Genomic DNA, 72089 nt, shown 5'->3' on the forward strand with positions numbered 1-72089 from the left:
GTCTGTAAATGCCATACTCTCAAACTCCTGGAAGTTTCACACCCAAAATAGATTTTCAGTCTCCCTCTCTATTTGGAAGCCTGAAGCGTTGCAAGTTTCCTGCTACTTTAATTCTTTAACCTAAGGAATAACTACCAGATGAATAGTAAGGATGAAACTAAATTTATTTATCTTAAATATTCTAGATTAGCTTCTCAGAAGTTACTAAGTAAAATAAATTGTATTCTAGATGTTTCATAAATGTTGACTTCATGTTTCTGACCACATAAATTGTTGATGCCGAAATTCAGTGACCTCTGTTACTTACTGTGAGAATTGTCCTAACCCAGAATTTTCAGCTGCAAATGGTGTAATTCAGAATTTGCTTACTGCATTGAATTAAGGTTTTGCATTAGGGATAAACACTATGGGAGTGATTCTGGTAAACTGGGTTGGTGGTTTTGTGCAGAATGCTTAGAATACCACAGCTCTTACAATAATTGTATACTTTTCTGGCTTGTTTCCCAGATTTGCTTGAAAAGGGTCAGAGGACAGGATTAAATTAATGACATATGAATGCTAACACCCAATCAGAGGTGTCTTCAAAAGAATAATTAGGCTAGACAATAAGAGGGGATTCTGAGAAGGAAAAGCTTTAGGCAAATTATACACTGAAGGAAAAGAAGATGTGAAACAAGGCAACTCTAGGAGACTGGGGTTGATTAATAATATTTCAGGAAGTGAATTTTTATCCACTAATCTTTTTTTTTTTTTTTTTTTTTTTTTGCCGTACGCGGGCCTCTCACTGTTATGGCCTCTCCCATTGCGGAGCACAGGCTCCGGACACTCAGGCTCAGCGGCCATGGCTCACGGGCCCAGCCGCTCCGCGGCATGTGGGATCCTCCCGGACCGGGGCACGAACCCGTGACCCCTATATCGGCAGGCGGACTCTCAACCACTGCGCCACCAGGGAAGCCCTATCTATTTATCTTAAAAATAATATAAATATAGTGAGACAAATGAATGGAGAGGGATGGTCACTGATCTCAGACTAGGAGCAGGGGTGTGAACACTGGTACCCTTCCTGGGGCATATACCCCAAGATTGTAATTTAGGCCGCCCATTATCTTTATGAAGGAGAGAGGTTTTGCTTTCCAAAATAACAATAACAGCAGCAACAGCAGCAGCAAACACTTAAACTGTGCGTACCACGAATAATGCTAGTCATATATTAAGCTCTGTTTCATTTTCCTCATCTATAAATAGGGATTACATGATTATCAAATCCCCACAGCAAACCTAGGAGTCCAGTAAGTAACTTGCTCAAGGTCTTACAGATAGGTATTATCAGGAGGCCGACTGAACCCAGTAGCCTGGCGCGGAAGCTTAAGGTCTCATTCTTGTGTCTTAGGGAGGGGAAGGGACACATGCAAAACGCTAGCTCTCTCTGCACACTTCTTTTAGTGTAAACTCTCCAGTGCCTCCTTCCCCACAGCACCCTTAGCCTCTTAATTGGTCAAACGCAGCGCCTTTCCTTACTTTGCTCTTGTCATTCTCCCTTTTTTGACCAAAAGCCTCCAGTGGGGAGAAGATGAAAGGGAGCTTCTCCGTCCGTCTACAGCCCCGACACAGGCATCCTGTCTCTCTTCTTAGCGCAACGCTAATATTGAAAATCCTTTAACAGACGCATGGGTTAAGTCATTGTAGGAGTATTCAATGAGCGTTCAGAGTGGGAACGCTTATCAGCAATGCAAACATTTACTTACTTTCTAGGATACGTTTTTTAACTTAAAAGCCTTAAAAAAGTCTCAGACAATTCACTTCTAAATAGAAACCTTCACCCGCAGCTCTCACTCCTGAGCCTCACTGCGCGTTACTGGCCACAAGGCGGCAGTGGCAGCTACGGAGTCGGACCCGGGGGCGGGCGCGGCGGATCGGCCATCGCTTGCTCTCGCCTGGCGCGCGGCTCTCGGCCGTGGATTAGCGTATCTGGGGACGTGGGAGGCCGCGGGCCCCGCCCCCAACCGGCCGCGGCGGCCGCCCAGCGCGGCAGTCGGCGCTACAAGCGGAGCGGCGCGGAGGGAGCGGAGGGCGCGGCAGGCGCGACCGGCGGGCTGGGGCACAGGAGTGTGCGCCGCCTTCGGGGCTCCTCTCCGCGCGCCAGGGCGCGGGCACCACCGCGGCCCCCTCGGGCCGGCACCAGGCTCGGGGCGCCAGGAGTCGGGGGCAGCCCTCCGGGGCGCCGGGACCATGGCGCTGCGCGCCCGGGCGCTGTACGACTTCAGGTCGGAGAACCCGGGCGAGATCTCGCTGCGGGAGCACGAGGTGCTGAGCCTGTGCAGCGAGCAGGACATAGAGGGCTGGCTCGAGGGGATCAACAGCCGCGGGGACCGCGGCCTCTTCCCGGCCTCGTACGTGCAGGTGATCCGAGCCCCCGAGCCCGGCCCGGCGGGCGACGGCGGCCCGGGCGCCCCAGCCCGCTACGCCAACGTGCCACCCGGCGGTTTCGAGCCCCTGCCCGCCGTGCCGCCCGCCTCCTTCAAGCCGACGCCCGACGCCTTCCAGCCGCTGCTGCAACCGCAGCAGGCGCCACCGCCGAGCACCTTCCAGCCGCCGGGCGCTGGCTTCTCGTATGGCGGGGGTGCCCTGCAGCCGTCGCCGCAGCAGCTCTACGGCGGCGGCTACCAAGCCAGCCAGGGGAGCGACGATGACTGGGACGACGAGTGGGACGACAGCTCCACGGTGGCTGACGAGCCTGGCGTGCTGGGCAGCGGCGCGTACCCGGACCTCGACGGCTCGTCGTCGGGGGGCGTCGGCGCTGCGGGCCGCTACCGCCTGTCTACGCGCACCGATTTGTCGCTGGGCTCCCGCGGCGGCTCGGCGGCCCCGCAGCACCACCCGTCGGGGGCCAAGAGCTCGGCCACCGTGAGCCGCAACCTCAACCGCTTCTCCACCTTCGTCAAGTCGGGCGGGGAGGCTTTCGTGCTGGGCGAGGCGTCGGGCTTCGTGAAGGACGGGGACAAGCTGTGCGTGGTGCTGGGGCCCTACGGCCCCGAGTGGCAGGAGAACCCCTACCCCTTCCAGTGCACCATCGACGACCCCACCAAGCAGACCAAGTTTAAGGGCATGAAGAGCTACATCTCCTACAAGCTGGTGCCCACGCACACGCAGGTGCCAGTGCACCGGCGCTACAAGCACTTTGACTGGCTGTATGCGCGCCTGGCCGAGAAGTTCCCCGTCATCTCGGTGCCCCACCTGCCCGAGAAGCAGGCCACCGGCCGCTTCGAGGAGGACTTCATCTCCAAGCGCAGGAAGGGCCTGATCTGGTGGATGAACCACATGGCCAGCCACCCGGTGCTGGCGCAGTGCGACGTCTTCCAGCACTTCCTGACTTGCCCCAGCAGCACCGACGAGAAGGCCTGGAAACAGGGCAAGAGGAAGGCCGAGAAGGATGAGATGGTGGGCGCCAACTTCTTCCTGACCCTGAGCACACCCCCCGCCGCTGCCCTCGACCTGCAGGAGGTGGAGAGCAAGATCGACGGCTTCAAGTGCTTCACCAAGAAGATGGACGACAGCGCGCTGCAGCTCAACCACACGGCCAATGAATTCGCACGCAAGCAGGTGACGGGCTTCAAGAAGGAGTATCAGAAGGTGGGCCAGTCCTTCCGCGGCCTCAGCCAGGCCTTTGAGCTGGACCAGCAGGCCTTCTCGGCCGGCCTGAACCAGGCCATCGCCTTCACCGGAGATGCCTACGACGCCATCGGCGAGCTCTTCGCCGAGCAGCCCAGGCAGGATCTGGACCCCGTCATGGACCTGTTAGCGCTGTATCAGGGGCACCTGGCCAACTTCCCTGACATCATCCACGTTCAGAAAGGTAAAGCCTGGCCTTTAGAGCAGGTGGTGTGGAATGTGTTGTTCAGGCTGAAAGGGTGACTTTGACAGAACTACCATCGTCTGTTTCAGGTTAATATCCCACAGGTCGGGAATACAGCAGGGATGTGGACAGCCAAGCGGTGCCCTGAGCATAGGGCGGATTGTGGGCCGGTAGCTTCCTCCTTAAAATATTTGCGGACAGGGCGCCGGTACTCTTCAGAGGAGTTTCTGAGAGTACTTTTGATGACAGTGCTGTCATTTTAGAGTTTGAATAGTTGGGTAATGAGCTTCTGGGATCTGTAATCTTGTGTCTAGGGTAGAATTAGAAGGGGACCCAAACCGTGTTAGGCATCCATTTGGACACTGGCAGTGTCACTTAGTCGTGGGTTCCCGGAAGTGTGGAAATAAGGGGGGGAGAATGGATATCTGCAAATAAAGGTAAGTTCTGCTTTCACCCTGCACACCACTCAGTCACTGCGTTGGTAGACGTTAGGGTCAGTTCTCTGAGGTACTAGCTGGGGCAGCTTAGGAATTTCCTGCACAGGCTTCTTGCTTGCAACCTTTGTAAAATGAGGTAAAAGACTCACTCTAATTTCAGGAAGTTTTAAGAAAATTAATCTCTTTAGGTTCGGTCATTTTGAGTTTGGAGTCTATTAACAGACTGAAATTAAGTATATTATTTAGGAGAATGATGCAGGGAAGCTATGTAGAATGTATAGAATCTCTGAGGATTGTGTCTGAGAGCAGTGTTTCTGGTATCCCAGTGAGTTAGCTGCCTAGCTGCCTGTCAGAGCTTGTTTTGTTAGTAGTTGTTAGAGTCCCTAACTATTGTTAAAGCACTGAGGTTTGCAGATTGTTTTTTTACAGTCTGCAATAAATAAATTAGTAATTCCTGACTTAACGTTAGTCACTAACTTCTGATAGCATGCCTTGAGGGAGAATGGGGAGGGGGTGGAGTTAGGGAGGCAGCCTTGCCTGTGAATGTCTTCTGTTCAGTGTGGAGAGGGAAGAGGGAGTCACCTAACTACCTTCCTGAGGTGGTGGAAACCTTGGGCCACCAGGCCTGGCCTTCAGTAATGAGATGCTCTCTGCCCTGCCATGTGGGCCAGTCCCTTTATGAACAGCCCTGATCTTTGACCTATTCTTCCTGGTATTCAACTAAAACTCGCCTCTCTTGATTCTCTTTCTGTTCCCTGGAACCACACAACATAAGTCTATTTCTCACCAACATGTCAGCCCTTCAGACCTCTGGGGACAGCAGCTTCCTTCCCCTCTGCTGCAGTCCTTCCCCTTCCAAGTATGTGACAGTCTTCTAACTTACCAAAGGGGGGTCCTTCAGACACGTTGATCTTGGCGTTGCCCCTGATCAAATGCACCCCAAACATCTGCAGTACTAGTTTTAGTAGAGACCAGTAACTTTCTTGGCAATTTACATTTTGTAAGTGCAGTGTAAGGTTGAATTAGCTATTTGAGCAGCCATATCACTTTTGACCTGCACTGAACCTGCATCTACATTCCTTATGCTTTTTTTTGCATAAATTGCTGTGAATCCTTGACGTTTTGGATGGTGCTGGTGCAACTGGCTCTTTGAGCCTTTAATGCAGGACCTTACGTTTAAATTCCATTGTGTTACATCAGTGCTGGATGCCTTTTTAATTGTTTCTGTAAGTTTATGCAAATTGTTGGTAAATAGTTGAAAGGGTGGAGCCAGGACAGACTCCTGCAGCCACACACGGGAGACTGGCTACTACAGGGTTTCATCCGTCCATTCACTGGCTTTACTGTCATCAGACCACACACTGAGTCTTGTCAGGTGCTCTGCCGTTGAAATTATTTATTAGAAAAGGTGTGATGTTTGCTCTAAGGTCTATTTTGAGTTTATATGTAGCCTGTTAAACCGCGTACATAGTTTATTTTTTTAACCCTAGAACTAAAATTGTTTCCTGCTGGGATTTGAGAAACTTCCTTCATTAAAACCAGTACCATTTTTACGTTGTTTAAACAATTCAAGGGCACTAAACATAATCTTTAGAAACTTCAGAAAGAACACCAGTTGATGTTCAACGTAGTTTGTTTCTGGTGTAGCCTTGGCGTGTAACGTACAGGGAACCTGTGTCCCTAGATGACGTGTCTTTAGAATGTACTGCCATTTAAAGCTATAGTGTGCAGTACATAGGCTAAAAGCATTTGTTTACAGCCAGCGTTTATTAAGGATGCTAGTGCTGGCCATTTTTAGGAATGCAGACGAGCTTTAGCCAGGCTAAAGCTTTTTGAACATGTTCTGGATGTTCACGTGGTGGTAAAGAGCAGCTCAGACACCTCCCCCCACACGCCCTGTACACAGTTGCTGTTGGAATGAATCGTTCTTAGTCTGAGCACTTGGGGATTTTGTTTGCAAGTTGTTTTTTCCTCCAAGACCTCAAAATGTAATCGTATCAGAGGCCTTACTGTGACTTTTGAGAGGAGAGCCAAAAAAAAAAAAAGTGAAAATCTTTAAGCAGCGTATACAATCTTTTGTTGTAAGTATTTGGTCCAAAGTTTATATTTCAACTTGGGAGAAATTTAAAAATTCATAATAGTTATTTCAAGTCTTAAGTCTTCATTGTTTACAGTAAGAGAAAAACAGTTTCACCACTTTTACATTTTACGTGTTCTAATCATATATTAAGCACTTAAGAGACCCACATTCAGTTGAGTCAGAAAATGATTAGAAAGTGCTTTTCAATTACTAAAGCAGTTAAGAAGGGGAGTTAATTAGTTTTCTCCCCCCTTAATTCTGGGGGAAAGGACAGGAACAGTAGGCTCCTCTGAGCCTTTTTCCTATCCAGGAGACTGCTGCCATCAGCCAACTTTCCTAGCGTTCTGAACCTGGGCTGTTCCATGCTGGGTCTGCAAGCCACGTGGGACTATTTAAGTTAGTTAAAATAAAGTTCAGTTCCTTAGTCACACTAGCTATATTTCAAGTGTTTTATATAGCTAGCGGCTACCATATTGGACAACAGAGGGGAGCAATGTTTCCATCCCCGCTGCAGGTTCTAATTGGAGAGTGTCGAGCTGGACCCGTTGGCCATAGTTTAACTGTCAGTCCTGTCATAAGTTTCCCCGGCAAACTGATGATCTTTTCACATACTTTCCAGATAGTTTGCTTTTTTCTTGGTCATCGCCTTTCCATATAGGCTTAGGCGATAAAAAGTGGGAGGGGAAACAGGTCCTGCTAGATCCCTCTACAGAACTTCCCAGGCACTCAACCAGTGAGTAATATTTCTGCAGTGTGAGGACGTCCACCTGCTTCACAGCCTGCCTTCATGTCCCATTAAGAAAATGCAACTGGTCTCAGGATGGACATCTGAGGCTGGTGAGGAACCCGCTCCAGAAAGAGGGTGGAAAACTCAAATACTCTCAAATGTGGTGGACTGGGATTTTCTGACTCTAGTTAGTACCGAAACCATCACTTAAACTTAATAATGGTTTTAGTATAAGTACTTTCTGCAACAGTGAAGAGAGCCTTGTGTTTCCTTCAGCGAAAAGGGAATGGTTAGAATCCTGATTTTTTTCATTAACTGATGAAGTCTTAGATAAACAGACCTATTTCGGTGAATGGAGTTGAGTGTGGAAGAAGGCAGTTTGCTGTAGTTTGAAGTACAGTAGGTGGAATTCAGAACCTGTTTGAATTTTCTTCATGTTTTGCTTTGTCTTCACAGGAGTCCCTTAAGTTCTTTTGTTCATGGGCAGTTCATTGATCGTGGACTAACCAGTCTACACAGGTCTTATCAGTGAGCTTTGTAACCCTGTGGTCTTGATTGTCTTTTCTTGAAATGGCAACCTTTTATCCTTTCCCTCTTTATCGCCCCTGCCTGCAGTGTGCCTTTATACTGCCGACCTTGCTGAGTTTGGGGTGGTACATAGAATATATTTCACCATCAGTTTCCTAGCATATTCAGTTCTGTTTCCAAAGATACGATTAACCTCTAATATTTAATGAAGCTTAATCTGAATGGCAGCGAGTTGTGGTGGTTTAAAAGCTTTAGGCTTATCTCTTGGGGAATATTGCAAAAGGGAAAGGCTGTAACATTAGATGATGAGAAATGTTGGTTTCATCTTTGTTTATGAATCTGGACTAGATAGCCAGAGGGAGTCCTTTCAAGGGAAATTGTATGCCAGAGAAAAGGTGTAAAATCCTGTAAGAGTGATTGGTTGGTAAAATGTAGTCTCAGTGTGTGAAGCGAGGATGCAGAACTAGATAAATACACAAGGCAGCCCTGCTTCCTGTACTTGTAAATTCAACATGCAGGCAGGGTCTACTTCTCGGCCCTCTGTAAACGTTCCACATGGAGCCTTCTTTTGAACAGAAAACAGCCCCAGGACCTCAGGAATGGTACACCAGTAGTGGGCCTATCAGTCTTGTGGGGTAGAATTTCACCATTGTGCTTCCTTTCAGCACAGGGAGGGTCGGTCTTATGTCCCTCAGACATTAATTAAAGATAGCCGGAGTCTCGGCAGGGCACACGAGGTGAGGCTGGGCCACCGTGAGCCCTTCCCTCTCTGCTCCCCTTTCTCCTGTAGCTAAAAATAGCCCTGAGAGGGTGGTGCCAGGAATACAGAGAAAAGGTCTAAAACGCGGGCTGTTTACAAGCTCATCCTTATTTTGAAACCTCGGCTAGAAACCGAGGTCATTCATCTTTTTTGCTTTAGCCCCGTCTTAACTGCACCCGTTTCTCCTCTCCCCTCTTTCCATCCCCAGCTATTTTTTAAGGAAACTTCAGTTCCAGGCCTTAATCTTTGGCCCAACTGTATTTTCTTAGTGAAGATGAGGTTACCTTTAGGACTTTTGTTATAGATGACTGAATTCCTTGGTTAAAATGTCAGCATGGGGCTTCCGTGGTGGCGCAGTGGTTGAGAGTCCGCCTGCCGATGCAGAGGACACGGGTTCGTGCCCCGGTCCGGGAGGATCCCACATGCCGCAGAGCGGCTGGGCCCATGAGCCATGGCCGCTGAGCCTGTGCGTCCGGAGCCTGTGCTCCGCAACGGGAGAGGCCACAACAGTGAGGGGCCCACGTACCGCCAAAAAAAAAAAAAAAGTCAGCATGACTGGCCACCAACAGTCTTGGTCACGATCTAGGTGGGGATACTGCTCACGTCACCCTGTCATTGGTTTCTCTGACTTCTTTTTTGAGCCACGAAGCCCTCGTGAGAATCACACCAGGAAGCCCAGTCTGTTAGGCTGGTCACCACAGAGCCCAAAGGAGGCGGGGACCCACACTCCCACCCACAGTCTTCTGAGGACTCTTGGACTCAGCTGGACTTTCCTCTTTATTCAGAAGTATCCTCCTCACAGGCTCCTGTCTGGTCATCTTTGGATTTCCAAAGACTGTGTGGAACCCAAACAACCAATACAAACATGACACTTTTCTTAAACTACACTCCCTCTTTTCAGGCTGAATAAAAATCTGTTGTATTATCTCTCAAAGTGTTTTAAAACCGAAGTGTAATATCAAGTTAGATTTGATTTGCCATCAATTTATGATGATACACACACACACACACACACACACACACACACACAGCTCAGCACAATAATGCTTAGCTCTGTTTAGAGACACTGTGCCCGGAAGACCTGTACTGTCTGTCACCCTGCATTTACAGAGCACAGACTCGATTCGTGTCTGCAGGAGGGACAGACAGGACTCTGATCCTCATGAAGTTTGTTTGTTTGTTTGTTTTAAATTTTATTTCTTGGCTGCGCCAAGCAGCATGCTGGAGCTTAGTTCCCTGACCAGGGATCGAACCCGTGTCCCCTGCAGTGGAAGCACGGAGTCTTAACCACTGGAGCACCAGGAAGTCCCCTCATGGAGTTTTTTGACTAGTGGCAGAGAAGCTGTGTGCCAGGTTGCTGAGAGCCCCCAGGGCTACACAGAGGAGACGGGGCTGGCCCAGGTCTGACAGGGAGCTGAGTCGGCTCTAGAGCCCCACAGGCAGAGTCTCACCACTGTGGGCCAGCCTGGCATCTGGGCGACCAGTGTGTGATGTGAGGGGAGCTTTGGGTAAGCTGTTCTAACCTCTGTAAGCCTTGTTTTCGCATTGACAAAGTGGGAACACTTCCTCATAAGGTTATCATGAGGATCAAATGTTATGGTTCTTAGTAGCTGCTCACTTAAATGCTTTATTTTTGCGAAGTAAAATGGTACCTTTAAAATGGCAATTCCAGGGATCTTATCATCCCTCCTGGTGGCCTTTTACCACCAGAATTGCAGGCAAAAGGATGAAATGCCAAGGGGGCATTGGTATAACAGTTGAGCATTGTATTTTAACTCAGCTGTCCTGTATTGCACACCAGAAGAAATGGTAACAGAGGAATAAATGTCAGTGTTAGTGGGGTCACCAGTTTGCTGTCGCCAGTCCCTCTCCTCCTCCAAATTACTGTGGCCTTGCACAAAGCACTGGCATTTCTGAGCTTCAGTTCCCTCATCTGTAAATGTGAGGTTCATGATTTTCTAGGTATCGTTTTGTTGGTTGACTTTAATAGCATCGTTCCTGCATTGAAAATAAAATACTCCTAAGTGTATGATGAACATTTCGACGTTGTTTCAGGCTAGTTTCAGTCGCATTCTATTTGCTTACGTGACTGTGTAATCTAGGAGTGTGAAAATCCTTTATCAGTTGACGTGAAGAAGAGTCATGCACGTTTAGTTTGGATCAGCAAACATGCATGCAGGGCTTGCCCTGCCAGGTGCTGCGGATGTGAAAGTGATGACTACCTGGCCTCTTGCCTGCGGGCGAGAGCTCCCAGGTGTTCCGAAGCTGAGGCGAGCTGGGTGCTGGAGCAGCTTCCCTCCGACCCCAATGAGGTTGTAATTAATAGGGCCACCAAAGAGAGAAGGTGTGACGGGCTTTTTCCCTCCTACAAACTGTAGGTCGCTTTGAGTTCTAAGTACTGTCTCCTCTCCGGAAGTAGAACCAGTCTTGCATTGTTGGTGTTGGATTTGTAGCTTGGTTAAACTTCAGTGTGGACGAGTTTTAGTCCACGTCATTTCTGCTCCTTTTCTTAGAACTTTACACCTCTTACTGTGCTGTGACTTTTCTCTTCTGATAAAGAAATTTTATGTGTTATTGAGCGGGTAGGGAGACAGTGGTTACGGAGGGGAGCTTAACATCATTCGATTTATTCATGGGATCCTCTGAAAGATAAACCTGATTTTATTGAACAAATATTTAAGTGCCCATCGTAGGTCAGGCACTGTAAAGATGCTAGGGTTGCATCAGTAGTCAAAACAAAGGTCACTGCCCTTGTGGCGCTTACATTCTAGCAGGGTGGAGCCACAAGGGAAAACACACAGTCAGTAATTATAATGTACGTCAAAGGATGATATGTGTTAGGGGAAAAAATTAAAGTGGAACAGTTCAAGTGGGGATGGGGAGGCAGGAGGCAGAATGACAGGGGTGATAGTTGAGGCCTCCCTGAGAAGGTGAGTTTTCAGCCGAGGCCTGGAGGACATGAGGGTTAGCCAAGCAGATATGGGGCAGAGCTTCTCAGGCAGAACATACAGCTAGAGCCAAGGCGTTGGCATGGGTGTGTGCTGGCCAGGCAGGGGGAGGCCAGGTACTTGGAACTAAGAGGGTCTGAGTAGGAGATGAGGTCCCGGAAGGTTCGGCTTATAGCGCTTTAGAGGTCATTGTCAGGATTTGGAGTAAAAGCTCAAGTGAGAAGGGAGCCATTGCAGGTTTTGAGCGAAGGAATGATGTACCAGTAGACCTTGGAAGAGACCTAGTCCAGTTGGTGTGTTGAGAATAGAATGGGGAAGGGAGAGGGGGTCAAAGGTAGGAGCAGGGAGCCAATCATCTAACAATCCAGGTGAGAGATGATGAGACAGTGAGGAGGGGTCCCACTGTAGGTATGTTTTGGAGATAGAATCTGCAGGTTTTCCTAAGGGATCAGATGTGGCACCTGAGAGGAAGAGGAGTCATCAAGGGTGACTCTGGTTTTTGGCTTCACCAACACTAAGAATGGAGTTTCCGTCAGCTGAGATGAGGATGGCCGTGAGTGGCACAGAGGTGGGGATGGGCCGTCAGGACCTGAGTGTAATGCTTCGAGACTGACAGGCTCCTGCATTCTGTTCCACATCTCCCCCACCCAACACATGCACAGTCAAGCCTCAGGTCGAGTCCTCTTCCTTGGAGTATCCCGGCCCTTTTCCAAGTCACCATCACTGATGGAACGCTGACTGGTGTGCCAGAGACTATACATTGCTTGGTTAGTGTGTGGGGATCAGAGTTTTTACGTTCCTCTAGTATGAAGTTCCACCGTTTTGTGCATGCATAATAAGTACTTAATGAATGCTTGTTGAATTAATGAAGTAGTCACTCCCATAAGTATTTTTTGGTTTATTTTGAAATAGATTTCTTCTGTGATTCATAGAATGTTTTTGTTTTTCAATTTATATGATGATGGATAACAGGGTTTAAAAGTGTACAGGAAATAAAGATAGGATCTGGATATGGTTTATGGGTGAAGTCATTAACATGTGAGCGATTTAAAAGTCTTAGACTTAAGTCTCTACGAAATGACTTTCCAAAATTCATTGGGACAGCGGGGAGGAAGTTTGAAAATGCTTTATGTGCCAGAAAAATTAATATTATGTACCTCAGGTTTCACTGTATATTGATTCCTGGTGTTTAAACTTGTATATCATACACTTCTTTCCTTTTCGGTAAGCCTTCATGATAATACTTTTACGGGGGTCCCTTTTGCTTCATTCGAAGCATATGATCCAGAGTGAGTGCATTCACCTTGTTGAGTGACTTGGATACACAAAGCACTGATCATCGTGTTGAGCAGGAGGTACCTGCCCTCAGGGAAGATGCAGTTCCATGAGGGAGGGAGGATGTATGTGCAGGAAATTGAAATAGGAGGTAGATCTGACTTAGAGCCTGTATAATAAGAGTGCGTGGGAGTCCAGAAGATGGAGAGTTGCTGTCATTTGTGTTAGAGGTTTGGGTGGTAGCACTGGTTTTCCCTTTGAAAGATAATTGTATTTTGACTTTTGGAGGAACATTGATGGAAGGTGCATGGTTGATCTTGGGAATGCTTTCGGATAGCTTTGATAAGCATATGAAAGCTGATACACTGCAAGCCCAGGGCTCAGGTCAGTGAGGGAGGCTGACAGGGTGAGCTAGCTGTCACGGTACAGCGTGACTCATGCAGTCGTGGGCACGTGCCATGGTGTGAAGTAGGACAGAAGAGGCAGGCATGGTTAGCTATGCAGAGTGAACGGGAGAGTTCGGGGTGGCTTCTCCCAGTCTCAGTCTAAGAAGAGTTTTGAAAAGCAGTTGGAAGTTGGCCTGGTAGGCAGAGCAGGGAAGGGCATTCTGGGCAGAGGGAACCATATGTACAAAAATCAGGGATTAAATTCTGGGTGCCTCGCACAGTCAACCTTGGAGTGGTTGCAGCTAGCTGTACATGGGCCCCACCCTGGATCTGTTGAATCTGAATGTCAGGAATGTGTGGCCTAGACATTGATGTTCTTAAGAAAGGTCCTCACGTGATTTTGATGTGCTGCTGGAGGTGATGGGGGGAGCATCATGGAAGATCAGACAAGGGTATTGATGTGGTCGGGCCTGCACTTTAGATGCGCAGGTCCTGGAGACAGGTGTGAAGGGTGGCTCAGGGTGGGGCAAGATGGGGAGTTCTTGCAGTGAGTCAGGCAAGACATGGTGCAGTCCTAAACTGAGGCAGTGTCTGCGGGAGTGGGGAGGAGGAGGCAGAAGGGGCTGTTTGGCAACAGGAGTCGGGCAAGGGACAGGAAGGAGTGTAAAGTGACCTGCACACTAGGGCCTGTGGAGCCATCAGTGGAGATGCTTGGAGATGGAGCAGGGGTCTGCAGACTACAGCCTGCGGGTCCAACCCACCCAGCTGCCTGTTTGTTTATAGCACTTGAGCGAAGGATGCTTTTTACATTTTTTAAAGGTTCCATTTTTAATGGTTATATAGGCCTCGATTTTGCCTCGTCCTGCAAAGCATCAAATATTTACTATCTGACCCTTAAAGAAAACGTTTGCTGGCCCTTGACTTGGAGGCCCAGCAGGTTAGGGAGCTGGTGTATGTGTAGCTGTGGCCACCAGTTTTGGCTGTTTGCTATGTGAGCAGCAGCATTGCGGGCAGTCACATCCATTGTGTCTCATTCTGTTCAGGAGTGGGTATAGCAGCAGGGTGGTAGTGCGCCTGGACGCACAACTGCTTGTGGCTGAGTTCCCACCAGCACCTCCTCTCAGTCTCCGTTTCTTTGGGTGGACCACGGAATAACCGCTTTCTATGGCAAATGTCTTTAAGCATTAACTATTAGCAGTTGTATTCGTTTGCCAGGACTGCTGAAACAAGTTACCACAAACCGGGTGGCTTAAAAAAGGTAGAAATTTATTCTCTCACACACAGTTCTGGAGTCTAGAAGTCCAAAATGAAGGTGTCGGCAGGGCCACACTGCCTCCAAAGGCTCTAGGGGAGGCTCCTTCCAGCTTCTGGTGGTTGCCGGCACTCCTTGCTGTTCTTGGCTCCAGTCTGCCTCCATCTTCACCTGGCGGTTTCCCTGTGTGTCCCTTTGTCTCCTTTCCTTTTAAGGATGCTACCTAATCAAGTTGGATTTAGGGCCCATCCTAACGCAGGACAGCCTTACCTAAGCTAATTACATGTGCAAAGACCCTGTTTCCAAATAAGATCACAGTCACAGTGTCCAGGTGGATGTGAATGTTGTTGGTGTGTGGGGGGGCGTAGATACTATTGAACCCAGCACAGCTGTTAACTCCCCTGCTGGGTACCTGTGGGAGCTGAGGATCGGGGACATAAAGTGATTTCCAGGATCACACAGCTAATAAGGAGACAGCATTTGAGCTCACTTTTTGCCTTGACCTGGGTCAGTACTCTTCATGCTACAGTAAGTAGTACGTCTGCTAGAAAATTGAGTTTTATCCTGTAGGCAGTCAACAGCCACTAAAGGTTTGAAACTGAAGAGTGACATCGGAATTGTGATAAAAGTAGGGAACATACTTTGGAGGCTTTCTGTGTGCCAGGCATGATGTTTCACATTTTATATGCATTATATCCATTTAAACCTCATGGGAGATTTTGAGGTATATTCTCTCTTTATCCCCACTTGGCAGACAGGAAGTGAGCCACAGAAACCTAACTGTGAGCTCTTGGAGGCATCCCTCACTGAGTGCAGCCTGGTCCCCAAGAAGCTGCTCCTGTGGGCTGAGTACAGGCCGGCAGAGGCTTATTAGTAGACCAGGCTCGAGGCGGGCTTTGAAGTTTTCCGTTTGGGTGACAGAAAGTAGTGATGCCAGGAATAGAAATAGGCAGGTTAGGAAAAGGAGAAGGATTAGAGGGAAAGAGAAGGAATGGGGCTGAAGGGAGTCTTAGAAATCCTATTTTCTGTTTTTTTTTTTTTAATTATACTTAGTTATATTGACATCTGTGATTTTCACAAAAGCCCACCTATTGCCTGCAGCAAGACATCTTTAAAAACTAGTAAATGTCAACATGGGTAATCTATAAGTTTTCATGCTTTTTGAGTTGTATTTCATGTCTGTCTTAAAATGATATATTTCTAGCTGCTTTGTTTTGGCTTCAGCTGGTTATTTACAACTAGTTCAGGAAGTCCAGATGTGGCCAGAGTAAAGACTCGGAGCCAGTGGAAACCTGGTCCCTGCCAGTGTCAGGAAGCAGGAAAACCCCAGGGTCAAGAGTGTTCCTAAGTTTACAACAGCTGATTTAGAAATTGTCTCCAAATCTTAGTGATTATAAAGCCATGTGAAGTTCCAGTCATAAGGGCCACAGCAGACAGCACTAAGGAAAGCGATTAATGCTGGGCTGGCTGCTCACCACTAGTCCCACCATGGCTTAAATGGCAGTTGGTTAACACCAGGGTTTACAATTACAATTCTAAAGTTAAAAACTAGGCATTATTTGAGAAGAATACTGGAAAGAAAGGTTCTTTGGAAATATTACTCTAACTGTAGTACGAACTGCAGCCCTCTCAGAAGCAGTCGTGGCAATCAAGGATCCTGGCTTTGGGCGGGTAGCTCACATCTCCCTGGTTTCCATTCTAAAGGGCCGGTGCCCCCTCACTCTCTTCCTGCCCCATATAGAGGGGCCTATCTGTTTAGCAGCTTCTATTAGATTTATTTTAGCTTGGGCCTCCCTTTATCTTCCTGGGAAAAAAAGAAACTAAGGTTTACCTTTGGTTAAAGGTAGTTTCCAAAGTTCACTTTTCTCTTAGGTACAGGTATGTTTTGTTGTATGTCAAAGGTCATTTCAATTCAAAGTGCTGGCAGCTTGCGAACATATCTAATGCCGCTTTATTTGTACAGACCAATATTCATGCATGTATATCAGGAAACAAAAGAATTGGGAAATTAGGAGCTATGAACAATGGGCCTGAGTTGTCAACTGTATTCTCTGAATTTAAACCATTATATGGATTCTGTTTTATAACATCAGTTGTTTCTTCAAGTTTTACTGTATGTTCATGATTATCAAGGATATTCTTTCTACCTTATATTATTATGATTTTGTGGGTATAAAACCTTTAAGAAAAAAATGATACATGCTTTTCCTATTCTCAGATTTTAAAGTCTTTATCTGTATCTGCTTGGACATAGGCAAATCAACATTTTCACCATTGTATCCAGACGCTGCTGAAATAAAGACACTTTTACAGAATTCTCTTGAATCTATCACCCTAGTATCTGTATCACAGATTTAATATTCAGTATCAGCTGAAACATAAGAACGTTTATTATATGTAAAATTTCCTAGCGATGAACAGCCTATTTTACCAAATGAGCCACAGGAGATATAATCATGTGATTTCCCTCTTCATTTTTGGAACAAGGTGAGCTGTGTGAATGTACGTACATAGTGAGTAAAAGTAATCAAATGTTTTAAGATGTGGTACACTCAAGTGAACGCTTTCATTCATACTAAATGCCATTCTGCCCTTCCACTTCTGGTGATTGCTGAATGAAGCTATAAGGACTGCTTAATTAGGATATAATAAGGCTTTTACCTAGAACAAACAACTTCTTCTTGTACCTTCAGGACCAAACCAAGCTTAGAGGCTTGAGTTCTTCAAATGATTAAGTTTTTCATTATCAAGCAACCAGGTTTTTGTTGTTATTGCTTTTTGCAATTTATTATCCTTGTCCCGAGACCCTCTTCCCTCCTTTTAAAATGACTCAAAAGTTCTCTTTGTGAATTGAAAGTGAATTTTAAATTAATTATATCTTTGCATTTTGATAGTTCTTGGCTCTAAGGACACTTAATCCCTTCAAAAAATTGCTGTCACTGTCTTGAGTTCAGTAGCACTATTCGTGCCCTCCAGAGTTTATTAATGTGGTCCCAATCTGGAGCCCACTTAGTAGGATGTGATTCAGGAATAGAATTTTGAGGGCCTGGAGGCAGGTCAGGGGTTGCTTATCCCTGAGATGAGGCTTCTGGAGGGCTTGGCGTGGCGTGCTGTGTACCGGGGCTGGTCCATGGGGCTTTGAGATCTCAGGGAGGAGGCAGCCCCCGTCGGGCAGGTACCGGGAACTGCTCGGGCTGGGAAGTTGGGCAGCCCAGGTTCATGTGCAGCTGACACCTCATAAAGTTGCTTACCTTGTCTAAGTTTCCTGGCCACCTCTGAGAGAAGAAAACGAGACCCCGCGAGGTGCAGACCACAGCTTTTGCATAGAGCAGGTGCTCACGTGGGACTGTTTTGCCTGGATGGACGGCCGTCCTGTCTCTGTTACGTAATGTCAGCCTTTGTTTTTTGAGCCGTTTTACTCAAAAAAAAAAAAAAAAAATTCCAAAAGTAAATATTGGAGCAGAGAGGGGAAGGAGGAGTCAACAAGTGGGTGGGTGGAGACCAAAAAGGAGGAAGGGAAGGGGAGGGGAAAGAGTTAATGGGGAGTTAGCAGGGACCCAGAGGGGTGGGTACCAGTGATGAGAGGATAAGAGCAAAGTAGGCCACGTTGACCAAATTAGCATTCTCTTTCAACATTTTACGCATACGAGGGAATGAAGAAAAACAGGTCTAGTCCAGTCTCTGGCAACTTCTGCGCAGCTGTCCCCGTGCCCTTCAGCCTGTCTCCCGTTCTGTCCCTCACGCCAAAGTCTGGGTTTTCTGGGGCAGGGCCCTGGGAAGACAGAAAATCTAGTTAATGTTTCTGGCACATTCATGATTTCAAAATTAAATAAAATGCTTGCTTTTTTTTTTTTTTTTTTAAGGGAGAAAATGTAGCTTTTTGGATCCCTGTTGCTTAGTGACTGGGCCTTTTGTATAATTGGTCTGAGGAGGGACAAAGCATACTGAGAATAAGAGATTTGGTTGAAGAAAGGAAGGCAAAGTTCAGGTGCAGAAACTGGTGGGTTGGGAGCGTTTGGAGCAGCCAGCAAGCCCTGGGGGGCCCGAGGGAGGTGGAGGAGAGGCCTTAACCAGGGAAACTGAAAGGAAGCTGGACAACTTCTTCAGCTGAATTTAGGGCCTCCCTGGTTAAAATGCCTGAGGCACTGCAGTGGTTTTTTGCCCCCATCTAGTTTTGCTGGGTCAGAAGTTGCCAGGAGAGTGCTTTCTCTCTGCAAATCAGAAGCAAAGATACAGCAGAGTTTAATGTAGTGTGACTGTATTTGCTAATGTGCTTTAGTTCAGCTGGTAGTGGGTTCTTAAAATGTGCTAATTGACTAGATGACACCAGATCTTCACTGCTCTCATTTTAGAAAAACCAAAATGGCAATAAAATGCTTCCTAAACAGTTTTACTGATGTACATAATTTAATGGCATGCTGTGTAAATAACGTGATGCTTTTGAAAATGGTGCTGGAACTTCCCTGGTGGTGCAGTGGTTAAGAATCCGCCTGCCAATGCAGGGGACGCGGGTTCGAGCCCTGGTCCGGGAAGATCCCACATGCTGTGGAGCAACTCAGCCCGTGCACCACAACTACTGAGCCTGCACTGTAGAGCCCGCGAGCCACAACTACTGAAGCCTGCGCGCCTAAAGTTCTTGCTCCACAACAAGAGAGGCCACTGCAATGAGAAGCCCGCGCGCCACAAAGAGTAGCGCCCGCTCGCTGCAACTAGAGAAAGCCTGTGCGCGGCAACGAAGACCCAACGCAGCCAATCAATCAATCAATAAATAAATCTAAAAAAAGAAAGAAAGAAAAAATGGTGCTGACTTCCTGGATTGTAATTAATCTATAAAATAAGTTTGTTTGAGTTTGAGCCCTTTAAGGTTATAATATTAATGAACTTTGTCATATGATTGATTTCTTTATGTTTTTATGTTCACCACAAACGTACAATATTCCTCTGAAATTGAGTGCATGCAGATTATGAAGCAGGATGCTCGTTCCAGCCTGAGCATGCTTTAAAACTGTGCTCACAATGTAAGATACCAAGCAGATGGTAGGAGAGAGCTGGGAGTGAATTTAGGACATGAGTTCTGCTGGGTTTGGTGATGGTGACGCAGGCAAAGTGCCTTTCTCTGAGACTGGGCAATTGCGATAAGTATAAAGATGAACCTGTTAGGAATTTTGCATGTACAGAGTCAGCTAAGAATGCCAAAGGAGTCTGGGAGATTTTGTTAATAGCAGGTCCTAAAGCAAAGTTGAAATACGGGTTTAGTTTTCCTTTTACCTCTCCAGACGTGGAAAAGGAAGGACCCTTTTCAGCAGAGTGGAGCAGAGACCCTGCCTGGTATGTTAAGTGGGAAGTGGCAGGGCTGGCAGGCAGGTAGGAAGGGTGGGTTCTTTGCCAGGAATTAGCTGTGGGACTTTGGACAAGTCACTTAGCCTCTTGTTAGAGAGACTGAGAAAACTGTACCAAAAACTCATCTAAAGCCCCTATTGTGCATTTAAAAAAAAATCTGGGACCCGCCTCTGCCCTTCTCACTGAGGAATCAGCTCTCCCGGCTTCCCCAGTGGGTGCCTTACCAGGACGGAGTGATGGATGAGAAGGAAGTCCTCAGGGTTCCTGCTCCACCCTTTGGAATAAAGGCTTAGGGTGATCACTTCCTGGGTGAACCTTCTATCCTGTGGAGAAATTTAAATAATTTGTCCAACTGATTTAATAATTAGGTTGAGTGCTCAGCTGAAGGTTCCCTCTCAGCCTGTAAGCCTTTTTAAGAGGGGCTGTCTCTGTGTTCCTTTCTGCCACCCTCTGAGGAAGAAACACCTGAAATGTGTCCAGCTCAGCCCGGTGTCCTGAACGGGAGCTGGGTTGCTTTTGCCTGTTTGGGAGCAAAGTCATGGGTGTGGTGGAAATATATTGCCCCACTTTCATTAATACTTTTTCCCGTACCTCAAATACACTTTAAGAGTTTATTTTCAGTTGTGTAACTTAGGGAGGCTGTACCATTTTTCATTTGTTACCTTCTTGTTATTTTGTCTTATTGTTTTTTTTTAAATGAAGAATGTAATACTGTTCTGTGTTGTCAGCCCCTTCTTATTTAATGTCAGAATTTAATACTTGCCTCCACCATTTTCTTTTCATAGTAAAATCTTACTTTGCCCATATATTATTCCATATAATGTCTGTCTTTTAGCCTGAGAGACAGTTTTACAGTTATGTACTTAGGTTCCCATTCTAAAATGTGTTTCCCTCTGATCTCTCCTATTTTTAATTTTCTTTCATTTTTTTAAAACATCTTTATTGGAGTATAATTGCTTTACAATGGTGTGTTAGTTTCTGCTGTATAACAAAGTGAATCAGCTATACATATACATATATCCCCATATCCCCTCCCTCTTGTGTGTCCCTCCCACCCTTCCTATCCCACCCCTCTAGGTGGACACAAAGCACCGAGCTGATCTCCCTATGCTATGCGGCTACTTCCCACTAGCTATGGGTTTGACATTAATTTTCTTTCATTTTAAAACCACTGCCCTACCCATGAGTGTTAATGGGGACTTCTGTTTAATACAACAGTAACTACTTTTCACCTTAGGCTTTATTTTATCATTTCTCTCCCTTAATTCTTTGATTTTACTTTTCTGTTATGAAGGCAAGTTAGCAATGTGATTTTTATTAGAGGAGAGGCCTGGCAGGGGATAGGTACCTTCTAAATTAGCCACAAAAAAGTACAGGTTTTGAAAACCCTTGCCTGTTTTTTTATTGATTGCATGATAAAAATGTGTGTTCCCTTTGCTTTTTAGATTCTGGGCCATGGTTTTAGCTTTTATGTACACTCCTCTTGCGTTTGGTAAAAAATGCAGTACGGCTGAGAGAACACTTAAAAATATGCTGTAATGCTTCGTTACAACTCTACAGCTGGTTACATTGTACCTCTGCAGTTGTTTCTTAAGCTACAAATTAATTTTTTAAGCCGTCCTAGAAGTAGCAAGTCTGGAGTGATCTAACTGTGCTCCAGTAGTTTTCTTTCTCCAACTCTCACTCCTTAGAAGCTAAACCTGATTGAAAATGTGGCTATCTCTGCCTTCCTTGTGATACTTAATATTTTAAGTATGAAAATATGTGAAGCATAGAAGTGTGTACAGATAATTCCCAGTTTGAGAATCGGCAAACTGCGAGAACACGCCATTTGTGACCAAACCCAAGTGCTAGTTCTATTACTTAAACTATTTTTCTTACATCTAACCAATGTTTGTAATATAATTTCTATTGGAAAAGTATGTACCCACTTTGATCTTGAGAGAACCCAGAATTTAGAAATGCAGTGGGTAGAAGGGGGGTAAGAGGGAAGCTTCAGGGAGACTCCAGAAAGTACTGGACTGGCCAAAAAGTTCGTTTGGGTTTTTCCTTAAGATGTTACGGAAAACCCGAGTGAACTTTTTGCCTAACCCAATGGTTCTGTTTGTCAGTCCCCAAGTGTTTAAACACCCGTGCTATTTGTTCAGATGGATAGCTTGAGCTGTTTAAAGGATGCCACTTTCTTTTTTTCCTGTTCACTCTCAGACAGTAGACCAGTTAATTAACTTCCATAATTAGCTTACTGAATGACTTGACTTTATCTTTCTCATAAGAAAGCAAACACACTAAACCCTTAGTGTTTGTTAAAATGTATAGGAAGAGCTAACCAGAGGATTGTAAGGTGAATATTTAAAAGCACAATGGTTTTCTTCTTCAAGGACATACATTTTTAAACTTTGAATAATACTTTACAAAGGATAACTTTCTTTTTGGGGGGTTTGGTGTTGAAGGTCTTTGGGGTTGTCATCCTGAACGTTAACAGCCAGCTGCTTAGAGAAGAACTGGACTGCTGTCTAAACTCAGGAACTCTTATGATTTTTCAAAAAGTGTATTGCTGGGACTTCCCTGGTGGTGCAGTGGTTAAGAATCCGCCTGCCAATGCAGGGGACACGGGTTCGAGCCCTGGTCCAGGAAGATCTTACATGCCACGGAGCAACTAAGCCCGTGCGCCACAACTACCGAGCCTGCACTCTAGAGCCCATGCGCCACAACTACTGAGCCCGTGTGCCACAACTACTGAGCCCATGCGCCTAGAGCCCGTGCTCCGCAACAAGAGAAGCCACCGCAATGAGAAGACCGCGCACCGCAATGAAGAGTAGCCCCTGCTCGCCACAACTAGAGAAATCCTGCGCGCAGCAACAAAGACCCAGTGCAGCCCCCCCGCAAAAAAAGTATACTGCTATCAGCCTGTTTTATTGTTAATCATTTTTCTTCTGAAGGTGGATCTGGGGGAAAATCAGTTTAGCTACATTTTAGTTAAAAGAGGTTGTTGCTGTTGTTGTTTTAAAACTTGCTCTAAATTCGTGGGTCCCATCTTGTGGAGACATGATCTTCCTTGATTACACCTAGCACTCACTCTTCTACCAGAGTTTGTACATTCATAGAATGCTGTTTGATACATATGCTACCTTGTATAGATTTTTAATGGTTTCAGGCATGTAAATCTTGTCACATCAAAAAATAGTCCCTAAAGTAGGAAGTATGTCTCTTTTTAAAAAACATATCTTATATCTCCTCCTATTTCCTTGCTACTTGCAATCCTGATGCATTATGCTAATGGATTTGAATTGCATTAAGTGCGTTAAACCAAAATTCCAAGTAAAATTGGCCTTTGGGTGCTTACTCTCAGTGTTTTTTTCTGTCCTTCCTAGTTTGCAAAATAAAGTAATTTTTTGCTGGGATGTCCAACTGCACTAGAGCAAACAAAGGCAAAGCCCATCCAGGGGTTGTATGTTACTATTTTTGGTGGTAGTTCTTAATTTATATAATTTTCCAGTAGAATCTAAGTCGGGATGGGGGCAGGGGGAGAGAGGCCCCCCTCCCCTATGTAAGTCTGAGCTTACATTTTCAAAATAATGAAATATGTGCTGCTTTTTCGATGTTTTGTTTTGTGGCATCCTAATCATATGCTACAAAGATAAGAAAATCAGACATCTTATAAATATTAAAATCAGACATCTTATAAATATTAAAAGGCTTTGCAGGTACAATTAGTGAATTGAATGAGGTTTGTAAGATTCCAGAGGAAAATTTTCAAAACCTATATGGTTTATTTTACATACTCACAAGGTCTTCTGACTTGCATGTCAGAATAAAAGTCCGGGACCTGCAAGGAAGGTGGGAAGGGAGAAGGGCAGAGGGTGGGGAGGCCTGGGGTCAAGGGGAGGAGAGGGGATAGCTGATCCTCAGTGGCCCAGCCCTTATCCCCTGCACCCTGCTCACCAGCGCCCACCTTGCTTTTTTGCCTATTCAGGCTCCAGTTTCTTTTCTGAATATTTGTAGTGTTTGCTTTGAAGTCACTGTACACTCAGATCCCATCTCCTCTGCCCCTTACTGGGTTACCGCTGACTTTGAGACTCAAAGAGGTTGGGTGGCTTTCTCAGTTCCCTTGTCATAAAATAGCAGTAATGTCTGTTGCAAAGTAGCAGCAAGGCTAGAGTTGGTACACGGAAAGTGCCTCGCCTATATTGTGACTATTTTGGGCCGCTACCATTTACTGTTATCTACGCCTGTTCCCTGCCTCTCCCCACTCCTCCCCGCTTTGTCCACAGCACTGCCTGGCACGTAGCAGGCCCTCCGCGCATTTTCCCTTGTGACACAATCATGTTATCTTGGAGAAAGCCATATTCAGCTCCTATGCAGAATTCTGTGCTTTGTGGTCCTGTTTCACTTCGTGTCATGGTTGTGTGCCTGTCCTCAGTGTGCTTTGCGAGGTGATTTCCTCGAGCGCTTCCGGAGGGTGGGGACTTGAACATTTCTTGTGAGTCCCCCCGTGTGCCAGCTCTTTGCTCTACACGTTAGACCCTCCATAGATGTTGGTAAACAAGCTGAGATTCTAGCCCCAGAGCCCAACTGTTTGGGGCTCTGTGTTATTTAGTAAATAAACTTATAGTTGGGAGAAAAGTGACTCTTAAATTCTCGGCTCCTTTAGTATGTACACTCAGAAAGCTTAAAGGTGTCAAATGCCAAAAGGCCTTCAGACCTTGCAGAGATTTAATCTACTTGTACTGTGTCCAGGAGTTTTGAAAATGTATGCCAATGTGATTCAAGTTGTGAAAACTTCAGTCCTGTTCATTTGTAAGTTGGTTTTATGGATGCACGTCTGCAGTCTGCAGTTCTGTGTAATAGGATGTCATTTCTGAGAATATGGTGATCTCATCTGGAGTCTGACAAGCTGCAGGTTCATTGACATTGGCACAACTCAGGGCCAGGTTTCCGAGCTCCTCTGTGCTGGACTCTAGTAACTAGAACAAGTAATACCTGCAGCATATTCGCAGGACAGGCCACAGCTGCCGCACAGCTGCCCGGGGGTCTGCGGGGGCAGGGCGCCAGCGCCTGTCCTCTGTGTTCACACGGTGGGCCCGGGACCTCGGCCCCGAATCACATGAACAGTCAGAGCTCCTGAGACTTGGCTCTCTTGACTTCTTGTTCTCACTCTCAACCATTTGAAACATAAATTTCATATTCTCAGCCATCTTTTTGAAATATTTTTCTTTTCTTTTTTAGTTTTCTGTCTCATGCTTTCCTGGTCTCTTCAACTTCAATTTTTACATATAAACTGGGACAGGACACTTGTACAAATATAATGAACATAAGTTTGCTACAAAAAATTATTTTCTCTCTCTGAGGGGGAGCGCTCTTTCTCTGTTTAGTATTGAGACCACAAGCAGGCAGGTTTCACTGCTTCCCGAGTCCCGTCTGCCATGAGGAAAATGTTAACAGGGCTGTATTTTCAGGGCGATGGCTTCTTAGGGGAATGGGTCAGGGGTCTTCCTGTAGCTCTGCTAACACGAACGGCATCTCCGCTGTGTGGTCACAGGGGAAGCAGAGTATTCTCTCTGCTCCAGGGCTCTCCTGCTTTTCAAGTAAAGATCTTCTTTAGAATAAATAAATGAAAATATACATACATACATATGTAGCTATAACATTTGTTGTCGGTGGGTTTTAATTTCTTGGGTCTTTGAGCTGCGCCAAAAAAAAAAAAAGGACGCTGTTTAGGCTCTAAGCGTTGTATTTAATACTAGGTTTACTCTATATTATTTCGTAGATTTGAAGAAATTTAGATATAGGGCTTTTCCCCTGTATATTTCACCATCAGCTAAAACTGAACATTTCCACAACAAAGTTGCTCAGCTTCCCCACTGCCTTCTAAACAGGCTACCTTTCCCCGCAGTAGCATCACCATGTCCGCAGACCACCAAGCCAGGTGTCCTAGACGTTTCTCTCTGTCATCATGGTTTAGTAGAATGGGTGCCACGTGGAGTCAGGTAATCTGGATTCTTGAGCTGGCTGTGCTCAAGTGATCTGAGCTTTATCACTTTTACGAACCCATGAATAGTCTTTATTTTTCCTACCCCCTAAGCATCCTCAGCCTTTTGTGTTTTCATATGACTATGCTTCTAGGGGAGGGTCTGCCCTCATATGGCACCCGCCACAGAGACCGTCCTCTTCCCTCCTCCTGGCACACACCCTCTGGTGACATTTCTTGACTGGAGGCTATGACACCCTCTGGCTTCATTCCCAGATCATCACTAGGGCAGACTCAAAACTCACCGATCTTTACAGCTCCTAAAGAAAAGGAGGCGAGGGACTTCCCTGGCAGTCCAGTGGTTAGGACTCTGAGCTTCCAGTGCAGCTCAGAGCATGGGTTTGATCCCTGGTTGGAGAACTAAGATCCCGCATGCCACGTGGCCAAAAAAAACAAAGAAAAGAAAGAGAAGGAGGCAAATTTTTTACTTCACAGGGCCATTATGCTGCAGGTATGGGTCTCCTGATAGAATGTGGAGTCAAAACCAGGCATGCATGCAGTATTCTCCCCTTTATAAATGTCTCTCTTAATATATGCGTATATAATGGTGTCACACCTTTTCTCTTAAGAATGTTAAAACTGCAGAGTTGCTTAGTTTGTCTTTTTAGGGACAATTCCTTGCAGTTTGATATCTGTCGTTTATAGTTTCTCTGCCTGCAAGAGATGAAACATGCTGTAGCTACTTGGTCAATGGCAAAAGCTGGTTTTGATAAGTGAAGTTGCAGCAATGGAGGTGTTTTCAGAAACTTTACCAGATTTCTTCTTTTTTAATAAGTGATTATAGTCAACCCTTTAAACGCCAAAGGACTTTAAAATAGTTCAGGCAAGTATTTATAATGCCCAGCATTCTGTTTACTATGTAGCTGTACCACTGGGATACATACATATTTTTTAATTAATTTTTTTTTTTTAACTACAGGAGCTCTTACCAAAGTAAAGGAGAGTAGGCGACACGTGGAAGAAGGGAAGATGGAGGTCCAGAAGGCTGATGGCATTCAGGATCGCTGTAACACTATTTCTTTTGCCACTTTGGCAGAAATTCACCACTTCCATCAAATTCGAGTAAGAGACTTTAAATCACAGATGCAGCATTTCTTACAACAACAAATAATATTTTTCCAAAAAGTGACGCAGAAGTTGGAAGAGGCTCTTCACAAATATGATAGTGTTTAATGACTGGAGGTTGGATTATGGACTTTTTTTCAGTTCAAGGATAATTTCTACAGCAGAATAAAAACTGCTATCAAAGAGCTATTGCCAACTGTCAGCAGTGGTACAAGGATGGTTTTGTGTTCAACTGAAACTCGGCTGAATATATAATTATGTAGGAAAGAAGCAATTAATATGGTTATATAATAGAAACAGTACCACACATTGTAACTAAATTATACTATGTATGCCTACACTACCATTGTAACTTTTGGAATAATGATTATACTCTTTGCCTTATTGCTTTTTGAAGTATGGGTATTTTAGTGCATACTTTGTAGACCTCAAAACCCATGAAGGGTCTCAAAGAAGCTGGCTGGATAAAAGCCTGCTGTGGATGCCTTTTTACTCTCACAGATTGGGATTACCTAAATTCAACTTATTCTCTGTTTACAAACTCCAACTAGAGCAGCTATGCGACTTTGTGCCTTTAGACTCTTGGTTTTTTCATTTCTCCACCCGCCCACCCCCTTTTTAAAGTAACCACAACTTTCTGACTGAAAGAGTGAAAGGCCAGTGCACATAATGACAAAACTGCCGGGAACCTCCTCTTGATGCTGGGGGTGGGGTGGGAGGATCAGCTGTCATCAGTTTGCCCAGCAAGTTTTGTCTCCTGATACCTGCTGGTGAGCCCAGTGGAGGGACACGCATGCTCATCTTTGGATGTGGTGTCTGTTAGGGAAGAAAACGGTGCCACTCTGTTCCCTTAGATGCTACAGTAGCATAGCCTCTTCGCTCAAGTGTCCTGGAAACTTGGTGTGGAGATTTCATCGAACATGTCTTATAACCCAGAGAAGGAGTCTAATCAATTGGAGACACGAGCACAGAATCAGTGACAACACACACTCGGTTTTAATTCTTAGGAGGGTTTTCTTTTCTTTTTTTTCTTTTAGCGTGAAGATTTTCTTTTAACATTCAGTGTAATTTTTGTTTTGTTTTGTTATGTTTTGTTTTGTTTTGTTACTGGATCTACACTGTTAACTGATGGAGACTCCACTGTGATTCACTCGTTTACTTAATCAAAAACTTTTCAGGGATGTCTGTAAAATTCAGTGTTATACGTGATGAAAAGTAGTATTGGTTGATCTAAGGAGGGACCAGAAATAATTTCTGCTATTCCAAATGCTGACAGAAAAAAGTAATTGTTTTTGTTTCTGTTTTTAAGTATTGATAAGCCCCCAGAACATTTAACCTTAAAAATTACTTTAAGTATATTCTTTTATTATTATAAGGGAAATACGATGGCTGATAAATACCAAAACGATTCAAAAGCAGCTTAATTTAAAAAGCACAAAGAGATTCTGGTTAGAAATGCCAAAATCTCAATGTTTTTATAGTTGCTGAGCTCAATAATGTGATTCTTGAGTTTACAGATTTAAAAACTGTCACTGAAAGGTTAAAGTATTTACTGTTTTTAATGAAGTCAAACTTATGCTGCCTCAGAAATCCCTGGGTATGAAAATGGTAACATAGAAGTGAAGAGGTCAGTTTGAAATGCTGGTGAGTCACATCGATTAAAGAAAAGGGTCAATTTGCAGATAGTCATACAAAGAGAAGGTTATTGAAATGATTACTCAACAGCATATTTACTCTAAAAAGTAATCTCACATGGGTTGAATTTTTAAGATCAGGGTATCATAATTTTGATCAAAACTTTATACCTTAGGTAACTTAGAGCCAGATTTAACATCATGTGGCTTTGTCTCTACTACCAACATGTGGAACTGTAACCAAATATATTGTTCTTTAAAAAATAACTTTCTCTTGTTGACTGAAAAATACAGTTCTATAAACAAAACCCATATATATATATATGTGTGTGTATATATATATATGTGTGTATATATATATATATGTGTGTGTATATATATATATATATATATAAATGTTATTGCAGAAGTTTGGAGATTATAATGATAGCATTTAATTTAAGTTTGAGTCTGTATTGGACAAATAAGCACTATGCTTTTCAGATGATTGGAAAATCAGTTTTACTTGCCTCCTTTTTTGGCAGTGGTTTGATTTTTGTTTAAGTAAAAATCACTAAACTTTGCAATGGTAGCATTGAAATTATCTGAGGCGTCTTGTATGATTGTGCTTTGGCCAGGGTGGACATAGCTTAAATTATAAAAACTAAAGATTAAAGAAAAAGGAAGTTAAGTTCATGCTGCCTATTTAGAAGAGAACTTTCATTCTTCATAACTATATAACATTATAATGCCACTGATTCATAAGGGGTTTAAATTAATTCTGTGGGGTAGGACACCGGAATTATTAGTGTTCATTTTCATCTAAGATCTTTATATCTCTAACGTTCTTGGTCCTATTGAAACATTTCAGTATACAAAAATACTGCAGTGTTAATACCCAAGAGAAAAGCCATCATAATGTGTATGCTGATCATTATGATCAGTGTGGTACAATTTTTTAAAATAAACTATCATGCCCTTCATGTCATTATTTGTCTTTATTTCTATAATTTATACTTCAGATATATGATGTATTTAGAACAGGAGGGCATGCACTTGAGCTTGGCTTTGCTATTTTAATTAGAGACAGAGTCGTTTATGTGCTGTAAGTATAATGCCGTGAGACTGGTTCTACAGCCGTGCATTGGAACCCTGTTTCTCTTCTAGGCTTTTGTATCTGAAGGTACAGTTTAAATCTGGAATAAGGGGGCACATTTGAAAATGAAACGGAAAGTCAGTGCTCCTTGGCTTGAATCGAGTCATAATTGGGATTTTCTTAGGCTTCACTGATACAGTTGTCTTAGATTTATTCATAACAATACAGCAGATTCTTTTTTTTTTTTTTTTTGCGGTACGCAGGCCTCTCACCATTGCGGCCTCTCCCGTTTTGGAGCACGGGCTCCAGACGCGCAGGCCCAGCGGCCATGGCTCACGGGCCCAGCCGCTCCACGGCATGTGGGATCTTCCCGGACCGGGGCACGAACCCGCGTCCCCTGCATCGGCAGGCGGACCCTCAACCACTGCGCCACCAGGGAGGCCCAACAGCAGATTCTTAGATGCTGATTTTTAATTGTCTTGAATTTTGCTGCTGTTCTCATCATTAAGGACTTGAAAACATGTTTTAGTCTCTCAAGTCAAGCATGTAAAGTTTATTGTATAAACTTTTTTTTTTTTTTTTTGCTGTACGCGGGCCTCTCACTGTTGTGGCCTCTCCCACTGCGGAGCACAGGCTCCAGACACGCAGGCTCAGCGGCCATGGCTCACGGGCCCAGCCGCTCCGCGGCACGTGGGATCCTCCCGGACTGGGTCACGAACCCGCGTCCCCTGCATCTGCAGGCGGACTCTCAACCACTGCGCCACCAGGGAAGCCCTATTGTATAAACTTTTAAATGTCATTCTTTCCTAAGTTCATTTTTTCTATTCATTTACTAAGCCATTTTTTCCATTTATGTCTTTATTTCCTCAGAATCGAATACCATGTCTGATACTTTTAAATCCATAAGCATTATCCAATTTTCTCATTTCCAGCCTTATCTTTGGCTAGCAGAATAAGTAAAACAGGATACTATTTATTTACAGGCTAAAAATGTTGAATATTGGTTTTTTCCTTCAAAATGTTATGATTAGTGCAGATCAGCCATGTTTATCTTTTAAAAATAAACAAAGGTTGCTTTATGTCTCAGCTTCAATGGAATATTATAATTATTTTTTCTCCAGTAGTCAAGGAGGCATTTATTTAATGTGAAAGACTTAAACAGAAAGATAGAAGAGTGAGTTCACTGTCTTAAGCTTCCATCTGCAGTTGCCATAAAAATTGTTCATGAAATTCTGTAGTAAATTTGATTAATTTAAATCTATAAGCCATTTGGGTGGTCCCACTGAGTACCTGCTTATGTTAGTAACTTCAGTAACTATATAAGCTTATTACAATAAATTGTGAGTGAGATGTTTTGAAATAATAGCTGTTGTGAGCCCAGCACCTGACGCATAATAGGTACTTAAGGAAAGCACTTCACACGCTGTCTCCGTTGGAAACTGATGCTGTTGGCTGCCAGCTCAAACCAGCCTGATCCAAAATGTAAAGGGTCACGGGTGGGTACCGGAAGCTGGCGAACCCCACACGGGGCCAAAAGTCCCATCTTTTGGGACTAAGAACTAAGAACAAGAACTAAGCTTGCCCTCTACATGGGGCTTTTTAATTTGTCAATTTCTTTTCTTTATGGGTCTATTTTATTCTTTTCCTGTGGCTAGGCTTTCTCAGTACCTTCTAGTACATCTAAAACGGCCAAGCCATCTTGCAGTTCATAAGTTTCCTTGGGCCAGTGGTGGACACCTGACCCAAGCTGGACAAATCAGCTGTGGCCTGGGATTAGCGGGTGGGGCATGAGAGGGAGAGGTTCTCTTAGAGGGTGTTTGAGGGAAGAAAGGAAACCACAGGAGCTAATGTCAAGTCAAAGGTTTAATTCCACTTGGTCAGGGTCAGAATCAGCCATGACAAGTTCCCCTTGGTCACAGGTTGCTTCTGCCTACCACGTGGAGAATTGTTAGAATTCTAACAATTCTCCACGTGATAGGCTCTGGTGAGTCTGAGGTGGGTGGAGTAGACTTCTAGGCAGAGTACAGAAGGGTGCTATGCTAGGGGTCTGGGGGCAGGAACATGGAAAAACCCAGCTGAGAATTCACTTCTATCCCAGGCCTCTGAGTTGGTGGGCAGTTAATCTAGGATTGGGTCATAGCTAAAGCCTTTCTAGGGATCATCAGTTCCTCCTACTTGGTCCTGACCCTAGGATGTCCCAATCCCATCATTCCTGTGGCAGAGATGGAGCTTCCAAAAGTGGCCTATTTTATTAAAGGCAGTTCAACTTCCTTGGGTGAAAAGAGGCTTAGAAACACACAAGGTGTGTGTATGGTATTCCTTTGCTGTGGGTCCCATCAGCCTATCTGGAAATGATTTCTAAGTTTGAAATGGTCAGATGCATCAGATCTTATTTTTCTAGTGGTTTAAATTTTCAGTCACTCGAGGAAATGGCTTTCAGGACTTAACTAACTGCTGAGTTGCTGGACTTCTCTGTGAGCATAGTGGGGAAGCTGACCCAGCATATCAGTGAGAAAGGCAACACACTGGAGCCAGGGGTCATAGTCCAGGTTGTCTACTCTCTGAATGACCTCAGGCAACTCACCAACCCATCTCTGAGCCTCAGTTTCCTCATTTGTATGATAGGCCTACTTCGATTTTATTAGAGAGTATTAGACTAACTAGTATGTACAGTCCTTCACTATTTGGCAGTACTCCCTCTCTGAATAACCACAGGAATTGATAAAAATTCCAGAAGTACGTACTTAATAAATGATAGCAATGTTCCCAAATGTTGTGTGATCTTGAGCTAGTCACTTAATCTCTCTGAGCCATAGTGGGATAGAGTATCCGCTTCTCAGAAATACTGCAAGAATTGAATGACATATGAAACGCCCTGAGCCCAATGCATGGCAAGAGTAAGGGTGAGAAGGGATGAGATGAAGGGTTTAAATAATAAGAACTTCACATCAGCTGTAAGGAATCCACACTCCGGTCCCCATCAGGCGGGAGGTCCCACTGTCAGCCACGGCGCTCTCACCTTGGCACCTGTCTAGGCCAGCTCTCCCCATCCAGGCCGGCCTCAGGTCCAAACCCCCCTTCTGGTTCCAGAACCCTGGCACAGCATCCTTGCTTATTCTGACTCGAAGCCTAATTCACTGCTGCTCAGACCCACCAAGTTTCTCCTGCTGGGGTGGGCAGGGGCTCAGCTCTCCAGAGATCAGCCCTTTTCCATAAGACTCCCCACTTGCTCTTAAAGAGTGTAAATACCAGTATGTTCAGGAAGTTGTTCTCTACCAGAATATCTGAAGACAGCTTGGAATTCTGTTTTTGCTTACCAAAGTAATAATGATTTTATTGATGTCTGCTGTCCTGTATTTGAACAAAAATACCTATGGGGAAAGTGAAACCTGTAATCCTGGGAAAAAAGGCAGTTTTCTTAACATGTGGTGCTTTTTAATAGCTCCTATTCTAGAATCCATGGGAAGAAAATTTGACTTTTTAGGTACCCATGCTGACAGGTGATCCCATGATAAATTGCACAGTTATCTGAAGGATTAAAAACTGTAGGTGTCAATCATCTAAAAAAAACCAAAGATCTTCAGATACCAATATAGAATTTTCCCAAGAAAAATTACATGACAAAAAGAAAAGGGCAGAACAATATTTTATATGCTACCCTTTGAATAAAAGAGAAAACAATTATGTTTGCTTATATATGCCTGAATTATTTCTAGAAGTAAAGACAAACAATTAGTAACAAGGTAACATTGTTTGCTTTGGGTTCTGGGAACTGGTCAGCAGGGGGATAGGGGTGGGAGGGAGATTTTTATTTACATGCCTTTGTATATGTTTGAATTTGAATGATTGAATGTATTTTTTGTTTTAAAAATAAAAATAACTAAGGATAAATTTTAAAATTGACAGAGGGACTAGCCAAAAAAAAAAAAAAAAAAAAGATATACAAAGGAGGATAGAGCCATAGCTCTGTGCCAACGCCTCTGAGACCCGGAAGCAGGTTATCCAAACGTAGAAGGAACAATCTCGTGTGAACAGTGGACTCACAGTAGTGAGCAAATCGATCTTCATTGTGTTATTCCTTGTTGAAATCCAACAGCATTATTAGGAAATGTACTGTTACCAGAACGGGTAAAGTAGACTGTCGAGAAACGTATGACCAAACCATAGTCTTGTTTTCTGTGGTACAGGCTACTCTTGTGTCTTCCTCCCTGCCCTGTGAAACCTTCCACAATGCTCTGATCCCTGTGTCTGGTCCCTTCTCTGCACCCCTGTCACTTCTGTGGTGACATTTAGCAACTAAGCACGCATGGATTCTGGGCTGAGATGGATTTCTTTTTCCTACCTACCACTTAGATTTCAAGTGTATATTCTGCTCTAGATATGGTACTATAACTGTCCATTACGTACATTATTTTATCTACAGAACTCACTTACAAAACCATTTTACAAACAAGGAAACTGAGGCTTCCAGACATTCCATGATGGTCGCAACAGCCAGAAAGAGGCAGAATTGGGATTTGAACCCAGGTCAACTGACCCCACAGCTCGGGTTACTCCCATTTGAGAACAGAGGCACAAGTGCTTGAGCCGAGGAGGAGGTGGCGGTGATATTCCCTCTGAGGACCAGCCCTGTCCCCTGTCCTCACCGCCCCGGGACCCGGCCGTGATCGAGGCCTGGGAAGTAAGTGCAGGAGGACTGTGCTTGGAGAACAGAGGACCTCTGGGACTCACCAGGTTTGTGAATCACACTAAATTGCATCTTATGAAAGAAAGGAAATGCCAAAACTCTGCGTTCGCACCACCAGCACAAGCGGTGGGCCTTCTCGTGAGGGCTGTTTTCCACGAAGACAGACCTGGTTCCAGGAGAACAGAGGTGTCAGCCGCAGGAGGACCGGCTCCGCTCAGCCACGGGCCTGCTTCCGCGCAGCCCGCCCGATTCGAATCAGCACCTGGGCAGCAGGACCCACGGTCGCACGTCACTCCCTACCCAGCCCTTTGCGATCAGCCATCGTTTTCACTGTCAGATCCACATACGCCAGGTTGCTGCTGTGTGTTCTCCCTAAACACGACTGGCAGAGTTTGAAAGGCACAGGCTGAGCTCCAGGAATCAAGAGGAAAGCTGGCCTCCGAGTGGGTGGCCAAGGGGGTCTCACAGGTCAAGACCAGGAACTCACCATCATGGAAGCTGTCGGGAGTCTGAAGCCCTAAATAAGATGAAAACGTCACCAGTTGCCATGCTGGTTCTTTCACTCCTTCAATACGAAAACTTTGAATGGAACCAGACCACATGCCTTCTGACCAGCACATCCTCTCTTCTTTACTCTGGGGGAAACCAAATCATCATCAAAAGGTTGCTGTGAAAAAGGTAGTTACCCCAACATCAACACACCTTTGAGTCACTTACCTTCGAAAACTTGATGAAGCCATTGGTACGACAGAGATATCCTGGATGCTTATTCATTTGTTTGAACAAATATTTACTGAACGCCTATTTTCCAGGCATTGTTCTAGGCACTGGGAATACAGCAGTTAACAAAAACCAACCAAAATCCCTGCCCTCATGAATTTACATTCTAGTGGGGGAGACATAATAGTCAAATGTATTAGTGAAATATAGGATATTTAGATGATTATAAGTGGCATGGAGAAAAATAAAGTGGGGTTGGGAATGAGTCGTGAGAGGTGGGAGAATTTGTTATTTTAAATATGGGTGGTCAGGACAGGCCTCCCAACCTGAAGTAAAGACCTGAAGGACTTGAGAGTAAGCCCTGTGGATACACAGTGGAAGAACATTCCAGAGCATCAACAGCAAATGCAAAGGCCCCGAGGCCAGAGCACAACCAGCGTGTTTGAAGCACAGCAGGAAGGCAGTATGGGATGAGAGTGGGGACTCAGGGGTAGGGGTAGAGGTGGTGCAGGGCTGAGTAGGAGGAGAAGAAGCCCAGAGGTGGGACTCCAGGTCATAGAAGGCTATACAGGCTGTTGGGAGGACTTTTTTTTTTTTTTTTTTTCGGTACGCGGGCCTCTCACTGTTGTGGCCTCTCCCATTGCGGAGCACAGGCTCCGGACGCGCAGGCCCAGCGGCCATGGCTCATGGGCCCAGCCGCTCCGCGGCACGTGGGATCTTCCCGGACCAGGGCACGAACCTGCGTCCCCTGCATTGGCAGGTGGACTGTCAACCACTGCGCCACCAGGGAAGCCCTGTTGGGAGGACTTTGGCTTTTACTCTGAGTGAGATGGGAGCCAATGAAGGGTTTGCGGGGAAAAGAGCGTGATCCACCTCATGTTTTGACAGGGTAACTTAGCTGCTTGCTGGGGCCAGCAAAGGCAGAAGCAGAGAGGCCAGTTAGGAGGCTTTGTGATAATCCAGACACAGTGGGGGCCATAGCAAAATGGAGGCAGAGGAGGCTGAGGACAGTTGGGTTGAGTCCCCTGACCAGGGCGCCACGTCCCCAGTACAGAGCTTAGCAAGCCCAGGAACAGTGCCTTCCTTGTTTCCTGTGCCCCCATATGGCTGATGACTACCCCTTCTGATTTGATAACTGCCTACTCTATAATTTCACCGTCTGTCTTGCTCTGATTTCAGGACCGTTCATTCTCCTTAGCATGGCTCTTCTATTAAGCATTGATTTTGTAACCCAGCTCTCAGAGAACACTCTTATTTAAGTCCCTAGGGGCCCCTCCATCACTGTCCCCAGGTATAAGAGCCTGACTAGAGGTCTGACACAGAAAATTGACTTCCATGGTTCTGGGTGCATGCATCTGTATTACAGCAGTAGATTGGCTATCCTGGTCACGGCCTGAGAATCTTGTCTCTCGGTACAGTGATGTCTGCCTGGTCACCATAGTGGCTACCTCTGACCAGTGCTGGTGTCTCCAACATAGGGGTTGAGGACCCAGCGCTTGCCTCTCCATCCACCCTGGTCAGGGTGCTGCCACGTGATATTTGCAAACTGAATTGACAAACTTTTAACAGACTGTTCACAATTCTTTTGGATTCCTTCCCGCTATGCAACTATGTGCAAACACTAGATGCATTGCTCTTCATGGTTGGGCCTGCACCGTGCTCTGTGCTGTGCCCGCTGGGTGCCCAGGGTGCCCCTGCAGTACCACTGTCTGTCCTTGGTGAGCCTTTTTACTGAAGCTTCCTTTGGCTCCCATTTGTTCCTTTGTCTTTTGTTTTTGTTTTTTTTTTTTTACCATTGTTTGTCTTTTAATAAATATCTGTAAATGAGTTGATAAAACTTTAAGGGATTCCTGTCTCAGTCTCTCCTACTTTCATTTATGGTATTTTTTGACCCTGGTTTTTACATTATCATCACTAGAGGAGCTTTAAAAAGTGTTAAGATGCCTGGACCCCACTCTAGACCAAATGAATCAGAATCTAGAGAGTGGGGCACAGGCTTCAGCCTGTTTTAAAAGCTCCCCAGATGATTTTGATGCACAACTTGGCTTTCTTTCTTCCAGTCAACATAAACAGGGCCTGGCACCGGCAGGCTGTTGCAGCTTCTCATTCATCAAGGCACTCAAAGTTTGCCTCTACATGGGGTCTTACAGAGTCATAACCAGGGAAGGGATTGAAAGAAGAAAACCTTCATTATATAAATTCAAATCTCCGTGCCAGTCCCAGAACACATGCTCTGTCCTAAACTTTGAATGAATACGTAATTTTATTTCATTGTATTTTGTATGTGTTAAAAGGAACGATCTGTTAAATATAAATGATTAAAATATACCACAAAATGGCTTTCCTTCTTTAATGCATCAGGGCTTTAAAGAACCAGAAGTGGCTCCAGCCTACCTGGGGCCGAGGGGCTTCGGCCTGGAGGGAAGAGTACAGGGCAGGGACTTCCAGGAGCCAGGTCTTCCTTTTCTGGCCCTGAGACTCTGATCCCTTCATTCTCTCCTGAAAAGAAGATGTTATGATTCTATTATGAAGGTGGGGAAACTGAGGTTCAGAGAATGTAAAAAAGCTAATTACGTAAAAGTCCTTGTGTAGGGTTTTAAAGTTTTCTGGTTTTTTCAGATGCTACCCCACCCACATTGGACATCATACCAACTAGCCTTGTGTAAGCTGTTTCCTCCCCTGGGATGGCCTTCCAAGTCTTCTTTGTCTGGCTGAATCCCGCTCCTCCTCTGAGACTGGGTTCAGGCATTTCCTCCTGGCAGCTGTCCTGTCCCGCCTTCCCACCCTGACTTCCCGCATGAGAAGCTCCCTGTGCGAGGTACCCATGATTTCCTCTGCTTTACCATGTCTTGCACTTGGTATACTTCTCTTGCTTCTTCCTTCTCCAGTCAGTGAGCTTCTTTTCTCTATATTTTCCAATGTTTAGCACAGTGCTTGGCATATTTATAGGTTGATGGTGAGAAGGAAATAAGACTGGGTGACCCCAAAGTACTATAATCTCAGTGTTGTGTTCTATTTGCCATGCATTTATACTTTATTGACTGGAATCTCTTTGCTATATTTTCCCTCCCTTCTATTTTAAATTGATTGGCAAGCCCTCACGAAAGCAGAGAGGTTATCTCCCGCAGCTCTCTCTTTGATGAAAGCCTAAAATCTTCAACATCCGTGGTAATGATGCAATATTTTGTCAGGCTTTTATTCATGGGTGTTTAGGTTGTTTACAATTTTGTGGGGGGGGTAGTCACAAATGATGCTTCAGTGAGCTTCTTTAGTCATTGCATTCATTTCCTATTGTTGCTGTAACAAATTATCACAAACTTGGTGGCTTGAAACATGAATATATTACCTTACAGTTCTGGGGATCAGAAACCCAGAACAGATTTCATTGAGCTAAAATTAAGGTATCAGTAGGGCTGCATTTTTCTATGGAGACTCTAGGGGAGAATCCTTTTTCTTGCCTTTTCCAGCTTCTAAAAGTTGCTTCCTTCCTTGGCTCCTGGCTCCCTTCCATCGTCAAAACCAGCAAATGTTGATTGAGTCTTTCCCACACCAGCATCAAATCACTTCTACACTGACTCTGCTGCTGCTGCCCATCCACATTTAAATGACCTTTGGGATTTCATTGGGCCCGTCTGGTATCATCCAGGAGCATCTTATATTAAGGTCAGCTGATTAGCAACCTTCATTCCATGTGCAGCCTTTATCACCTCCTGCCATGAACATGAGATATTCACAGGTACTCAGGTTCTGGGGATTAAATTGTAGGCATCTTTGACCATTGTTTACCTTACTACAGCTACACATCTTTGAACATTTGTATGACTGTCTTCGTAGAATAAATTAACTAGAAATGAACTTGCAGGGCTGGGGGGAGCAGGGTGGGGGGAGAATGCACAAAAATTTTTCATTGCCCTCTTAAAGGTTTAGATTTCCCCTGGCACACCCCTATTTCCCTAACCCTAACCAGTACTGAATTTTTTTTTTTTTTTTGGCTGTGTGCCATGTGGCTTGTGGGATCTTAGTTCCCCGACCAGGGATTGAACCTGGGCTCTTGGTAGTGAAAGCCTGGAGTCCTAACCACTGGACTGCCAGGGAATTCCCAAAGCCTGAATATTTTAGTGTTTTAAATATTTGCCAATCCTACTGTTAAAAATCAATTCGTACTCCAGAATTTGAAAACTGAGCAAATCTGGCATGCTCATTGACATTAAGAAGCTGATGGGGAGTTCCCTGGTGACGCAGTGGTTAAGAATCCACCTGCCAATGCAGGGGACATGGGTTTGAGCCCTGGTCCGGGAAGATCCCACATGCCACGGAGCAACTAAGCCCGTGTGCCACAACTACTGAGCCTGCGCTCTAGAGCCCACGAGCCACAGCTACTGAGCCCGTATGCCACGACTACTGAAGCCCGCACACCTAGAGCCTGTGCTCTGCAACAAGAGAAGCCGCTGCAGTGAGAAGCCTGTGCACTGCAGTGAACAGTAGCCCCTGCTCGCCGCAACTAGAGAAAGTCTGTGCGCAGCAACGAAGACCCAACACTGCCAAAAAATAAAAAAAATTGTTTTAATGAAAAGAAGCTGATGGGACACAAAAGTGTTTGTGATCCAAAAGTTGATTGAGTTTGCATTTCAAAGGACTAATGCAAGTGTTTTTCATCTACTTCATCTTTGAAACTGTGTTTTGCTTAGGTTAATATTTAAATAATTTTGCATTCTCTAAGTACCATCAGCCAATGAGTAAAGATGTGGCACAGAATCAATGGGAAGGGAAATACCCTATGATGGACATTTTCTTGCTAGCAATTCATTAAATAGGATCTGAAGCCATTGGTTTATTAATTTATTAATTAGTCTATTAGTATTTAATATACTCTTAATGCATGCCAAGTACTACCTGACTTCTAAGAATTTCCAAAACAGTAAAAAGGATAAGACACAAGTGCCAGTACATGGTAGGCGATTTGAGAATTGACTGTACTTGTGTAAAATTCATCCATTGCAATTTATGATTTAACATTATAATAGATCACCTTTATTTTGGAAAACTTTATGATTTTACCTAAATAGTTAGATATTCAGGCAATATTATCAATATAACATGCAGTTGCCAAAACTTCTGTTTCTTAAAAATTTGTTGTCTCAAAAAATAATCTAAAAAATTGATTGTCTGATATAAGCCGGTCACAAAAAAACAAATTCCACTTATAGGAGGTACCTAGAGTAGTCAGGTTCATAGAGACAGAAAGTAGAATGGTGGTTGCTGGGCTGGGGAGAGGGGGAAATGGGACGTGTTGTTTAATGGTTATAGAGTTTCAGTTTTGCTAGATGAGTAGAGTTCTGGAGAACAGCTGTAGAACAAGGGGAAGGTACTAAACACTACTAAACTGTATGCTCAAAAATTACTGAGACAGTACATTTTATGTTATGTGTATTTTACCACAACTTTAAAAAATCTAAAAAATAGTTATCTACTAAGCAGTCATAGGAGAAAGTTACTGCAAACATTTACTGAGTGCCAACTCTGTTGGACACTTCCATGCCTCACCTTATTTAATCCTCCCAACAACCCTCTGTGGTAGGTATTAATTGATCTATTTCGTAGGTGAAAAGACTGAGTAACTTGCCCAAAGTCACACAAACCGGGATTTGAGCCAGATTTATCTTTCTCCTGTGCCCTCATGCCCAATAATTAAGGATGCGTGAGATGAAAGTGTTTTGCACTGTGAACACCATCCCAAATATTCTCTAAGGTAGACATGCCCATATTAAAAGTGACACAAGGGGGCTTCCCTGGTGGTGCAGTGGTTGAGAGTCCACCTGCCGATGCAGGGGACATGGGTTCGTGCCCCGGTCCGGGAAGATCCCACACGTCACGAAGCAGCTGGGCCCGTGAGCCATGGCCGCTGAGCCTGTGCGTCCGGAGCCTGTGCTCCGCAATGGGAGAGGCCACAACAGTGAGAGGCCTGCATACCGCAAAAAAAAAAAAAAAAAGTGACACAAGGACACAATCACTTAACTGGAATATAAAATTCCTAGAAACATTCACTGGCTTCCCCAGCTGAGGTTTATCTTACTAAACAATTAGGATTTTAATTCCCTTCCTTTCTTCCCTCCTTCCCTCTTTTCATTCTTTTCTGTTTCAATATTAGAGTAATGTCTACATCACAGTCACACAGAGCAGTACAACTTATGTTGAGGTAACTTATCATTAAAGTTGCCCCTGCCTGTACCATTCTTTCATTCAGAGAGGGCTGGAAAGATCTGTAAGGGACAAAGGGCTTGCCCTGCCCATTCCTCCTCTAATGTGGGCCCTGGATGACATCACATAAAAAGTCATTTCCTGCTTGGTCCTTATCTCTAATGCTGACTAAATTATTAGCCTTACTTCCTTTACTTGTGTGTAATGGAATTTAGGAATAAAAGTAAAATCACTTCCTATTGGAGTTTACACTTAGGTCCCTTAAAGTTCATGTACTTGGACGCTTTTTTTGTCTCTGGGGACCATGAGATTGTTTGATATAGAAAAAGAACAAGCCATTAAACATGACATGCTGAAATTCAGTGAGAAACATGGATTACTTACTCATGTTCTAGTGAATGTCTTTTGGACCCACAAACTTGCTGAAGATTGGGAAGGAGTAAAACCTGACTCATACAGCCATGGAGGTTTTAAAATTAATTAAAAAGGATGGCTGTCGTTATAAACTACAGCACCCCATGTGGCTTTGAGACAGGCTGGGACCTGGGCCCCTTTGCTTCAGGGCTGCAATACTTGCACATGGACACACCTCTCCTCAGGCAACAAAATACAAAGAAACTGTATGGGACTGAAAATAACTGCATGCATGTGCAGTTAGGGCAAATTCTGAACAAAAGATATAAAAGACCAAAAAACCCACCTGCCACTTTTGAAGAGCCTGGAGCGAAAACAGGGTGCTGGGAGCAAAAGCAGGGTACTGAGCATGCCCCCTGCACTCAACACCACCAGAGGGGTGGGCAAAACACCTAAATCACCCCTCCGGCCTGAGCCCTGGACACACCGCTACCCTCACCCCATGTAAGGAACAAGCTCACTGCCTCTCAGGGAGCGAGCAAGCAAGGGAAACTGTTGTTTGTTCTTGTTCCTCCCTGCGGCAGCAGGGGCCCCAGTAAAGCCTTGCCTGTATTTCTTGTCTGGCCTCTAGTCAATTTCTATTGATTGCCGAAAGCCAAGAACCCTGGTTGGTATCAGCTCTTGGATAGTGTCCTATGCAGAGTGGGGCAATGAAAAGAGCTCTGGACTTACATTCTCATTTTGGCAAGAGAATCTGGAGCTGCCTCTCCCAAAGGGAGGCCATGGCACCGAGTGACAAATCTCTATGTGAAAGTGTAAACCATCAAGCATATTCCTTCAGGGTCCCTGTCCCATAAGGAGGGATAGTGGTGCCCGAATTTGTGCTCTTCATTAGGAGACCAGGCTGGTTATTCAGTAGCCACTACCAAGAGGGTGGCCTCTAAGAAGTTTACATTTAATCAGTTATAAATGTCCATATTTAGATGGCTCTATGATCAAGAGTCAAACTAGTAAATCAACCTTCACTGAAAACCGATCATCTCCTTTACCCCCTTTGATTATCAGAAATTTTCCCTTTGTCCCCCAAAACTTATTCATTCATTGTCAAATGCTGAAATAGGGTGCTTTTAATGCAACAAATAGAGAGTGACATTTGTTGGATAGAATTAATGGCCTTGAGAAGGAAAATACTCAGGGTCTTCTGACTCTTGACTTTTAAATAGACCTTGTGTGTCTTTATTATTCCCCTTATCAACAGGAAGCAGATATACAAAGGACAGAACCTGATACAAGGCAACAAGTTTTAAAATTTATATTTTTTTTCATCAGACCATGATTATTTGGGGAAGCTTAACATGCAGCTTGGATTTTTCTGAAATGAGGTTTTTGTTTTTCTGATGATAAAATTAATACATGATAAGTATAAGTATTATAAAGACAGTCACTCCCATTTATTGAGCAGTTTTCCTTTACAGATGAAGCTCCCTGCTAAGTGCTTGGCAACAATGAGCTCATTCCATCCTGACGGCCCCTGCGGGGTAGGCACTAATATTACTCCATTTACTGGCAAAGGTGCTCAGGCACCATGAGTGAGGTAACTGGCCAGAGGGATTTAAATCCAGGTCATCTAACTCCAGAACCCGTGTTCTTAATGATAATAGAGTCTCTGGTGTTTCTTTCTGGCTTGTCTTCTAAAAATATTATAAAGGCAGAAAAATTTTGCGTTAGATTTAAATATTCTTTATACCATTTGAGTCGAATGTAGTGGTCATGAGAAAGGGAGCAATAAGAAAAGGGACCATCTCCTCTCCCCTGCCTTTTTTAAAAAAATGTATTTATTTATTTTTGGCTGTGTCAGGAGGTCTTAGTTGTGGCACGTGGGATCTTTCGTTGCGGTGCGTGGGCTCCTGTCTAGTTGTGGCGTGTGGGCTTCTCTCTAGTTGTGGCACATGGGCCTAGTTGCCCCACGGCATGTGGGATCTTAGTTCTCCGACCAGGGATTGAACTCATGTCGCCTGCATTGGAAGGCAGATTCTTAACCCCTGGACCACCAGGGAAGTCCCTCCCCTGACTTTTGGATGCACGATCTCAGGCTAGGACTCCACCTGACGCTCCCGCTTTGTGATCCATGTCGAGGTAGCTCTAACCCTGGCAGGGCTGGTTTGACCTTTTAGGAGACCCCTTGAGAGCCCACTCCTACAGTTTCCCTCATCATTTTGTATGGGTCTGATTCTTTATATTTCCCTTTCTGTTTGAAATAGCTTGAATAATTTCTCTTTTCTGGAGCTGAACCCTGGACTTATGTGACATATCTGTTATATGCATATATAATTTTTATAATTGAAAGCAGATACAGGTTTACAAATTGCTTTTTTCAACTTAATGTTTTCTCATAACTTTTAACAAATTTTACAATTAAGTGTTTACTAGTTGTATGATATTCCTTCATATAAATGTAGCATAATTTATCTTCTATTCCTTCATTAATGGACATTTAGATTCTTTTCAGATTTTTACACTTATAAATGAGTAATTTTTTTTGACATAGTGCATTAGTTTTCAGATGGCTATAGACCTGATGGCTTAACACAACACAAACTTACCTTGAAGTTTGGGAAGCCAGAAGTCCAAAATGACCCTCACTGGGCTGAATTCTAGGTGTTGGCAGGACTGCATTCATGCTGGAGGTTCTAGGGGAGGATCTACTTCCTTGCCTTTTCCAGCTTCTTGAGGCTGCCCACATTCCTTGGCTCCTGGACCCTTCCATCTTCCAAGACAACAGTGGCTGGTTGAATCCTTCTTACACTGCATAACTCTGACACTGACTCTCCTGTCCCCTTCCTTCACTTATAAGACCCTAGTGATTACACTGGGTCTACCTAGGTAATCTATGATAATCTCTCTGTCTCAAAGTCATCTGATCAGCAACCTCAGTTCCACCTGCAGCCTGACTCCTCCCTGCCATGTAACATAACATATTCACAGGTTCTAGGAATTAGGATGTGCGGGGACCTTTTGGGAGAACCATGATTCTGCCTACCACACGCAGTAATTCTGCTTTGAGGGGTCCATCCAGCAGAAAGAAGCAGAGATGCAGATAAAGGAAAATTTTAAAGCTTCTGACATGTCGAATATAATTGTACCAACTTATATCCCATTTACAAATTTAAAACATTTCCATCTCATCCTCACCACAGTATTGCTAGCATGGAGTATTACTGTTCCTCAATGTCTTTCCAACATTGGAGATTAATAAATAAAACACCCGCATGTGATAGAAAATTCAAACGGTACAAAAGAGTACACAGTGCAAAGTAAGTCTCCTGCTTACCTGTATCCTCCAGAGGCAACCACTGATGCCAGTTTTTTATATATCATTGTAGAGATATTCCATACATTTATAAGCACATGTGTAGATGTGTCCCTCCTTTTTGCATAAATGGTAGTATACTATGCACATTCTTCTGATCTCATAGGTTTTTGAAATAGGATTGGTGTGGGTAAATAAATATACTATCTCTGATCTAGAAGTTCTATATGTTCTAAAATAGCCACAATTAAGATTTATTTTATTTTAGTGAATGATGGACCATATAGAGACCCTCTCTTTTTTTACTTACAAGCATGAGTGCATTAGGATTCCATTTTTTATAGGTGCAAAGGCATAATGAAAGAAGTTCAATCTCTAAAGAGATTTGCAACTCCATTATTAGATCTTAATGTTGTGTTTACACTTTGAAAATGGATGGTGTGTTCTGTAATAAGAAAACAGTAGCTGTTTCAAGCTCAGAGAAACTTATAGTATAATGTATCAAAATGTGAAATAAAGCAGATTTTTCTACTATGAATTCATATTTTTATAAAGAATTATACTGTCACCACATCTAATAATCTCTTTCTGAAACTCTCTGTAGCATTCCCCAACTGTGATTTGGAAGATAACAGTTGTGATGGAAAAAAAAATCTATTACCAAAGAAATTCAACCCAGCTTCCTTATATTCAAATAATAATCAGTTATAAAACATAGAGAAAAAATACAGTTTTCACAATAGTAGCAAAAATTGAACACACAGGAAAAAACATTAAACACATAAAAATAAGCTATGGGGCTTCCCTGGTGGCGCAGTGGTAGAGTCCGCCTGCCGATGCAGGGGACATGGGTTCGTGCTCCGGTCCGGGAAGATCCCACATGCCGCGGAGCGGCTGGGCCCGTGAGCCATGGCCGCTGAGCCTGCGCGTCCGGAGCCTGTGCTCCGCAATGGGAGAGGCCACAGCAGTGAGAGGCCCACATACCGTAAAAAAGAAAAAAGAAAATAATAATAATAATAATCTATAAAGTTTTATGAGACTATTAAAGAGGGTGAATAAATGGAGAGATATAGTTTTTTTAAAAGTATATACTCTTAAAAATAATACAACTTTCCTCTGGTCTCTACATTCAATATAAACACAAACAATCAAAACTCCAGTAAATTTTTGAAGAAAATTATTAAAATTATGCTAAACTTTATCTAGCAATTAAAGTGTGCTACCCTAGAGAAGAAGAGTACAAAAGAAATTTCTTTGTCTTCTAGACATTGAGCGTTATTATAAAGTTACACTAATTATAATAGTATGATACAGAGACAGAACTAAACAGATCAATGGAACAGAATATGAAGTCTAGAAATGGATTTTAATTTTAAAGGAAACATGTAGATGCAAAAGAAGGTCCCCAAATCATTGCAGAAAAGATATCATTATTCATAAATAAATTGGGACCAATTTGCTTCCTGTTTGAAAAGAAAACAAATTATAATCCTTACAAAATTATAAATCCTTACGATCAGATTTATTTACAAAACATAAACCATCAACATTTAAGATGAACATTTACTGGAATGTTGTGATACTCTTGGGAAAAGAAATAATTTTGCCTCTCTAGTTTTCTTCTCTAGGATTTGACAAAACTTTCCATTCCACCCCACACTCTTTCTTTAGATTTGTCAAACTTGTGCAAGCACAATCAAATTTTGCTGACTCGGGAACAAAGGTGACTTAGCCTTACTTAAGCAGAAGCATGGATTTGTGTGTGTGGGTGTGTGTGTGTGTGTATGGTGTGCTTTGGTCCTCAGGAATTGTGTGTGAGGACAAAGGTCACTGGGAAATGAACTAGAGCGAGGTTTTTCTGGCCCAGGAAAGGTTGGGGAAGAGTAGAGTGTGAGGGATTCTGTCGGAGCTGTATGTACAGTGAAGGCCAATCAGAGAGAGACCTGAAACAGGCAGAGAGTATCACATACATTTTGAAGTCGGCAGGATTAGGGCTTTCCCCAGCTCTAAACTGCCTTGGCTGGGAGTTGAGGATGTTCCACTTTGTTCTTATGAAAACATCAGGGCAATGTGAGGAACAAAAGGAAAGGCGGGGAAGAACAAAAGGAAGGCGCTGGGAGGATGTGTTTTGCTTTGCACTGCATGTCCTACTCTCTTTATAGAAACCAGAGCCACTTAAGTAGTTCACTCTAAACCACCAGAGTATCTGCTAATAGGCAAGTGAGTACAGACAAGATCACAGATTTAGCAGAAGCGGCTATTGGCTGTAAACAGAGTGCTGGCTCCCTGGAGGATACTCAGGAAGTATCCCATGTTGGCCCAGCCTCTCAGAGCACCTTGGCACCCACTTCTTGCCTGGTGTCTTGGGGCTCCCTCCACCTCTGTGGAGGCCACTGGGTGCCAGTTATGCCTGGGATCTCTGCGTGGAATATTCTGTGGAAGTGGGGAGTTGCTGCTGGAAGGGAACCTTGGGTTTGGGAACTTCTCCTGTGTGTAATGAGTGCCTTCCTCCCTAATGTACTATTTGCTTTTAAAGTTTCCTTAGAAACCATGCATATAATACTTAACTCACCCTTGGCTCCATCCTGACATATTTTTTGTGGAAGTCACAAGAACTGTTCTTTTTAATTGTGGCCTTTTGCTTCTCCCCACATTGCCTCGGTCTCCAAAGTGTGACTATTCAAGAGGGCAAGGCCTTATTTGTCAAGCCAAGATTTGTGTCTGTGCTCTTGGCAGGATTTGCTGTTAACCTTTAAATACTACATCTCCGAAGGAAATGGATGTGCTCTAGTGACACACTTTACATTAGAGACTTTGTTGGCGGTGGTAGAAATAACATCAGCAGTACACAGGCCCAGTTCCGTGGCACGTGTGGGCAACCCCATGCCGAGCCATGGAGATGCATAAGCTGAGCCCTTGCCACATCACCTGGTCTCCATCGTCAGGCCCTCAGTGGACACTCCCACTTCTCTTGTTGTCCTTTCCACCTTCTCTCCACCCCAAACTTCTGCACTACCACTGCTCTCCCCATTCCCAAAGGAGGGGGAGCTCTAGGTCTGAAGGAGGACAGTGCCCCAGAAAGTGCCCAAACCTCTTTTTAAGTTCCTGCTACTTCCATATAACCCAGCCCTGAAGAGACTAGACTTAGCCGTGGGAGTGCCAGGTGACTTAGCTAAAACGAGCTTTGGTTGCAGAATAATTTGGGTGTTGATTATGGTTATGGTACAGAGAGGCTTCCACCTTCATTACTTGTGGCTGGAAACACAGCCCCCATATTTAAGTGGTACATTTTTTCTAAACAAAAAGTGTCTTCTTTTTTCCTGATTGTCTAAGTAATATGAACTCATTGTAAAAAGAATTGAGAAAATACAGAAGGGTGTAAAGAAGAGGGTATCCATCCCCACCTCTGCCCTCAAATAATCTTGGTTAACAGTTTGGGGTCAAACCTTCTAGGCTTTTCCTATGCATGCACATACATTCATACTTAAAAAAAAAATGTGACTGTACCATTCATGATGTTTTGTAAACCATCTGATCTATTGCCACACAAAACCAACCTAAAACTTAGAGGTATAAAAGAGCATCCATTTTATTACAGCTCATGAATTCTCTAGGTGAGGAGTTTGGACAGGACATAGCTGGGATATCTTGCCTCTGCTCCATGAAGTCCAGGGCATCAGCTGGGAAAACTCAAATGGCTGGGGGTAACTGGAACATCTGGGGTGTGGAAATACCTAGAGGTTTCTTTCTTCACTCACAGAGTTAGCACCTGGTTTGGGCTCAGTGAGATTTTGAACTCAGCTGCAATTGTTGACAAAAGTACCTGCATGTGACTTTTCCATGTGGCTTGAGCTTCCTCACAGCGTGATAGATGCAGGGTAGTTGAAGCTAATGACTAATCTAATGATTGATGTCCTTATAAGAAGAGAGAAATTTGGACCCAGGCACACAGCCACAGGGGGAGTATGCCATGTTAAGATGGAGGCAAAGATGGGGGTGACATATCTGTATCACACCCTAGGATCAACCAGATAACCAAGCCGGCTGGAGGGAAGTCACTAAGTGCCTCCCCAAGATCTAGTTTCCTTTCTTTGCTCATAGAGCCCTAATTTTTGTGTGTGTGGGCGGATGGACGACATGACAACCTGTTCAGCCCTAGGTGATTGATTTATTCATGCTGCCAGCCTCCTGTAGAGGCGGCCATGTAACTGTTCAGAAGAATCTGGATCTTAAGGATAGCAGGCTGTAGTTTATAAGACTGGTCTCAGCAATACTTTCAGCCCTATCTGCTCCTCAAGCCCCTCACCACCCCCGCCCCTCCAACTCTGTCACTGCTCGGTGAACTGAATGTGGTGCACGTGATCCTGTGTGGCTCCTGGAGCAGTGTCATGAAAGGTGCTCTGGCTGCCACCTGGCTCTGGCTCTCCTGGGACACATGCCTTTGGAGTCTTGAGGTGTCCTGTGAGCAGTCCAGCCACCCTGCAGCCGCTGTGCTGGGGGGAAAGAGAGGAGTGCCCAGTGAACCCAGCTGTCTGAGTCTTCCTAGTCCTAGTGCTGAATATCTGAGTGGACGAGTCCTAGGATGATTCCAGCTACCCATCCCCTGCTTCGAGTCTGCCAGTCGAGGCTGTAGACAAGGTGCATCAGAGATAAGCTACCTCCCCGCGTGTATAGTCCTGACCCATGGAATCCATGGGCCTCATGATTGGTCCATGCCGCGAAGTTTTGTGGGGATGGGTTATGTAACCATAGTGACTGGAACACAAGGCAACTATGGGTTGCAGGTATCCCTGAGGCTTGGAGTCCTTGGGATGTAGTGGTTTGGACTCCTCTCAGCAGAGTGGCCAGTAGGAATGAAGTCCCTGGAGAGTTTCACAGCCTCTGATTCCCCATCTGAACCAGGTGGCTGGGTTCGATCAGAATAGACCTCAGCCCGCTGGGATCATTAGCCTTTGCCCTGATGGTACTGGTGAGGACCAAGGACAGAACAGTTTGTTGATGACTTTTGGCTGCTTCAGCACCATCCTCCCTTTCTGATCCTCAGAGTAGCATCTAATTCATCAGAGTAGCAGCATGAACTTCAAACCATGGCTGAACGATGCAAGGATCATTCCCCTTCCTCCTAATGGGGCCACAGCAGCCCTGGAGCCTGGTGTTTATTTGGTGTGGAGCAAATAGCTGTGTTGTTCTAAATGAGGATTCGATTCTGAGCTTGATTTTAAACCTCAGTCCTCTAACTCCATCAAGGCTAAGCCAGGACAGCTTGGCAAGTCATTCATCTTCTCAGAAAGTGTTTCCTATCTGTAAGAAGGGAGATGAGAAGACCCATGCACAGAATTAGTATGAGGATGAGGAACACTGAGATGTTTCGTGAATGCATATTAAAATAGCACTCTGCCCCTCTCCCACCCACTACTGCTCTAGCAATGGCAGGAGAAAACCTAAGAGGCAATGTATTCTGGAAAGGGCAAATCGAAGCTAGCTCAGGGGAGACAGTGCAGAATCCTAGGTCTAGGACTTTGCTTTTGGTAGGGCCTCATTTTTTATGGAGAAGAAAATTGGAGCCCAGAGAGATTAAGCAACTTGCCCATAGTCACACAGCTAATTTATGGGAGGGCTAGGATTTGTATGTAAGTCCTTGTTGTTCTCTCAGCCACATTAAGCTGAACAAAGTAACTCAGGAGAAGGGATGCAAGAGGTTAAAGCAGATGTAGGGATGAAGTGGGATCCTGTAAGAGCTGAGGGCTTGGCCTTCCTGAAGGCAAGTGCAAAACTGAGACAGGGTGGCTGAAGTTCTGGAAAGGCCAGGAGGAAGGGGGAGGAATTACACATAGTTGTTTCCTTCCGTCTCCTGGGTTTTGTGTGCAGGAACCGAGCAAGCGGCTACGACACCATGTGTGCTTGTTGAAACTCCCATGAATGTTGAGAGCCCATGGTCAGATCCAAGCCTGACACAAAGCAGAAAGAATGCCATAGATTTGCAAGTTGTTACACAAAATGCCCTGTTTTGCTCAGGCTTGCTGAGTCCCACCTCCTTCCCGTCTGTAATTAAAGCTCTTCAGGAGGGGTTGGGTCTATGGCTGGTGGAAAATCAATGCAGTATTTCTGGATGTCAGGTGAGCTCCATGCCTCTCAACTCTTCAACCTAAGCCCATTAATCAAGTCTGATGACTTAATTTACTTTAGAAACAAACACATCCATTGCAAAGTGATACATCACAAACAGTTCCACTTCCCAAGTGCCAGGGGAGTTAGCCCAGAGAAGAAAGGAGAATTAAGCCTTTCTCTAAACAGAAACATTCTCCCTTGTAAAACCGGAGACAGAAGATAGGATCTGAGAGTGTTGACTGGCTTCTGTGCTGGAGATGCCAGTCATTTCTTCTTTGCTCCCAGGACCCACAGAAGAGGCCCCAGGGCCCTGACCGCCCTGACTCCAAAGCAGCAGCTGGTCAGCCCTTGGGGAGCCCAGCCAATGCTCCAGCTGTGTGTGTACTTGGGAATAGGAAGCAATAAGCAGTGAGCTGAAAGCCGTGTAGACCAAGGAGCTGAAGCTGCATTTTTTTTTAATTTAATATAAAAAAATAATTTACGCAGGCCTCTCACTGTTGTGGCCTCTCCTGTTGCGGAGCACAGGCTCCGGACGCGCAGGCTCAGTGGCCATGGCTCACGGGCCCAGCTGCTCCGCGGCATGTGGGATCTTCCCAGACCAGGGCACGAACCCGTGTCCCCTGCATCGGCAGGCGGACTCTCAACCACTGCGCCACCAGGGAAGCCCTGAAGCTGCATTTTTGACTGATCTCCGGAGAGACCAGAATGAATCAGTTGTACAGCAGCAGCGAGAGGCGCTACTGCCCCAGGGAGTGAGACGGTGATGGAGAGAAGTTACCTGGTTGCAGATGCATCCCTGCTGTCTGCGTGAGGCTTTCTGTACTTCCTGCTCTGGTCCTGCAAGATGTCCCTGAACCCTTAGAATAATTTCCTCCTCATTTCTATGAGCTTGAGAGGTTTCTATCTCCTGCAACCAAATGCTTTTCTTTACTAAGATACCTACTGTGTGCAATTCCAGGTTCTCTGGAGAGAGTCAAGAATGATCAACATAAGGTAGCTAATTGATCCCTTTGAAATAACCTCCATGTCTTTGTTTCCTTCTTAAGTGCACCCACACTTATCTACCATCCTGTTTCACTTACCATATCATTTAACCAGTTTATCATTTACTAATTATTCAAAGTTTGTTCATCTTTACTCTCTAACTGGACTGAAAATGGTCTGATGTCAAAAACCAGGTCATATATAATTTTTGCACCCCCTAATGGTGACTGGGACAGTATCAGACATATTTTAGCCAATAATTATAACAATTTTTAACTATTTTTTTGCTTAAATGGCAAAGAAAGTGATTACAGAATCAAGAGCCAATCCAGTTATTTAATAAATGCAAATTTCACTTATTCCCTCCTTCATCCATCCATTTATCAGTCACTGGTTCACTTAATCCATCTGGTTTGAGTGGCTTGGAGTTGTAGAGCTTGGGAGAAGCTAAAACGATTCAAGCTTCCTGCAACTCCCCAAATGGAAGGTGATATAAGGGTCTAGTTAGTAGGATGCAGAGGAAGGTACCCATGTGAGGATTTTAGGAGTGAAATCAATGATACTGAGAAACTAGAAGGGCTCTGGATTGGAAAGGGAAATTAATCAAAGATGGGGAACAATCTTAGATTGTTCCCAAGAGGACTCACTGGCAAGGTCCTGGGTGTGGCTAGGGTGTGTGTGTGGCTGGCCTTAGGAGTATTGCAAAGTGCATTTTCCTCCCTTTCAAGAAATTATTTTTCTTGAAAAACAAAGAAACAGTAGTTTCTAAATATAGGAGTTGAACAAAAGAAATGTGTTGTCCTTCTGAACAAGATATGATTTTGCATTTGCCAGATGGACTCAATAGTCATCTGTCAATAATGCATTTGTTTGTCCACATGTAGACACATTTAATTATTTAACGAGTTCATACAGTCTGGCTCAGGTTACACTGGCTAGAACACACATACACACATACACACAAAACACACCCCCACACACACACACACACAGAGTTCCAAGGTAGGCATTTGCCTGATGGGGATTATAAAACTGGTCAATAAAATAAAAAGCATTTACAGAACAGCTCTGCAAAATACAGCTTTAACAAATACTAGCCTCTGTCATTTCCCCTTCCTAAGCTTGGACTTACATTTGAATTTTATATTCATTTTTGAAGGATTGCCACATTTAGCAGAAGGTCTCAAAAGGGTTTTTTTTAATAAAAAAAGTCTGAATTTATAGATTAAGAAAATGATGGGCTAATTGGCTTTTCAGCAGGACTGCACTTGCTCTCTTGCTGTCTCATTTTTCTTAGGAGCTTACTTTTCCAATTTATGATTCATGTTCATGATTTTAAAGCTCCTAAGAGCCAAGCACTTCTGACTGCAGGGAACTCATGAGCAGGGCGTTCTGACAAGGTAGAAGTATGACATGTTTCTTGGGGACATTCAAAAAACAATTTCCCATGACATAGTAGAAGATAGCTTAGAACTTTTGACTTTTGCTTTGGGGGAAACTTTGCTCAAAAATGAGTACTGACTGTCCTAAGCGGTATGAAGCTGGGGCCAGCGGTTCCCCAGGAAAGGGCCATGCAGGGGGCTTAATGGAGGAGGTGGAACTCAGAAAGGATGCTGAGGAAGCACTGGAGCTAGAAAAGTAGAGAGAAAGGGTAAAGGCCTATCAAAAAAGATGACCCCTAGTCCCAAGGAAGAAGAGGGTTGTTTAAAGAGTATTGTGGGAGACCAGATTAGACCCGTCTGTTTGGCCAATGAAGGTTGTGGTGTGTCTTTGTATTCCATGGCCTAGAGTCCACTTCAGTTCTCTTCTGTATCCTCTCTGTGCCAAGGTGTAATGTGAATAAACCCTGAATAAATAGAGTTATATGTGGGAAGACGAATCTGGTTCCCCTGTGTAGGGAAGATCAGAATGAGAAAGACACTAGAGGTGGGCGGTGGGGACCAGTTAGGAGCCATTGTCTAGGAAAGGAATGAGTGTTTTAGGAATTTGGCTGGAATTGCTGTCTCACTCTGGGGTTATAGATTCCAAAACAACATCATGCTGAAAGGGAGATTTAAAGACTATGGCCTGGCCTGGGTCCACTTGGGTGTAAATGAGGACGAATGTCTCGTCTGCTTCTTCCCAGGCTCTCCTCTGCGCTGTGGGCTTACCCCCTGCTCCCAGGCCTCCCTTCTCCCTCCCTTGTACAGGGGACTGGGGTGCATGGGCAGCTTCCTGCTTACACCAATCAACAATCAACAAAAAAAGATCCCCAGTCTGGTAAAGGCTAGCAAGACTTGTGGGCAGCTGGCCATTTGGGGATCTCTTGTCCAGACAGATCTCTCGCCCATCTTCCCTATCAAAGTCCTCCATGCGGGTGGTGGTGGTTTTATTTATTTTTTTTTTAAATATTCATTTATTTATTTATGCTCCGCCAGGTCTTAGTTGGGGTATGTGGGCTTCTTAGTTGTGGCATGCAAACTCCTAGCTGCAGCATGCATGTGGGATCTAGTTCCCTGACCAGGGATTGAACCTGGGCCCCCTGCATTGGGAGCATGGAGTGTTACCCACTGCACCACCAGGGAAGGCCCGGGTGGTGGTGGTTTTATTTAACCCAATCTCTGTTCAGTTACTGTCGCCAACGTAGCAAAACATCCAACTGTCAATGCCTGTTTGGATCTAAAGATGCAGAGCATGCTGTGTTGAGACAAACCCAGAGACACCACCACAATCACCTCCAGCCAGCACTTACTCACCAGACTGAGCTCAGGGCCATTGCCAAGGCAGTGGCATTTCCGGCTCTTTGTAGGGCATCATTCAGGAATCTGAGAGCCAAGAAAGCCAACACATTGTTCAGATTGCCTGTGAGAGTTTGCTGAGGCCTGGGCACAGGGCCTCCGTAGAAATGAGAAGTAGAGAACTTTGTGGAGTAAAACTCAGGTCATGGCTAAAACTCTGCTTTCAAAGCTTTAAAAGCGTCTGGTCTTCTTGTTAAAAATTAGGAAAGTGAACAGGCCCCTGGAACTAGACACCTTAATCCTGTATCATTTATTATGTTTTTAAAAATCTCTTAGAAGACAGCAGTTGCCTGTCTTAAATTGAAATTACTTGTGACTGGATCAGAAATCACATGACATCCCATGAGCATTAACTAGAAATGTTCAGGACACAAAGTTATATGGTTTTAATGGTAACGTGTTTTTTAAAAATTTTGTGTTTATATCATTTTGTTCTAAACGTAGAATCTATTTAGAAGTTGAAAAAAAGAAAAGCGAAATACATAACTTACTATCACTGGCTTTAAAAGGAAAAAACCAGCCATGATATCTGGTTGTAGGGGAGAGGGTTAGTACCGGTGCTTATGTTTCCAATCCTTCCAAATCTCATCTGTCCTTGAGAATTTGGTTCAAGTCTCTTCTTTATAAAGCCTTTTCTAAAACAGCCCAAATTCACCTCTTCCTTTTCTGAACAGCTATAAAAATTATAGTCAGTACCATACAATTTAGTCCTTCCTTGTAAACTGTGTCATTTACCATTATATGTGCTGCTCCTGTTTCCCCCAACCAGATGGCAAGGTATTTTAGAAAGCATGGATCCTGTTAGGCTTCCTGTTATTTCCTAAAAGCTGAGCATGTTGCTGAGTGCATCTGCACTCAGTGAATTTGATCAGCACTTATTGAAAGAAAATACTATTGAGCATCTAAGTGGGGCTCATTTCAGGAGCCAGGTCTGGCTCTGGGTCTTCCCTTTACTGCAGGGGGAAGCTCGGGCTCAGTGTGGTCCAGCTGGACATGCAGAGGTAGGTCATGATGATGTCAATCATTCCTTGTTGACAGCCACGACCGGCAGGGGGGCATACTGGTTAAGAACAGTCAGCAACCTAGGCTCAGATCTAATTTTGCTCACTTATTAGCTATGTGGCATTGGACAAGCTACTTTACTAAATTGTACTTTCCTTGTGTATAAAATGGGAATAAAAATAGTACCACCTCATAACATTTTTTTCAGGAATAAAATAAATTATGTAAACCATATGTCCCACTTCACCAGTTGGTATGTAGGTAATGCAATTCCACCCACTGCCTCTGAATATGCCACTTGAGGGCCCACATGTCCAGATTAGGAAGGTTCATACTCCTATTCCTTCCCTGTGGACCCACTTCCAATTACCAGCCTGGAGATACAGAAGTGCCTACTTTGTCTCAAGGACTAGCCCTGGATCTTCTCACCTTGCTGGGGTTCCAGGCTTCAGATGACCTCAGCTGTAGCCATGCTGCTGCCAAAGCATGATGATGGCAACCCATTGCAGCCTGGGTGATCCAGAGCAGCTGTCCTCCCTTCTCAACTAGGAGGGAGGCTGTTTCTGGTTTCCTGATGTTACAATTTTTTAATAGAACTTCCCCTAATTGCTGGAGTTTACTCTGGATCAAGGGGAATAATCAATCCATATATAAACCCCAATGGCTTATGGAGCTAAGAGCGGAGGATACCTCACCTAAAAGTTTCATCTGGTCTAAGGTAAAAAAAGCCATGATTTCAGTTTCAATCAAGTCTTTGTGTAGCTGGAGCCTGGCCATAGGGGTTTGTGGCCTTGTTATTTAAAAGGATTAATAATGGGCCAGCCACCATGTTCTTGGATTGGAAGAATCATTTGTGAAAATGATTATACTACCCAAAGCAATCTACAGATTCAATGCAATCCCTAACAAATTACCAGTGGCATTTTTTACAGAACTAGAACAAAAAATCTTAAAATTTGTATGTTGACACAAAAGACCTCGAATAGCCAAAGCAGTCTTGAGGGAAAAAAAACAGAGCTGTAGGAATCAGACTCCCTGACTTCAGACTATACTACAAAGCTACAGTAATCAAGACAATATGGTACTGGCACAAAAACAGAAATATAGATCAATGGAACAGGATAGAAAGCAGAGATAAATCCACGCACCTATGGTCAACTAATCATTGACAAAGGAGGCAAGGATATACAATGGAGAAAAGACAGTCTCTTCAATAAGTGGCGCTAGGAAAACTGGACAGCTACATGTAAAAGAATGAAATTAGAACATTCCCTAACACCATACACAAAAATAAACTCAAAATGGATTAGAGACCTAAATGTAAGACTGGACACTATAAAACTCTCAGAGGAAAACTTAGGAAGGAAACTCTTTGACATAAATCACAGCAAGATCTTTTTTGATCCACCTCCTAGAGTAATGGAAATAAAAACAAAAATAAACAACTGGGACCTAATGAAACTTCAAAGCTTTTGCAAGGCAAAAGAAACTACAAACAAGACAAAAAGGCAACCCCAGAATGGGAGAAAATATTTGTAAATGAATCAATGGACAAAGCATCAATCTCCAAAATATATAAACAGCTCATGCAGCTCAATATTAAAAAAAAAACAACCCAATCCAAAAATGGGCAGAAGATCTAAATAGACATTTCTCCAAAGAAGACATACAGATGGCCAAGAAGCACATGAAAAGCTGCTCAACATAACTAATTATTAGAGAAATGAAAATCAAAACTACAATAAGGTATCACCTCACACCAGTTAGAATGGGCATCATCAGAAAATCTACAGACAACAAATGCTGGAGAGGGTGTGGAGAAAAGGGAACCCTCTTGCACTGTTAGTGGGAATGTAAATTGATAGAGCCACTATGGAGAACAATATGGAGGTTCCTTAAAAAACTAAAAATAGAATTCCCATATGACCCAGCAATCCCACTACTGGGCATATACCCAGAGAAAACCATAATTCAAAAAGACACATGCATCTCAATGTTCATTGCAGCACCATTTACAATAGCTAGGTCATGGAAGCAACCTAAACGCCCATTGACAGATGAATGGATAAAGAAGTTGTGGTACATATATACAATGGAATATTATTCAGCCATAAAAAGGAAATTGGGTCATTTGTAGAGACATGGATGAATCTAGAGACTGTCATACAGAGTGAAGTAAGTCAGAAAAAGAGAAACAAATATCGTATATTAACACATATACGTGGAACCTAGAAAAATGGTACAGATGAACTGGTTTGCAAGGCAGAAATAGAGACACAGATGTAGAGAACAAATGTATGGACACCAAGAGGGGAAGGTGGCCGGGGCCAGGGTGGTGGTGGGATGAATTGGGAGATTGGGATTGACATATATACACTAATGTGTATAAAACAAATAACTAATAAGAACCTGTTGTATAAAAAATAAATTAAATTTAATTTAAAAAAAATAATGGGTCAGCTTTTTGAGCACTGAGGGCCTATGGGAGCTGGTTTGGGATACAGAAATATCAACAAAAACAGCAAGAACAACAATAAAAAGCTGTCCCTAGCTTTTTCACAGGTAGGGGAATCGTTACAGATTATATGCCACTTAGGAAAACAATTTCTCTTCTTTAGAACTGGGAGGTTTGTGTGTGTGTTCCAGTAGCTAACCACCAGAAGAAGGAGGGTGCCCAGCTTTTCCTCACACGAGTGGGTTGTTTTGGAAGGTGACCAAACCCCAAGTACTAAGACCCATTCCAGGCTGTGCTGTGGAAATGCCTCAGTGTTACTCGAGACCACATTTCCTGGGCCAGACAGGCCAGGCTGGGAGGCTGGCACATTTCTTCGACTATGTACCTGAAGCCTTTGTAAGAATGTAAAACAGTCATATGATGATCTACATTTCCTGACGAACTTCCTGCTTTCTACTTGGGAGGACTGCCTGGGGAACTGGCCACACAGGATCAGGCAGCAGAAAGGCTCAAAGGTTGTGCATCCTTTTGTGCTGGGTGGGTGAGGTGGGGTGGGAGCCAGAGGCCTGGTCCCACCCTCTTGGTCTTCTGTCACACTAGCCTCGGTGATCTTAAATAAAAGGGACACGGGGACTTCCCTGGTGGCGCAATGGTTAAGAATCCGCCTGCCAATGCAGGGGACATGGGTTTGAGCCCTGGTCCGGGAAGATCCCACATGCCGTGGAGCAACTAAGCCCGCATGCCTAGAGCCCATGCTCCACAACAAGAGAACCCACCGCAATGAGAAGCCCGTGCACCGCAACGAAGAGTAGCCCCCACTCGCCACAACTAGAGAAAACCCATGCACAGCAACAAAGACCCAACATTACCATAAATAAATAAATACTTTTTAAAAAGGGACATGGGACTTCCCCTGAGTTAAATGACCACTGTGAGTGATTTGCTGAGCCCAGCTTGTGAGGGATTGGTAGGAGAGTGTCCCTAGAGTGAGGGACAAATTATTTAGTAAGGATGTAGCAGGAGCATAAACAAAGGTCTCATGACCTGGGACTCTGGAAATGGCCAAGTTTTGTGTCAGGCTGTAAGTTCTTTTACACTGTAATGTCCTTCAGCCACTCCCAAACCCTTCACTAGTAACTATCTACATCTACAGTCTGGCTGTGGGGAAATAAGTGACAGAGCTGGTCACGGGGTGTAGCTTGCCCATGTCACCCCTCTGTGAGGCCAGCAGCAAATCCAGGGAAAGCCAAGGCTGGAAGGAGCCTATGATATATAAGCATAGTGGTGTGGCGCGTGAACAGACATATATGCATGTGGCACAAATAGAACGAGGAAGGGACCCTTGCTGGGGAAAAAGGAGGGGACTTTGTAAGGTAATGGCCAACTATTTTGACTGCAGCGCCTCTTCTAGTGGGGAAGCCTGTTCCAGGTAGTAGGGTTGAAGCCTCCCCCATCCAGACAAATGGTCCCCTTGGGTATCCAAATGCTAGTGGAACAGCCAACCTATTCATCCAGTCAACCTCTACTCTCATAGTGAATTTTTAAAATCTGAGAACCCACTGCCTTACCCTGTCATCAAGTTTTGGTCTAGGCTATCATAGTCCATCCAATATTTTTAATAATTTTAAGTCTCAAAAGAAAAAGAAGGGAATTGTTGGTTCTTATGTTAAAATTGGCATGTACACAAGTGGTTAGGGAAGCAGTTCATAGTAATAACAAGCCTGGTCAAACCAAAGATACAATCTATTACTGTCTTGCCCTAAAAAAGAGAGTAGCTCTTATGAGAACAAAGGGCTGTTCTCCAAAATGTTTTTACCTCTGTAGACGGAAGACTGTTGATAACTTCTAAAAGACAAAAAACAAAACTAAAACCATAAAACTCTTACTGTGCTGTCTCTACACGGCACCTACTACATGCACCTGCACACCGTGTGCCTTCTTTGCTGGTGCTGCTAGTGTTCCAACCTGTTTTATGGTGCCCTTCCTTGCTCCCAGAGTCTCCCGCTCTCTTTCAGTCCAGCTAGCAATGAATATAACATCACCGCTTACTGAGAGAGAAGGAATACAGCTCTGTACTTTCCATTCATGTCAGAGCCAGAGGCTGCAAGTTGATCCCCTATCCTCATTCTCTGGTTCTCGTGCACATTAATAAACCCCCCATTGTTATCTGGCACATGGCCCCTAGGGGACAGTTTGCATGTCCCTGTTTCCCTTGCAGTTAGGCATGGCCATGTGACTTCATTCTGGCCAATGCATTGGGAACAGATGTGATGAGTCCATCTGCCAGGATGTGCCCTTAAAGGGAAGGAGTATGCCCTCCTGTGCCCCTTTCCCTTTCATGGTAGAGGGCCCCTTGGACTATTTGTAAGAAGGCAATCTGCTAGGGATGCAAAGCAGCAAAATCCAGGGAACCTGGGTTTCTGATACCAGTACCCAGTGTCCTACACTTCCCCTTGTTTCATAGCACACTGTCTCAGGGATTTCTTCACAGTATCCCTAGGCCAGAAAGAAAGGCTTAAAAATTCTATTTATTAAGTAGTTGTATCCAAATAATTTAATAGGTACTTAGGTCCTAACAACATAGACACCACCTGAAAAACCAATACAAATAAAGATACTCTTATTTCATTCTTAAATAACTACCACCACTTCCTAGTGAGATGTGTGCATCTGTGGGGCACCACACAACTTCTCAAACCTTGGGTTCAGATTGGGCAACAGTACCATCTTTTACTTGTATTTTATCAGAACAACCGATCACCACAATCCGGGTGGCTTAAAACAACAGAGATTTACTCCCTTATAGTCCTGGAGGCCAGAAGTTGGAAATAAGGAAAAAGTAGGATTACGCTCCCTCCAGAGGCTTCTAGGGGAGATTCCATTCCTTATCTCTTCCAGTGTCTGGTGGTTTCATGGATTTGCGGCTGTATCACTCCTATCACTGCCTCCATGGTCACATTTCCTCCTTCTCTTCTCTGTGCCTGTCTCCCCTCTGTGTCTTTTAGAAGGACACCTCTCCTTAGACTTGGGACCAACTCCTGGTTGAAATTCAGTGACAAAGACTGGAACTGTTGGTCAACTTTATTCCTGTCTCATATTTGTTGGCAACAGGTGGTACTAAAATCATGGAGAGTTTAATAGCAAATCTCGTGAGGCAGTTTGAAGAAAGAGCAAAGAGAACTGGCCCATGGATCCGGCAGCAAGGGACCGTCAGGCTGGCCTCACTTGCATGAGGGGCTGACACTGTCATCTCAGGCTTGCGGGGGCAGGTAGCAGGGGCCGGGGGAGGAGCCCATCCACGGTGCAGGGCTTTGTCCTTGGTCCAAAGAGGGGCTTTTCTCAGCAGTATGCATTCCACCCAGCTTTGATCAGGAGTCAAGAATTGTGCAAAGCAAGCACTGTCTCTGGATGCAGGGAGAAGAGATAAGACACAAGCAGACAGCCTCCAGAAAACTGAAAGTGAGGAGGGGTGAGAGAGAACCTGTGACTCGTCAGCAATTCAGAAGAAATCAGTTAACGGCCATGTTCCTTTTTTTTTTTTTTTTTTTTTTTCCCTCTTAACTGAATGTTGTCAGCTTCAGTTTTGATTTCAGAGCGCGAGATAGATCCTCGGACTTCTCTCAGTGTTTTTTGCTCCTCTCTACCTACCTCCCACCCCAACCAGGATGCATGTCAGAGCAATTAAATTGAGAAGGTGACACTCCCCAGTGCGGTGCTTCTATCAGTGGGCGCCCTCTTCCCCTCCTCCTTCCCAAAGCTTTTGGCTGCTAGACTGGCCTTGTGGTTGGAGTAGGTGGCAACCACTAGCTGGAAAGATCTCTGACCTCCACCTCTGACCTCTGACCCTTCTCTTTCCTGGGTCATGCCAATAGCACTGCTATTGGAGAAGGCCATTCCAGAACCTTGGTCTTCCCCTTTTAAAATGCAAATGCCTGTGAAAAAGAGGATACAACCATTTACCCAGTTTAAGACTTCTCTTAGGATGTTGCCTACTTTAAAAAGAAACTGTGTAGGGCTTCCCTGGTGGCGCAGTGGTTGAGAGTCTGCCTGCCGATGCAGGGGACACGGGTTCCTGCCCTGGTCCGGGAAGATCCCACATGCCGCGGAGCGGCTGGGCCCGTGAGCCATGGCCGCTGAGCCTGCGCGTCCGGAGCCTGTGCTCCGCAACGGGAGAGGCCACAACACTGAGAGGCCTGCGTACGGCAAAAAAAAAAAAAAAAAAGGGATGAACTATGGAAACTTCCTATTATCCACCCATCATCTCTGTATCTATCTGCGTGTGTATGTATGTATGTACACATGTATGTATGTATTGGGTTGGCCAAAAAGTCCGTTCGGGATTTTCCGCTCTTACAATGCTATGGAAAAGCCGGAACGAACTTTTTGGCCAACCCAATATGGATGTCTCTCTCAATGCATTCATTTGACACATATGAACTGGGTACCCAGGATACCCCAGGCACTCTGAGGCCCTTTGTATCTCTCCTCTGGGCCTGAGTACTTGCTAGGCTCTAGCAATGAGAGAGCCTGAGGACAGTCTTTGTTTTAGCCCTTCCTTTGGGACATCCTGGCAGGCATTTCTGTCCTTATAATTTGACCAGAACCTACATGTGGCCTGGGGGCAGGGAGCAGCCTGGCCTGACAGGAAAGCTCTGACCACCCATCTGTCCTGTTCCTATTAGAGAGCCTTTGCCCCAGGACACTTAGTAACCGGTAACTGGCAGCAGCAGCAGAAAGGGGTGGGGTATTTAGGACTGACAGGGGAGGAGAGAAGGCAGATGAAGTTCACCTGGGGTCATCCTCCCACCTGGTTTCCACCTCTGCCTTCTGCTCCTCTTGACCTTGACCTTCTCACTCTGCTCACTTCCTTCTCACTCATCTGTCAGCTGAGACGTGGTCCACTTCCCTCTTCCCTCATCTGCCTGCTCCAGCAGGAGGTAATAAAGATGACACATGATTGGGAAAAAATTGCACACTATTTTTTATTTTTTTGGCTGCGCCACTGGCTTGCAGGATCTCAGTTCCCCAACCAGGGATCGAACCTGGGCCCTGGCAGTGAAAGCCCCCAAACCCTAACCACTGGGCCACCAGGGAATTCCCTGCAAACTATTTTTTTTTTAAACATCTTTATTGGAGTATAATTGCTTTACAATGGTGTGTTAGTTTCTGCTGTATAACAAAGTGAATCTGCTATACATATACATATATCCCCATATCTCCTCCCTCTTGCATCTCCCTCCCACCCTCCCCATCCCACCCCTCTAGGTGGTCACAAAGCACCGAGCTGATCTCCCTGTGCTATGTGGCTGCTTCCCACTAGCTATCTATTTTACATTTGGTAGTGTATATATGTCCATATTACTCTCTCACTTTGTCCCAGCTTACCCTTCCCCCTCCCCATATCCTCAAGTCCATTCTCTAGTAGGTCTGTGTCTTTATTGCTGTCCTGCCCTTAGATTCTTCAGAACTTTCTTTTTTCTTAGATTACATATATATGTGTTAACATACAGTATTTGTTTTTCTCTTTCTGACTTACTTCACTCTGTATGACAGACTCTAGGTCCATCCACCTCACTGCAAATAACTAAATTTTGTTTCTTTTTATGGCTGAGTAATATTCCATTGTATATATGTGCCACATCTTCTTTATCCTCAAACTATTATTTTTAAAGAAAAAAGAGCACATTGGAAAATAGGGATTTGGAGACAGATTTTGGGTGTGGTTTTAAAGCACAGCTGGAGTTTTATAAAACTCCCTATTCTCTGTTTAGCTGTTAGCCAAGTTTCTGAGTCCAGCATTTCCTTTGGATAGACAGTAATCTTACTCACCCTCCTCACACCCAAGACTTAGTTCTCCTCAAGTGAGCAAAGCACCCCAAGAATCACGGCCCCACTAGAATGGCCTTCACCTGATGCAGAGCCCAGGCACTGATAAAGCCTTAAGAAGTTTTTTAATGTGGGGGGATGCAGAAATGGAGGGGCAATTGAGGATCTATAATCGAAGGTTGACCTGAGGCTGCCTGTCTGGGAATCACACAGGCAGCAGACTATAGAGGCAGGACCTGGGTAAAGGCCAGTGGCCCTGATACAAGGGCAGGAGAGAGCTGGGAGGGTTGGTGGAGCCACTGGGAAAATAGTTGTAGTCTGGCAGCCTTTTGGAGCCTGCTGATGTTGAGATTCTGGGAGGTTTCTCTTATCCTCCTTTGTTTTGAAAACTGCTGGCTGAAACAAAGAGAGTTCCTAATAGTAAAGGAGGCTGACAGGATTTGGGGAGAAAATCCATGGAAATGGTTCCAGGTACCAGGGGCATTTTTACTTGGGTTTTGCCATCCCCATTTAGTGACCCATTATTATACATAAAGTGCAATATGCAGTATGTGTGTAATTTATTATATATAATACAGAGTGGTAAAATATATTATTTACCTGTATATGGCGTATATAACCAGAATTACCAGGCTCAGAACTACTTGAAAGTCATTAAAATTTTTATTCCAAAGAATGTTACTTGAAATTTTAGGAAGTCTTGGGATATCAGAACTTGTATTTTATCTGAACCAAAGTCTCAGCCAGCATGCCTCAATTCTCAGAGGTAGATGATGTCATTTAATAGATTTTTCAGTTGATCCTGCTTCCTTTAGTTCTGGCTCTGGAAAGTGCTAGAATCCAGAAATCAAAGGGAAAAGGATGAGAGAAGAAGTGAGGCAGAGATGCCTAGGAGGCACTAGCATGTGGGCCTCAGTGGGCCGTTTCTTTTGCTCCCTAAAAAGCCAGGGAAAAGCCTTCCATTCTTCCTAATCCATAATCATCAGCCTGAATCTAGAGAACTCAACTGTGAAAACCAAACTGTAAGCAAATAATGGAGATTTATTGATACTTCAGCTCTACAAATATTTATTGGGTGTCTTCAACGTGTTAAGTGCTGAGGTTACACAAATGATGAGACCTAACCCTGCCCTCAGGTAGTTTGTGATTGACTTAAGAGGAATAGAGTATAAAGGAGAAAGAACACTAACAATTGCTGAGGACCTACTTCATTCATTCACTTAACAAAAACTTCTGAGTGTCCATTGTGTGCCAGAATTGTTTTAGGTGCTGGGGATGCAGGGAGGGAAAAGACAGATGTGGTCCCTGCTCTCATGAAGGTTTCATTTCAGTGGAGCAGACAAACAAATGCATTTTAAATATGCCAGGCTGACAGTATGGTGGTTTCTCAAAAAGTTAAACATAAAATTACCATGTGATCCAGAGATTTCACTTCTAGGTATAAACCCCGAAGAATTACAAGCAGAGATTTAAACAGATATATATGCACCCATCTTCATAGCAGCGTTATTCACAATAGGCAAAAGGTGGAAACAGCACAGTGTCTTTTGATGCATGAATGGATAAATGTGGTATATACATACAATGGAATATTATTCAGTCTTAAAAAGGAATGAAGTTCTGACACATGCTACAACGTGGATGAACCTTAAAAACATTATGCTAAGTGAAATAAGCCAAACACAAAAGAACAAATATTGTATGATCCCACTTTATATGAGGTGATCCAGAGTAGGCAAATTTGTAGAGACAGAGTGCATAATAGAGGTTACCAGGGGCGGGGGAGAGGGGTAATGGGGAGTTACTGTTTAATGAGTACAGCGATTCTGTTTGGGAAGATGAAAAAATCTTGGAAATGGATAGTGGTGATCCTTGTGCAACACTGTGCATGTGCCTAATGCCACTGAATGGTATACTTGAAAATAGTTGAGGGCTTCCCTGGGGGCGCAGTGGTTAAGAATCCGCCTGCTAATGCAGGGGACATGGGTTAGAGCCCTGGTCTGGGAAGATACCACATGCTGTGGAGCAACTAAGCCCATGAGCCACAACTACTGAGCCCATGTGCCACAACTACTGAAGCCCACATGCCTAGAGCCTGTGCTCTGCAGCAAGAGAAGCCACTGCCATGAGAAGCCCGCACACTGCAACAAAGAGTAGCCCCGCTCGCCACAACTAGAGAAAGCCCGAGCGCAGCAATGAAGTCCCTACACAGCCAAAAATAAAATAAATAAATAAATTTTTAATGGTTGAAATGGTAAATTTTATATTATGTATATTTTGCCACAATAAATAAACTAACAAACAAAGAAACAAAAAAATGCCATACTGATAACTTAAAGAGAGCAAGAGGGTGACTAGATATTGACTTTAGATTGGGTGGCCAGAGATGGCCTTTCTGAGGAGGTGCCATCTAAGCTAAGATTTGAACATCAAGAATAAGAAGCAAACAATGGGCAATCAGAAGGAAAAGCATACCTGGAAGGTGGAAACAACCATCGTGTTTCTAAACTATTAGGCATGTACACATGTTCCTTCTGAGAGTTACTTATGTACCTAAGTGGGAGGACAACAACTAAAATAGAGGTAGGTTTAAGAATATAGAGAAGGAGGAAATACATTCTGACTCAGAAATTTTGAGATGGATTTATGGAGGTAGTGTTTTACTTGGGACTTAAACCATAGATAGAGATTCATGGGGAGAAAGGCTGAGGAAAGTGTTCCGGATGGAAGGAGAAGTATGAGCAAAGACTCAAAGTTGGAGTTTAGACTTTTTTTTTTTTTTTTTTTTTTTTTTTGTTGCGGTACGCGGGCCTCTCACTGTTGTGGCCTCTCCCGTTGCAGAGCACAGGCTCCGGACGCGCAGGCTCAGCGGCCATGGCTCACGGGCCCAGCCGCTCCTCGGCGTGTGGGATCCTCCCGGACCAGGGCAGGAACCCGTGTCCCCTGCATCGGCAGGCGGACTGTCAACCACTGCGCCACCAGGGAAGCCCTAGACATTTTTTAAAAAAGATTTCATCTGAAGGTCTTAGAAAAATGTAGCTGTACTTTTCACAGCGAACCAATGATGTATGTATGTATGAGTCATATAACAATCGTCATCCAAGAAGTCAATTTTGTGTGTGTGTGTGTGTGTGTTTCTGGCTTGTCACATGGCTTGTGAGATGTTAGTTCCCAGGCCCTCAGCAGTGAGAGCGCTGAGCCATAACCACTAGACACCTTGGTGTTGTCACTATTTTTTTTTAATAAATTTATTTATTTATTTTTGGCTGCATTGGGTCTTCATTGCTGCGTGTAGACTTTCTTTAGTTGCAGCGAGCGGGGGCTGCCCTTCATGTGGTGCATGGGCTTCTCATTGCGGTGGCTTCTCTTGTTGCAGAGCACGGGCTCTAGGCACGTGGGCTTCAGTAGTTGTGGCACACTGGCTCAGTAGTTGTGGCTCACGGGCTCTAGAGCGCAGACTCAGCAGTTGTGGCACACGGGTTTAGCTGCTCTGTGGCATGTGGGATCTTCCCAGACCAGGGCTCAAACCCGTGTCCCCTGCATTGGCAGGCGGATTCCTAACCACTCTGCCACCAGGGAAGTCCGTTGTCACTATTTTTCATTTTAGTCATTCTGATAGGTGTGTGGTGATATCACACAACCTCTATGATGGTATTAATTTTCAAAAAAGACAGAAAGAGCCACAGATCTGCTCTGTCTGCCCCAACCTGCAAAAGAATCAAACTCAAGACGCTTGACTGTGGATTGTTACAATGCTGGGGGTGAGGCAGCGTCTCTGGAGCAGCTCATCATGAAATGTGGATTCTAAGCTTTGATTATCAGAGACAGTTATCACCAGGAGCCACTATGAACAAGGAGTCCACTTGTACTTATTCTTTAGTCATTACTTAATATTGTGATGATTACTATTATTGGCAGTAATGAGACATTTCTAATAAGGACAGTCCAGGTTACTGTCTTGGTGGAAGAGCAATTGATGAGAGGATTCTTTTCTAATTTCTCTTCTTGGAAGCTGGGATTTTAAACTTGGGCCTTATTGGCAAATGCCCTGGGGTTTATGTTTGTCATAAATACCAGAAAACAGGGCTTCCCTGGTGGCGCAGTGGTTGAGAGTCGGCCTGCCGATGCAGGCGACACGGGTTCGTGCCCCGGTCCGGGAGGATTCCACATGCTGTGGAGTGGCTGGGCCCGTGAGCCATGGCCACTGAGCCTGCGCGTCCGGAGCCTGTGCTCCGCAGCGGGAGAGGCCACAGCAGTGAGAGGCCCGCGTACCGCAAAACAAAAACAAAAACAAACAGAAAACAAAACAATGTTCTCTTAATTTCAAGGGTGCAAGGAGTGGTGAAGCACGTTTCTGTTTTCCCCAGAGCCCTGTGCCATGGTCCCTCTGCCTTCTCCTGTCCCTGAACACTGGCTGTGACAAAGGCTGTCTTTATTACAGTTTTCACCAGGGCAAGCACTGCCTCTGGGGAAGGTGATGGAAGCAATCTGTCATCATTTTGCTCAGTCAGTGACATTCCACACACCAGCGTTACTAGGGCCCCAGCCACTGGTTTCCCTACCCGAGGGCTCCTAATCCAGGCCTACGGTCAGAGAATTTCGCTCTTCCCCTCATCATCTCACCCCACAGCAAAACTTCCATTATGGGATGAACATTCCTGGCCTTGACAACTAACTAGTTAACGGGGTAAGGTGCCTAAAATGTGGCAAGGGTTATAATGACTAGAGCTTGGGATGGGGGTTGACCAGATGCCTTCAAGGGCAGGTGGGTAACTGTGTGATGCAGGGCTGTGCCAGAATTGGGAGGGCTGAGGAGAGCCAACGGCAAATTGAGGAGCACCAAAAGCCCCAAGAATTTAAATTTGATTCAAAATGCTTGTGGTTGCCGCTTGCTGCCCTGGATTAAAGTGTTCATCTCTTTAAGGAAAGCAGAAAAGTGGCTCTTTAAAATCCTGCTCAGAATCAGATCAGTAAGAGAAAAGGACATGGCCCTGTTTCAATGATCCAAGTTTGTTTTGTTGAGGGGAGGGGCTGTAAGCGATGATGAGACTGTGGGTGGGGGAAATTTCTGGCCTTCTTTTGAAAGTCCTATTAGGGCTAATGAGATGTCCTTAGAAAAAGAGATGCTCCTCCTGCAGGAAAACTTGCCAAGGGCATTGAGGTTAAACTTTGTTAAGACAGTGTAAGGCAGCCCTGCCAGCCCACTGGCCATCATGATTCTCAAAGCTTAGAGCTGTTATATATATGAATAGACACAAAAACAGGAAGGAAAAAGAGCTTGAGAGCTGGTATCTGTGATCTTCTTGTTGCATCTGGGACTAGAAATAGAAAATAATTCTTGTTGTTTTCTCTGGAAGCAACAAGAGAGCCTCACCCTGATAAGACCAATAGACAGATAAGAGAGGTTTATGGAATTTAGTAGGGTTGGGAGCCTTAGGACTAAACTTGTAGATTTTAAAGGGTTTAGAGTAAGATTTATGGCCCAAGGTCAGTGAATGGTAATCTCCACTTATAGGGAGATAAAATACTACTTGTATAACATAGATCTTATTCCTTCTAAGAATTCATAAACAAGGAAAAATAATGATAAAGATTTTAAAGACATAGACACTAAAAATAAAATTACTTGAGCATCTCCCCTCTATCAGGCTCTGTCTTGATCTTCATAACAATCCTTAGAAGTAGGTATAATTACCCCCATTTTACAGATGAGGACACTGAGGGTCAGAGAGATAAAAAAAACTTGTTCAAGTCACCCTTTCAACCAACCAGTAAATGACTCTAGGGCCCCTGGTCTTTCTACTTGGATTTTTATGGAAAAAACCAGTATGGATGGAGTAGATATTCAGGGCTCTGGGATTTCAGTCAGAAAGACTTGGGAAGAAGCCTGGCCCATGTTGGTTCTATGCTGGTCTCAACCAACCAGGTTGATTCTATGTTCTGAACCAAAGGTGGAGTAGGTAAGGGGACTTCCCCTTCAGTCCAGTGGTTAAGACTCTGCCTTCCAATGCAGGGGGTGTGGGTTCTCTCCTTGGTCAGGGAACTAAGATCCCATATGCTGTGCGGTGCAGCCAAAAATTTTAAAAAACAACAAAAAAACAAAACAAAGTTGCAGTAGATAAGAGATTGCTGTCTCACTTCTGGATGCCCACTAGGTAAAGAGCAAACCCTGGAGCAGGATCTAGAAGGTTCTTTGTTGTCTAGTTCCTGGCTACAGTTCTAGCCCATCTTCCCCATCAGGTGCCCAATGTGAGGTAAGTTCTCAAGACTCTGTGCTAGGCCTGTGCTGTTTCCCTTTGCTGGGTGTACCCTGAATCTGCCTGATTGATACATTCCTACCCATTTAAACAAACTCAGCTTCAGCCATCTCTTCTGTGAGGATATTCTGTCCTTAACCCCTCACTTCCCATCTGCCAGATAGAATTAGTCACTCCCTTGTTTGTGTCCTCAGAGCTCCGTTACATACTTCTCCCAGAGGCATTGTTGCTTTGTACCACAATGTGTGTGTGAGTCTGATGCAGTCTGAAGAGATCTGTTATTAAAGACTTCTGAATATACAGTGCTGTCTTATGTGTGTGCCACCTAGTTTAGGTTCTAACCAAATGTTTCTGGACTCTAATCAAGAATGTATAATACAGAGGCAAAGAACTTCTGTTATTCACATCTCCATCAATATGGGTACTTTGCCAATTAGCATAGTTTGTGTCAGAATTTGTTTTTTATCGGTGAAATTGGTGGCATTTGATTAACATGATGAAAGTTAGAAATGGGATCTCCTTGATGAATATAAAGATATTCAAGATAAGTGCATAAGTTAAAATAGTTTAGAAACCTTCCACTTGTGCATGAATAGGATATACACATTCAGCTAGAATTATAACCTGTACCCTTAGAATGCTGCCTGAGGTAAGACTTAACTTGGTTTTGGGTCCAGCCATGAACTTTGGAGGATTCTAGTTGCCCCATGGTGGCTATACTGGTGACAGGATCCTGCCTCTGGAATACTGGCAATAGTTTTGAGAGAACCTTGCATGCGAGGTTGTATAATCTTCTTATTAGTAAGTGTCTGTAGGTGCAGCAGAATTTTGCCCGTGGCTTGCTTTGATCATAATCAGGTAACGCAGTTGTAGAGGAGATTAGCTGACCCTTGATTTAACAATTCCTGGATGGCTCCCATTTTAGCACCAGTAATCCTGCTCAGGTCAGTTTGCAAGACCCACTCACTAGAGTGTGAGTTTCTCAAGAGCAGAAACTTACCTAATTTATGGAAGTATCTGTGAAATGTTTGAAAGTGAAAGGCATCTGGGAGATGGAGTTTAGATGTCAAAATATGAGCATTTCAGGGAAAAACGGCAGAGCATAGTGGAACTGAGAAAATGCAGGACCCATGATTGCCATGCTTGAAGGGTGGCTCTCTCCCCAGTGCCTGGTTCTGAATTGCACACCCAGTGACTGAGGACCCAAGCAGCTTCCATAGGACACACCTTACAAACTAACTACTAAGATCCATAAAGATCATATTCTTTGAACTAAGGAAATGACTGGGGACTCTTGAAGCAGGGATCCCTGCTCAGAATCACCTGGGGCGCTTGTTGCAAATGCAAATTCCCCATCACTTTCCAGACCTCCTGAATTGACACCTGTTCCTGTAGGTCCCAGGTGTCTCAAGTTTTAGCAAGTTTTCTAGAGGTTCTTATATATTTAATAGCAATGACTTAACCATTCAGGGGGAATAAAGAAGCACTACTACATTACAGAGTCACAGTGATTGTAGAAACGCATCTCGATTCAGAAACATTAAAATGTGGGTGAAATGTGCATCATGGAATAAAAGCAAAACTGTATCACGTTTTCCTAGATAACACATTTGTATTTTAACCAGGCCCTCACTGCCTAAATGAAGATGAGGTAAACGTGAGGCTTCTTTATCTGTCCTGGAGCAAGCCAACGGGAGATATTTGGGGGCTGGGAAATCTCTCCAGGGCCCTTCCAATCACATTAAGCTGGCTGTATCTTTGAGTAGCAGACTCCCTTTGCCCTGCACCCCATGTCCTTAGACAAGAAGGAGCTCTCTTCATTTCGAGATTTAAATATTGAGGCATAGAATGAGAGTAAACAACCCTGCCAAAGCCCCCTTCTAAGAAAGTCAGTGGTCAGGCAAAACACACGAGCAGTGTTCTGACTCTTGATGAAGCCACAAGGCTCTCCTTCCCGTAGGCTCTAGCACAAAGCCTTTCAACAGGTGAATTCCTGACCTAAAGCTTTCCTTTCCTTTCCTTT

The 72089-nt window shown here is 44.4% G+C and overlaps 1 protein-coding gene across 1 annotated transcript; it reads left to right on the forward strand.

The window, feature by feature from the left end:
• Positions 1-2130: 2130 nt before the first annotated feature.
• SNX18 (sorting nexin 18) lies at positions 2131-29298 on the forward strand. The gene is made up of 2 exons (XM_081233550.1): positions 2131-3853; positions 26534-29298. The coding sequence occupies exons 1-2, from the start codon at positions 2230-2232 to the stop codon at positions 26785-26787; spliced, it is 1878 nt and encodes a 625-aa protein (XP_081089676.1). The 5' UTR covers positions 2131-2229; the 3' UTR covers positions 26788-29298.
• The last annotated feature ends 42791 nt before the right edge of the window (positions 29299-72089 follow it).

Source organism: Mesoplodon bidens (assembly GCF_964165515.1).
Source record: "Mesoplodon bidens genome assembly, chromosome: 4".
Taxonomy (NCBI): domain Eukaryota; kingdom Metazoa; phylum Chordata; class Mammalia; order Artiodactyla; family Ziphiidae; genus Mesoplodon; species Mesoplodon bidens.

What these genes read in the sequence shown, in the direction of transcription:
- SNX18 (XM_081233550.1), top strand. Translation starts at nt 2,230, where the DNA reads ATGGCGCTGCGCGCCCGGGCGCTGTACGACTTCAGGTCGGAGAACCCG. An exon ending in CATCATCCACGTTCAGAAAG is followed by an intron (nt 3,854 to 26,533) that starts GTAAAGCCTGGC and finishes TTTTAACTACAG; the next exon opens with GAGCTCTTACCAAAGTAAAG.